The 61,485-nt window shown below is 47.2% G+C and overlaps 8 protein-coding genes across 8 annotated transcripts; 3 read left to right on the top strand and 5 right to left on the bottom strand.

Annotated features, from left to right (window-relative positions):
• Positions 1-6,859: 6,859 nt before the first annotated feature.
• LOC131291278 (uncharacterized) lies at positions 6,860-10,457 on the bottom strand. Its single transcript, XM_058320467.1, has 2 exons — positions 10,012-10,457; positions 6,860-8,138 (listed from the first exon to the last, which is right to left on the bottom strand). The coding sequence occupies exons 1-2, from the start codon at positions 10,443-10,445 to the stop codon at positions 6,860-6,862; spliced, it is 1,713 nt and encodes a 570-aa protein (XP_058176450.1). The 5' UTR covers positions 10,446-10,457.
• A 4,831-nt stretch (positions 10,458-15,288) lies between these two features.
• Positions 15,289-18,038, bottom strand: LOC131291146 (uncharacterized). The gene is made up of 4 exons (XM_058320337.1): positions 17,961-18,038; positions 17,035-17,403; positions 15,640-16,947; positions 15,289-15,561 (listed from the first exon to the last, which is right to left on the bottom strand). The coding sequence occupies exons 1-4, from the start codon at positions 18,036-18,038 to the stop codon at positions 15,289-15,291; spliced, it is 2,028 nt and encodes a 675-aa protein (XP_058176320.1).
• Positions 18,039-18,877: 839 nt separating this feature from the next.
• On the bottom strand, positions 18,878-21,412 carry LOC131290752 (complex I assembly factor ACAD9, mitochondrial). The gene is made up of 3 exons (XM_058319923.1): positions 20,351-21,412; positions 19,562-19,886; positions 18,878-19,491 (listed from the first exon to the last, which is right to left on the bottom strand). Exons 1-3 carry the CDS (start codon positions 21,364-21,366, stop codon positions 18,967-18,969), a joined length of 1,866 nt encoding a protein of 621 aa, XP_058175906.1. The 5' UTR covers positions 21,367-21,412; the 3' UTR covers positions 18,878-18,966.
• Positions 21,413-21,935: 523 nt separating this feature from the next.
• LOC131290604 (protein-L-isoaspartate(D-aspartate) O-methyltransferase) lies at positions 21,936-23,381 on the top strand. The gene is made up of 5 exons (XM_058319764.1): positions 21,936-22,183; positions 22,248-22,390; positions 22,455-22,692; positions 22,860-22,945; positions 23,041-23,381. The coding sequence occupies exons 1-5, from the start codon at positions 22,129-22,131 to the stop codon at positions 23,200-23,202; spliced, it is 684 nt and encodes a 227-aa protein (XP_058175747.1). The 5' UTR covers positions 21,936-22,128; the 3' UTR covers positions 23,203-23,381.
• Positions 23,382-24,556: 1,175 nt separating this feature from the next.
• Positions 24,557-30,099, bottom strand: LOC131290392 (transmembrane protein 47). Its single transcript, XM_058319547.1, has 6 exons — positions 29,954-30,099; positions 28,443-28,521; positions 28,194-28,380; positions 27,972-28,121; positions 27,805-27,867; positions 24,557-25,677 (listed from the first exon to the last, which is right to left on the bottom strand). Exons 1-6 carry the CDS (start codon positions 30,097-30,099, stop codon positions 25,517-25,519), a joined length of 786 nt encoding a protein of 261 aa, XP_058175530.1. The 3' UTR covers positions 24,557-25,516.
• A 2,539-nt stretch (positions 30,100-32,638) lies between these two features.
• On the top strand, positions 32,639-40,948 carry LOC131291145 (uncharacterized). Its single transcript, XM_058320336.1, has 5 exons — positions 32,639-33,347; positions 33,378-34,693; positions 35,550-36,735; positions 37,837-39,678; positions 40,107-40,948. Exons 1-5 carry the CDS (start codon positions 32,639-32,641, stop codon positions 40,946-40,948), a joined length of 5,895 nt encoding a protein of 1,964 aa, XP_058176319.1.
• Positions 40,949-44,308: 3,360 nt separating this feature from the next.
• LOC131291264 (uncharacterized) lies at positions 44,309-49,928 on the bottom strand. Its single transcript, XM_058320451.1, has 12 exons — positions 48,848-49,928; positions 48,521-48,778; positions 48,242-48,451; positions 47,687-48,170; positions 47,438-47,606; positions 47,235-47,372; positions 47,111-47,147; positions 46,343-46,482; positions 45,874-45,879; positions 44,913-45,812; positions 44,688-44,828; positions 44,309-44,592 (listed from the first exon to the last, which is right to left on the bottom strand). The coding sequence occupies exons 1-12, from the start codon at positions 49,446-49,448 to the stop codon at positions 44,521-44,523; spliced, it is 3,156 nt and encodes a 1,051-aa protein (XP_058176434.1). The 5' UTR covers positions 49,449-49,928; the 3' UTR covers positions 44,309-44,520.
• Positions 49,929-52,118: 2,190 nt separating this feature from the next.
• LOC131291143 (uncharacterized) lies at positions 52,119-60,028 on the top strand. The gene is made up of 13 exons (XM_058320335.1): positions 52,119-52,317; positions 52,357-52,467; positions 52,504-53,007; positions 53,053-53,763; positions 53,889-55,096; positions 55,205-55,942; positions 56,009-56,246; positions 56,642-58,153; positions 58,396-58,517; positions 58,631-58,636; positions 58,732-59,640; positions 59,725-59,865; positions 59,957-60,028. Exons 1-13 carry the CDS (start codon positions 52,119-52,121, stop codon positions 60,026-60,028), a joined length of 6,471 nt encoding a protein of 2,156 aa, XP_058176318.1.
• Positions 60,029-61,485: the final 1,457 nt, after the last annotated feature.

The raw sequence follows: 61,485 nt of genomic DNA, 5'->3' as shown, positions 1-61,485 counted from the left end.
CACAAGCAAGCGCAGTAATTCCACAATTCCACAAAACGCAACAATTCCAACGATCCGTATGAAGGAAGTTTGGGAGAGAGAGAAAGAGAAATAGTATGTTGAGAATTATGGAACATCCAACCCGGATGATATAAACTTAAGAACTATGTTGTTTGACATAAGCTGATCCTTTCAGTCGTGTCAAGCCAGTTACACTCACCACACGTGTCGAAAAAATAAACTCTGCGTTTAACACGTTGACTGCCAAGCGTTTTTAGCACACTTTTTTAGAACAATCTTTTTTCATTTAATTTGTTTACAACATTTATTGAACCAACAATTTTTGAAGGCTTAGCTGAAACTAAGCTTCCCAAAGAATTGATATAAAATATTACTATTAAATTATGTTGCATTTTCATTTATTTATGGGTCAAAAACTTTTTAGAACTGAGTCTTGCTGTCACCCACTTTTTTGTGACACGGCAGTCAACGTGTTAATCAAAAGTCTATATAGGAAGATTCCTTCTAAGGGAGTAAGGGAGTCGAAGTTTCTAGACGGGGTTTGTTTGGGTCTCCATTTTTATCGTTTGCATTAAAAACAATGGACAAATAATCATCGCCGAAATTAGTTAGTAAGTAAATTATATTACTTTAAAGGAATACTTCAGCGGCCTGTCATGCGACCTAACTAATGTTGGCCGGAACTTTAACCATATCCGACTAAAGTATGGTTGTTTACATGTTCTTCCGTTCAATTGTGGCCTTTACGGTCACTTGATGTTCCGTATTACCCTTATTAGACGAGGAATGTATCCGTCATATTTTTCCAGAAGTTTTCTGCCAAACGCGTTTGACAGATACATTCCTTCTTCAAAATCGGAACCGGGCACGACCGAGTCGGGTAATGGTGAAAAACATTTTCCAAGATAAATAAAAGGCTATAATTGTACCTTTTAGATGAAATCATTCAAGATAAAGAATTATACAAAATATGTTCAACACTGAGTACGGGGCTTTCTAGAAGCGTTTTAATTTTCTCTAATGGAGTACATACGACTACATTCTTTTAGTTGAACAGTAGAAAAACTTTCATTCTCAGATTTAGGTTCCTCAATAACTGCACAGTAGTTATGTTGTCACATTGACATAATTTTAAAGTGAACATTTCAACAAAGCATACAAAGTACACTCTCTGTAAGTATCCATCGCAATGAACGACGTTTATCAGAATATATAAAAAGAACGATTTGTTTGACTCAAGACAAGAAACAAAGAGCTGCTTGCTGCACAAAAATATATTTCATTACTCTACATTGGCGGGAAGGAGTTCCCCACTTTTTCGGATATTTAGTCACTGAACTGCAACACAATTGCGTAACGACCCATTAAAAAATAATATAAGCTATGTAACTCAACCCGTCGACTTTCCGTACGCTTGATGGAGGCGCCAAGTAGCTGGTAAACTCGACTCGCTTACGTTTGAATCCTCTACGCTTTCCAAGGTGATCAACTTTAAATTCACCTTTAATAATAAATCGATAACTTCAAATCATAATAAATCCAATACTACATCTCCACTTTTCACATCCAGCACATCCAGTTTTGATGGAGGCGCCTGGTACTTAGTAAACAATCTTAAGCATAAAAAAACAAACTTAAACAAAACGTAAACTGAAGTTCATCTATTAAAGCTCTACAACATGTCCAGATAACAAACACCATAGATAGATACCACGAAATTAGGAAATACTTAATGACTGAAATTGTTAGTAGAGTGTAAGAAATGTTCTATTAATGGTAAATAAGTATATTTTAATTTTATTCAACAATAGCACGAATCGTCGGTGGTAAAATACACATACATATATATAGACTTTTCTATTTTTAAATTATTGTTAGATAATGTTGCCATTTTTTTTATCCCATGCACGCTTATCGGCTAAAGGGCTTTTGCTCATTTGCTTTGTTTGTTTTTTGACTGATTTCGGGTGCAGCAGCTGTTCGTACGCGTCGCTTATCAACTGCACGATGATTGCTGTCGGTTTTTTAGGATTGATTTTATACTTGCTTTAAGCTTCCCGAGAACGGTCCGCCTTTGATTGATAGGATTTGTATTTAGTATGTGGTTTATACGTTTCTTATTTTCCATCAAAAAGTGATTTATTTTTATTTCAATATCTTTTCCTTTTTTTGCAGCGTAGAGGCTTTTTTATAAATAAGTTTGTCTGATATACATCGTAATCACATAGAGTTGCAATGTCGGTGATCAACAATCAGTAGAGTTTTGTCCTGGCCTCTTCCACCTTCTCTTTTCCTATCACCCCCACCGTATTCGCTTTCCCGATCGGGTTCCCTCCGCTTGCCTACCAAACTTTTCCCTTCCTACTTTGTTGTACAATGATGTGTCATGTCAAAGTTGTAAACATTGATCAACTAGTTTATTGTATAGATCTTAAACGCTAAATGTAACAACAATCAGTTTACGCGTCGAGTGCGAGCGCCTGTAATGTACTAGGAAAATCCTCGATAAAAAAAATATACCCTTTTAAGATGTTAACAGTAAATTCTTAAAAATATTAATCTTTTCCTTTTCCATTTATATTTATGATTTGCTTGCTTCTAGGTATACTATTAACATTTAGTTCACTGTTACACGTTTGTCTGTTTTCCATTCTCGTTTACTTTGTTTTTTGTTCTCTTCCGGTTTAGTAGTTTTAATGCTGTTCTGTCTGCTTGTTAGCTCTTTTTTTCAGCCGGCAACAGTGTACAAAATTTTCATTTCATTTAAACTGCTCGACAAATGAACGCTGCTTGAATTTTTATGGTTTAGGAAAGGAATCGATATACTTTTCTTCTTTTCATATTGTCACGATTTTCTTCTTCTAGAAACTAGCGCTATAGTTTCAGATTGTTTCGTTATTTTTCTTTGAGAATAGTTGCTTTGCTTTATGTTTTTTTTTCTTTTCGGTAGATTCTGATGGTGGGATTCCTGTTTTGCTATATAAAAAAACACCCGTTCTACACGCCCCTCCCTCCCACAAGGTTAGACAACTATCTGCTTCGGTGGTTTTGAATTAATTGTAGATTTTCTTTTGACTCGAATATCTTTTTAACCTTAAGATTAATTTTTAACGTCAACATCAGTACGGCTGTGCGACCCTTCTTTACAAGTTAGGGTGGTAGTAGTCACGTTATATTGCATGTTACACGCTGAACTGTAGGCGTGAGTGTGTTTGTGTGTGTTTGTGTGTCATTGTGTGTCTGTAGTGCGGGCTGAATGTGTTTTGTTCGGGCAGTAGACTGCTCTGTGTCTGCGAACTCCTTTAGTACTAGCTATAAGTAAACGAATGTCTTAGAGGTTCATTCACCGCTGACAGCTCATCTCAGTAAGACCAACCACCCTAGTTTGAATGGGTAAAAACGCACGCTTTGGCCTGATGTTTGATACTATCTATGCACGATTGTCGGTTAAGATGCTGCTTGCCTAAATTGTAGTAACACCCAATACAGAAGTAAAATGTATATTAAATTTGACCACAATTTTTCCACAAAGAGGGAAACCCGAACGCCGTGCTCGCGGACCGGAACGTCCCCATGCTTTAGCAGAGCCAAATTTCACGGGCAGCCACCCGTACCATCATTTCTACACCGTCTGCACCTCGCACTACCATTGCAAACGTGTCTACGTATGCCGTCGTGTTTGTGCATACACTTAGATTGGATGTAACGTAATAATGTATATAATTATGTATATTTTTTTTTTAATAATACATTTCACTCAGATGTCTGTGTTGACTGTTTGTTTCTTCTTAACATAGAAAATAGGTTAAATATATCCACTGATTTGCGTGTTCTTACAGCTACCTATCTCCACCAGCTCAGTCTCTATCCTTGATTGAACGACAAGGGTAAGATTGCCCTAGGAAACTAATGAAAACAATTATAGTGATAGTTTAACAGTAAAGTAGATCTCTCTCTCTCTCTTTCTCTCTTTCTCTCTCTTCCTCTCTCTCGTTCTGCTAAAAGTTGATATTTTCCTCAAATTGTTGGTTGTGTTTTCTAAAGGATGTATAGCTTCCATTTTGTAATATTTAGTTGTAACCATCATTTAACCCAATCCTAACAAGAAGCTCAAAACCATCTAAATAAACGGACGATTTCACATATGAACTCTGACTGCTGCGCAATGTGTCCACGAACCAGCTTCGACCGACCCGGAGGTGGTAGAGATAGGTCTACCGAAGAGACGACATCTTACGCCGCCGGTTTTGGCACGCTAAAGACCGGTTTCGCACGGTGGGTTAAATACTAGACACATATCCCTGGAACCACAAAAAGGAGCAATACAAATGTGATCATCATCGTTTCACCTTCTCTCTTCTTTCTCTTAAACGTTTTGCTTTGCTTTGGTTTGTGTTTTTTTTTCTCCTAACACGACTTTTATCGTTCCGGTGTGCCAAGGATGAGGCGTGTGCTAAATTGCTCTGGAATCGTTTCAGAAATACGGTGGATCGAATAGTTACATATCGCAGTTTCTGTTGCTTTAGTCTCGAAAAAACCCGTTTCTCGCGAATGTGCTCAGATTCTTCCCGTTGTTCAATTGTAAGGTATGTGTGTGGGTGTTTTAATTCTATGTCTTCGATTCGAAATGGAAACGGAAAGCGGCCCAATGAAATGTCTTTAAAGACTGTAGAATAGAAACACGAAGGTTTTAAGAACTGACAGTGATTGTTTTGAGCGTCTTGTATCATTTGTTCAATACGTATCGGGAGGCCACGGAAGTAATGGATTAAACGACTATCAACAGTAAATCGTACAAATTTTATCCTTAACAAAAACCACGGTCATTTAAGTTTTCTCCAATTTAGAAGTCCAATGTTTTGTCGATAATCCAACTTGATTAAAATGGTTTTGGGTTGCCTGCAGGCTGTACATTACGTTCGCAAGATAGCCATCGTTGGAGTTTTGTGTGTGTGTTGCACCGCACCTGAAGTAAGTCTGCTTTTTTGCGGGTTCCTCATTCAGAAATGTTCTTTATCTTAAATCGTCGAGGTTCTGTGGATTTTACGAGATTCCATTGGGCCGCCATGGATATTCCCTGCCTTAGCGAGAATCGACCCGGATGCAGAGATACTTCATCGCGCTTATGGCTTTTACCATTTCTTTTCTTTCCATATACACTGTGCGAAACGGTAAGAGAGACACCTGAAAAATAACTTTGGCTTTGATGTCAATTTTAGAGTGCTTAGATTCGGTAACAAAGAATTTCCCTTATCACATCTTCTTTGAACCTTTCTACAAAAAAAATTCAAGAATTCGATTTAGTTTAGTCCGTTTAGTTGGACACTGGCTTTTCAGGTTTAATTCGTGCTGGATCGGGTTGTTTAATTGGATTCTGAAGTTTTTCATATTTAATATTATTCCTGTTAGGTGCTTTGACAGTTTTTAATGTCAGACTTTTACTAATTTGTTTGCACATTATTAGCCCATTTTTTCTCTATTTTTGTTTTATTACTAATGCATGCTACAATTTAGTTTAAAATGGTCATACAATTTCAAGCTGGAGACTGAGAAGGATTCTTCTGAACACTCGGGATGTTTTAGTCATGAAATACTCAAACTATATCGAGAATATCTTTCATGACTTTCTCATCATATTAATGATATAATGGGCACATATCTTACTTCGATGAAAAATATGTTTATCGATTCCATCTGATGACATAAACAACCTCAACATTGTTTAGTTTAGTTTTGTTTTGTTTAGTTTTGCTTACGGTGATGTTCGTCGTCACATTTAATCTGCGCATTTTATTGAAGTAGGACGAGTACGTTTTAATCCAATTTTAATGAGGGTTTGAGAAGTCATGGCGTTTTTTGCGGATTTTGTCAAAGTCTTTCAAATAGTTTTATCCGGTTGGGTACCATCATTATGATTACATCTATTTCGTTACATTCTTAGAAAATGTAATTCGATGAAAAGCGTTGGATTCAGTTGTTCTTGTGCTCTAACATTGACCGCAAAGCCAGACGAGTGTTCTTTTTCCAGGTGTCCCACTTACCGTTTTGCCCAGTGTAACTCATCCCGCTAGGCTCGGAATGGCTGGTAGACCTCAGTGTTGCGGTGCGACGCGCACTAACTCCTTGCTAGAGCTCCCTGGACGTTCCAAAACGCCCGAACGAAGACCGTGGAGGGACTGCAACGACGGGCTGGTAGACCAGTGTGCAGGCAGGATTAACCACGCGAGGGCACAATATTGCTACAGTAGAGTAAATCCTAAAGATTGTATATATATATATATATATATATGTATGTATATGTATGTAAGATGATTAAAGACGCTGAGATGCACAACGTATCGGCGCTACAAGTTTGTCTCCTTTTTCCACCGCCGTCCTTTTCTACTTTAGCCTAGTAAAACTCTCACGTTCGATATCATCTGATGTCCAAAAAGGCTACACTAACATTGGTGGGATTGGTTATGTTAATTCATTTCATTAGCGTTATTCACAACGGTGTTCACGCATTGCTCTCCGTCAGCCTCCCGTGTGTCCACCGGAGGCTTTCTCTTCGCAGCTGCAGCTAAATCCTTCTCCCTATTGCCTCTACTTCCTTTTCGCATATAGACATTTGTATTTGACATCGTTTAGTGTGTGCTTTTGCATCGATTCTGCTCGTTCGTATGTTGCTTGTTTTGGCTTTTTGTTTTGTTTTGTTTTTGTTTTGTTTTGTTTTTGTTTTAATTCGGTGGGCATTTGGTTGTCTCTTCGTTACTGCGCTCTTCTTCTGCCGCCTTGGCAGGAGGTCGAACAGCGACTGTGGCAATATGTAAAGGGTTGTGTGTTTTTTTTTTTTTTTTTGCTTGTCAATCATCTCCGTTTACTTCACGAACAGGTCCTTCAGGGTGGAGCAGAGCGAGGAGTCGCACGTATCGTTGGAGTCCTCGTCGTCGTCGGCCTTGCCGAACCAGCTGGAGGCGGGCGACTTCTTCGCCCCGGACCGTCCGCTCCCCGAGCCATCCTTGCCGCCCCCGGCCGACTTCTTGCCCGACGAGCCGGACGACGACGATGACGACGACGACGACGAGCCGGTGATGAAGTTCTCGATGGCGTGGCCGATCATGCGCGCGTCCACGATGGCGCTGCGTCCGTCCCACTTGAGCTTGTTCAGCGGCGAGCGCGACTCGGGCTTGGGCTTCGGCTTCGGCTCCTCCTTGGCCGGCTCCTTGTCGCGCAGCTTGTCCAGCGTCTCGCGGGCGAACGTCACGGTGGCGCTCGGCGACTTGGCCGACGACTTGCGGCGCGCCATCGGCTGGTGGCGCTTGATGAACCAGCCCGACTCGATGAACGACTTCTCCGGGTCTGTCGAGCTGCCACCGCCGCCGCCGCCGCCGCCGCCACCGCCACCGCCGCCACCCACCAGCGTGCCGCCCGTCGCCAGCTGCTTGATGTTCTGGTACAGCGAAATGTCGAAGCTGTTCGAGCGGTTCTTCTGCAGATTGCTCTTCGGCTCCAGGCTGGCCGCGCCCGCGCCGGAGGTGGAAGCTGCAGTGGAGGTGGGACTTTTGAGGACCGATTTGAGCGGAAACGGACGGGAGGCTAGGGGGCTAGGGAGCTCTTTCTCGCCACATCGATTAATCTCTGTCGCTGACGAGGCTAGAGACGATAAGAGAGATATCAGATCAGTGTTGGTGCACACGATGCCCATCTTCGTTTTCGGCTTGAAGGGCGCGTCGGCTGCCGGCGTCGTCGAGGCGTTGGAGGCGGCGGCAGCGGCAGCGGCGGCGGCGGCGGCGGCAGCTGCGGCAGCGGAGGCGACGGGCGTGTGGGCACCGGCCGGGGTGAGCGGGGCGCCGCACGGCGACAGCGGCATCTCCGAGGCGCGCCGGAACGACTGGATCGGGGGCAGCGCCGTGCCCACGAAGTCCGAGTAGCGCCGGTTGGTGTAGCGCATCGGCGAGCTGGACCCGGTGCCAGCCTCGTCGAGGGTCTGCACCTCGCACACGCGCTCGTTGCTCGTGTTCCACAGCTTCATGCGCGCTTTTCTAGCCTGTACTATATCATCCATAATATCTAACTGTAAATTATGTATACTACCTCTGTGGTCCGTCGACGGTGGCGGTCCGGTATTGCTTTCGCGTCGAGAGTTTGCACTCGACCTGGGGAAGAACGAGAACAGTTGACGCTGTCAGTCGGACACTGGTGCTACGTTCCTGTAAAGCTATATGCTTTGGGGACAGAATTAAAGAAGAGCTATCCCTATCCAAAACAAAGGAATTCCAAGCCCCCTAGTCCCTATTTCCAAAGTGAGACATCAGCCAAAATTTCTTTCAGCTGGTCCCAATCACCCAATCACCATCACCCAATAGCTCGGATCTGGTGACTTCTAACTCCACACATGATTCAAGCGAATATGGGCTATTTAGTGGAATCCTATGCAAGTCTTCGAACAACAGCCGCACTGAAACCTGTGGTGATATGGAATATAAGATATCAGACATAGGTGTACACTCCTACCGAGAAATTTGGAAATTTGGAACACGGAGGAACTCGAGAAGGGGGAATCGATCTCTCAACTATAATGAGATGAACGATCCATAACAGATATTTCTTGAAAGCGCTGTCTAACATCCTTCTGTCCTTCACTGATCTAAGAGTCCCAACTGAGGAGAGGCTGTTCGTTCAATGCGGTAAGGATCAGCAGGATATCCCACCAGTGCGCAAAAGATTGAGACCAATTCTGATAGGTACACTGTGTGGTTGCGTTAACTTAAAAAAATGTTCGATGGAACTACTGTACAAGCCGTAACCCGTACCTTCCTCCAATGAGGGGACATCAGAGTAGAGCTGGTTGCCCAGGAAGCCGTACTACTCCACAACCATGCTGGGAATCACGCGTACAGCGAAAGTTGACGCGAATATCCTTCAAGTACGATGAATGTTTAACCAAAAGAGCAACTGAGGGAGCAAGTCTAGGACATCTGTATCGGATCCACACTAGCCGTGATAATATCGAATTCCAAACAGGGACCCACACGGGGATTCGAATCCCAAAATTAGATGAGTAAATAATAGAATTCTTGCAGAGCAACCATCGTCCTAAATTACCTCCATAATCCTACACATTACTCCTATACCCTACACATGACCTCCTATGCTCCTATCCCAAAACCTGGATTCGAATCTCTTTGGCTACTGGTAACTCTTTTACTCACTCTTGGGATTCGAATCTCTACTTGGCTTTTGAATATTAATATGGGATTAGAATCTCAACTAGGGTTTAGACTCTCTATGACTAGCAACTCTTTTACACTCTTTTGGAATTCGAACCCCTGCTAAGGATTAAGATCTCTGCGATGACTAATAACTCATTTTACACGTTTTAAATTACAAAAGAGTGACTCGAATCCTCTTGATCATTGTTCACTCTGATTTAAATCTCTAAAAAGAGTTGTTGTTCTCATCTCTGCGTGATATGCTCCCTTACTCCAAGACAGACAGTACAGTTGTCTTATATACAAACAGTTGTCCCAAACAGTTCTTAATTTCCTTCCAGTATGAATATGGATATCCAATTTGAGGTTCACAAGATTCATTCCCCTATTTTCCGCATTGCGTAATGTTGATATCATCTGAGGTGTATTAGGATAAAGCAGGGAGCATGTTCAGTCCCACTATTTTGGGGGTATTGTATACCCTACGAACAGAAATTCTATGAACAGAGCTCTGATCATCAATCTGATGGAACCTATGAACAGAGCATAAAATCGCGTGCAAAAGGTCTACGTTGCGCTGCTACCTGCGAGTGTAGAGTGTGCGTGTATGGGAATTATCGCCGGTTCACTCTGTTCACCAATACTATGTATGTTCTGGGCTATGAAAATTCTTCGTCATGGGTTCCATCAGATATCTGTTCATACCATGATCAGAGCTCTGATCAGAGCAATTTTGTTTGTCGGGTATCTTTGGGAAAATTCCGAACATGTACAACATTCTCGACCTTGGTAGCTCTGGAAGATAATCTCTACTCACCTTTGTCCAGCAGGCAGCGCCGCAATCGACTCCCGGCGGCTCCGACCAAACATGGTGGGCGGTACGCGGCTGATCGTCACCACCGAATGGCGCCGGCCGCCCGGCTGCGGTGCCGGCGTGCTGTACAGCGTCGCCAGGAAGGCCTGCTCCCGCGGCGACGGTCCGGATCCCTCTCCGCCCCGCTCCGACAGCCGGCGCACCTGGCTGGCGGTGATGCCGCTGGTGCATGGTGGCGTCGGCAGCGAGTGCTTGCGCGTTTCGCGCCACGGCGACAGCAAGTACGGGTTTTCCGGCGAGTCGATGTCGAGGCTCTGGCGCTGGGACGACTGAGTGCTCGCCTCCTCCTCCTTCTCATTGTTCTCGGACTCCTCCACCACGATCAGTGGCTCCTGGCCGCCCTGCGTGAACGACGGTGTGTGCGACGATCTTCGCATTCGGAAAAACGCATCTACGGTGAAGACCACCAAGCCTCATTAGAGCTCCTCTTGTATTTATTTAGGTTTTTGGTTATACAATTCATCACTTATAGTGTAAATCGTAAGTCTAGGAGCGTATGACGACATTCTGCTGCGTTTGTCAAAGCAAAACCCAAAGTGTATGTGAACGCGTGCGCGCGGATTTAGGGAGTCGTAGCGTGCGAGGGTCGTGAACGCCGTACCAGGGAGCGACGGCGGAAGCTGCGTCCGATCCTTCCGGCCACAACAGAGGTGGGGGAGTTTGGGAGACCGTGCGACAGGATATTCGATATTCTGTCCCAAGGTTCTGACGCACGAGTCGACGGAGCAAAAAACTGACGAAACCGAAACCCTCGGGGAGGGAGCTTGCAACACACCGATGGTAGGGGCGAGTCAGCGTAGTCGCTTTCTGCAAGCCCGCACCGGTGGCCTGATTTAATTTCTTCCCCAAACGAACGAAAACCCAACGGTGCTCCAGCGAAACATTACGGTCTAAGACGCAAAAAGGATATTCCATGGTAGGACACGAGCTACACGACGGTAGACGAGCAGAGAGTGCTCCAGCAGCTCTCCTAGGAGCTATTTGAAAAGATGTTGGCTAAGAGTGGTTCTGTTAGAGTGTGTGTGTTGTGTGTGTGTATGTTGATAGTCCTAGGCACGTGTCTTTTTTTTTTTTTTGCTTCTTCCGACACACTCTCAAGTGTGTTTGTTCGTTCGCTTTCATGTTTACTCATATGAGCAAACGCCACGGTCTACTCAGGGAAGTTTACAAAAAAAAAAAGATAGAAATACCCTTTCGCTGCAACAAGCGAGGCGTAAAAATGGAGACACTTTACATGCAACAAAGAACGATTAAAAACAAGAGCCGTTTAGCTCCAATTCAACGAGCTTGACCGTGACATGGCACAAATTTACCCAAGCAGCACTCGAGAAAACAAAATCTAACTTCGCAGATAAGTGTGTCACTAGGTGTGCGTGGATGAACATCGAGCAATAAAACAATAAAAAGTTCACACTTACCCATCTTTGATTAGGTTTATTAGTATATGCCGAAAGTAAATCGCTTACGACGAATGCGAGCGCCGTAGTAGTCTGCTCTGCTGCAGTGGAGTTAAAACGTAGACCGAGTGTATGTATGCCACACTCAGCTTTGTATGATTGTTCCTTAAAGATGATGATGATTGCTTCTTAATTGATCCTTGAATCGTTGATCTGTGAAACGAACGGAGAATTGGTGTGTGTGTGTGTGTCTGTTTGAGCCAGGAAGGCGAACTCGTCCCCATCCCCGGAATTTAACGCTCGTTTGATGCCACTGCATGGAAAGTTTTCATCTCACTCGGTGAATCGTTTCAGTTTAAACATTTCTATGACCTTGCCCACGCTTGCCTGCCCGACCTGGAGGGCTTTTGCTACCGAGCGAGGGTAGTGAACTAAATGAATAAATAAATAAGCCAGCATCCAAATATTTCGAGTCGGATCCACCGAGTTGTGCACATCGTTCGAGGGTGTGTATTTTAATGTTCACTCCAACTTCAACCAGTTTTTTTTTTTTTTTTGTTTCGTGTGCCTGCAATTTGTCGATGTTCTACTGGTGGATCCTTCGCGTGGGCCGTGGGGAGCTATAAAACGTTTCAAAACGCGATACAACGCCAACCAACCAACCAAGCTCGACAAACCTGAAATTTACGAGTTAAACATTCGAACGAACATTGACCCTGTGCCCTGTACGGTGGCTGGTTTAATCGAGTTCCTGGAAAATAAAAACTGGATGCTGGATGGTGGGGAATCGATTAGAAGATTGACCAAGCCGTCCGCCAACGAGGACTGTTTAAAGAACGGAAACCGTCCATGCGTAATGGAGCACTTTCTCCAGCCGCAGGAAATTAGCTGGGAGGGATCTTTAGATTCGTACCTCACTCGCAAATGACAACGTTTTGAAATCATTTGCGTGCTAACTCTATCGTTCTGGTAGTCACTACATATATATAGCTATATAGCATATATATGTATGAGTATATATATGTGTGAGCAATATATTCTTTATTGCTTTACCAATTCTACATATTCCATAAATAAATGTACATATATACAAAGTACATAGTGCTATATAGGCTTAGTTCCTTTTTTCTTATATAAAACAAGGTAAATATGCAAGATACTGTGCACATTAACGAACTTAAAAATTTAGACAACATGTGTCCATCAGAAATTCAAATTACTTCGCCTATCAGCAAGGATACTGTTGCACATGTAGTGGCACCATCGATAGGTGAGCTATCTTCCATTTGCAGTGGTTTTCCTGCGTAATAGTACCCCATAGGCATCGGACAATGTTCCCCGCCTAGACAAATCTTTGATCCGCTATGCCCTCCCTAGAGCTTACTGTTTTCACGTCACTGAACTCACGGCGATCTCACTAAACTTGCTTTGCTCGTTACTTCCGTCACATGTTCACTGCACGGCCGCGAAGCTTCTCGGCGCCATTGGTGGGGGCTGCTGGTGCGGGGCTTTGGCGCTGTCCGATTCCCAGTTTGCAGGTTGGTTCGCTTGGCCGAGCCCTAATCGAGCGTTCCCAACAACACAGCCTGCTGTTCCATATACGACGCGTCCCCCCTCGCGTAACGCAAATGAATCAATTCGCGAAAACCTATACGGGCGACCACTGCAAACCGAATTTTCAACGCCCGTGAAGCAACACCTGCGAGCGACTGCGAACGGGTCTCCGAACGTTGGAGCAAATCGCAGATCTGCTGAGTGGGCAAGAGAAGCAGGAGAGCAAAACCGTGCCCGTTGAACGGTGAGTCCCGTTTCTCTCGTCCCGACGTCATAAGGACACATCTTCGCTCAAACGGAAGGACATCGTTCATCTCTGTGCTTTCAGCATCTCCAGCGAAACCCTTGACGTACCTCGCAACGCAGCGTTTGTAGTCGCGAACAAGTAACGGGTATTTCAAAAGAACAACCCATCCGCTTGTACTTGTCGCGGTTTCCAAACGGACACACTCGTGCTGGGTGGTTCTTCTAAAATTAAGCAGTTCGCTCAGGTTCATTTTGGAATTCAAAGCAAACAAAACAAGGCATACAGTCGTGTCTGGTCCATATCCGATATAATATCATCGCCATCATAACAAGTTCCATCATGGGGGCGAACACGTCTCTATAGTACCGTATACGACCAGCACGGGCTGTTTCGGGTGCGTACCACGGAGAAGGCTATATTCTACCAGTTGCGTCTACTACTGCGCAGCGTCCGTTATACCACCTCTAGCCTCCTATTTGAAGTAGCCGTTGGTTCTCTTTACCAGAAGAGTATATCATTTCAGAATCGTATATCACTTTACTACTGCGAACAGTGATTTGACCTTGTAAATCTTAGACTTTGCGGGCTTGATCCACTTCCTTGTAGACAGTTTCGCCGTTTCATGGAAGCTGGTGGTCTCACTTACCTCCGTCGCTGCAAACTGATCCCTGAACCCAAAAGCCCGAAATCATCGCCCACGCTCAATAAACTCCCAGACAGTGCACAGCCAATCATGGTCTATTCCTATTTATTTCCTTCAACAGAGGCCAATTAAACACCCAACGGCCGTACCGTTGCAGATACGCGCGCCAACCAAGAGCGAAAACAGTTGCACGCCAAGGCCATACGTCTACATTAGTTGTAATATTTATTAAATGTAGTAGTTCAAGAAAGCAATGGAGTGGAGGTGCCCGTACTATTGAGGCTACTTCGGCAATTAACACTTTCGCTGCTGGCGCTGCTGTGGTACAGGGGTTCGATTGTGGGGTCATTGTTTGCTTACATCCGCCAAAAACGATAGACATTTACGAATAGCACGGCATCTCCACAGCAAATGGGTACATTCGATTCGATCTCTCGTGATTCGTTCTGTTCTGGTCGTTGTTCCTTTTTTTTACAGATCTCTAGGCCACCGCTTTATTGTAGCAAGCGAAAGGAGTGGTCGATTCAAACTGGAAACACATTTCTTTATTAACGTTTGGAAGGATGTTGGATGGTTCCACGCGGTACACACGGTATCAAAGAAGACAAACACCCAAACGCTACTAGTCTATTCGGTAACTGTGAGCTTGGAGTAGACGTACCTTACCGTAAAGCTGCTGAATAGAAACCACTAGGAGAGAATAACGCCATAGTCGACGCCATCTCTCCATACCAGTTTAAACAACTTGAACATTTGTATTACATGTCGAATGAATTGTATCATACCTGCCGCATAGACGTATCTCAAAATAGTCCCAGTAGCGTAGCTGTTAGGTTCATGTGCAAATTTCAGGCTCTAAATTTGATAGATTTTGGCTCATCGATCTCTAGACATCTATTACAAACTTAGTATTACCACAAGTATGAGCAGATCCGTCTCATGTGATTAGCGTCGACAAGGTTCTGAAGAAGTTTGTATCTCTGAAGCTAACCAAAACGTATATCTGCGTATCGGTAGAGCGAGATCAAGAAGAGTATTCTTTAAGTGTATGCCATTAACTCCATGTCCCCTTCGTACCGTGTGCAGCCGGGAAACACGCAAGGAATGGCGGTTGTGTGTCAAGAATGGGACAATATATAACTATATCCAAATGTTTGCTGTTTGATTTGAGTTTCTTACTTAAAAGTATTATCAAATGTTGGTCGCCAATTCGCGTCCGGTGTGCGTGCATGCGTGCGTCCATTAGGCTCTCTGTTTTGTTTTGTTTGCTCTTTTTTTTTAACGCCCAGCCACCGCCGACAGTAGCGGAGGATACTCTCTAGCTATCGCCTGTTACGCCAATAATCACCATCGACTGGCGAGCGGGAAGGGAGGCCGCTCTAGACGTTCTGCTCGCCATCCTCTTCCTGTTCGTGCAGCAGCAGAGGCCGGTTGTCGCCGAGGGTGCCACTGGCGAAGCTGCCGGGCGCCGTACCCGGCGTGGTCGGGGCCGACTTCGACATCCAGCAGTAGCGGCTGCGGCCACGGTTGAGGAAGCCGGACGCGCCGCCACCGGAGCTGGCGGGGCTACGCAGGTGCCTCATGCCGCTCGCCGTCGGTGGCATGCCGTTTTGTGCGAAACCGATCGGCGTGTAGACGGCCTTGTTGTGCTGGTAATGGTGCTGCTGCTGGTGGTGCTGCTGCGGTTGGTGCTGATAGTGCTGATGGTGCTGAGGCGGCGGCGGCGGATACTGCGAGGAGCTCTTGGAGAACAGCTTTCTCCTTCGGCCGATCAGCGAGGAAGGCCGGCGGTAGGCCGAGAACGTCGGCACGCCGGACGATACCGACGAAGACGACGACTGCGGCACGCCGACACCAGACTCCTCGTGGTCCTCGTGGTCCTCGTCGTTGTGCAGCTGACGGATCTGTTCGAGCAGCTCGCGAACCTCCGCCGTCGGGCTGGTCGCACGGGGCGGTGAACCGGTCGCATCCAGATTGACCAGGCTGGAGACGTTCGAGCCGGCACTGGAGACACCGCTGGCCGCCGCTACGGTGCCCACCTTGCGGGTGCCAACCACTATCGAGTCCTCGCTGTCCGCCGCCAGGTTCGTGAGCTGCCGCACCGGTTCGGCGGCGTGCAGGAAGTTCACGTGGCAGCACGTTTCCAGGCTCTTGTGCAGCGCCGGCATATCCTTCCGGTGCGGCGGGCGCAGATCACCCGTGGAGCAGCACAGCTTGCAGACCAACCCGGTGGCGTCCCGGTGGTGACCGTGCGCGTTCTGCCCCGCCCTGCTACCGCCTACTAGATCACAGAGTTCGTTGGTACCGGCCGCGTGCCGACCGTGGCTTTGGCTGCTACCGGCGCTCGGACACGCCGGCACGTGTTCGCCCGAGTCCTGCGACGGGAACGAGTCCGTCGAGCCGTTCGCCAGCGCTCCGCCTGACCCCCCGCTGGGGACGCCGCCCTGCTGCCGGCTGCTTGGTCCATGCTCGACGAAGTTCATTAACGGGTGATGGTAGTTTCCAGTGCGCGCACCGGAACACTCCATTAAGGACACATTATTGCTGCTGAAGTTGCTGTGGTTGATTGTGGTGGTGTTGGTGGCGATGGGGGCCGCTACCCCATCCATCCCCTCCTCCTCCTCCTCCCCTTCCGGCTGCTGCTGGTGTTGCTGCTCCAGCAGCGACTCGTCGTCACCGTGCTGGTAGCTTCCGCCGGCGGCGTGACTTCTCGAGCTCGGCAGTGCTGCCGCCATCCCGGACGTCGTCAGGCAGACCTGCTGGGAGGCCGACCGGGGCATCAGGTAGTTCCGGAACGACACCGTCAGGTCGGGGCTGGCGGCACGCGAGTACGGCGGTGGCACGAGCGTGTTCGCCTCGTTCGCGTTGCAGATGAAGCTGGAGCTGAGCGAGTCCACCGTGCTGGTGCCGGAGATGGAGCCGACCGGCTGCACGATGTAGTTGCGGAAGTACTGCACCATCAGATAGTTCGCCCCATTGCCCTTGCCCGGGTCGGTGTAGCTGAACACCAGCGGGTATAGGTCCGGCTTCGAGGCAACCTGCGAACGACGGGAGAAATAAAAAGAGTGAATATGTTTGTGAGTGTGAACGATAAGCAACCTCTGTCTGTGACCTCTTTGGCTTACCTCTGTATAAGGCGGCGGTGCGTGAATGTGGAACGAGTTACAGCGGCTGTACTGCGGTGGCGCATAGCAGGACCCGGCCGAGTCGCCCTCGGACTGCGAGTGGCGCGCCGACGTGTCCCAGCCGCACAGCTGGCGCCGCTTACGCCACAGCGAGCAGGTGCACAGGAGCGCCAGCACGATGGCCAGCACGAAGCACCAGAAGTACCAGTGGTTGAGGAACAGCATGCTCAGCATGTGGTCGTTGCTGGCCAGCGGGACCCGCGGGGCACCGGGCGGTGCGTACAGGTAGCAGCAGCCCTGGGCGCAGCATTCCTTCGGCGGAAGACACGTTTGGCCACCTTCGCACAGCGCCAGTGACGAACCTGCCACCTGTGCGTTTTGTTTTATTTGTGTTTACATTGTTATTGCAGGAATATCGGGAAAAAGGACGATGAATAAGTAACCATTAGACTGGACTGTTCCGTCTTTGGAACAGCTACAGACCCACACATACACACACAGTCTTCAGTGTGGACTTAGCCGCACAACCAAACAGGAAAGCATACATACGGACATACGAGGACATGCATAAAAGAACATATTCAACAATGCCTAAATAGCAGAACAAATCATCATCAAATGCGCACAAACAAAAACATAACCCACACACACACACGCGCGCGCACAAGCATGAGGTTGGGGATTTCCTTTCTTTACGAGCTGAAAGCTCCTGTTTTCCCACTCAGCACTTGCGTCCTGCCATCCATACACCAGCGTTTTCCGCTGCATGCTGCATGCAATTTCCCTGCCGTCCCGTTATTGATTAGCTCCATAAAACATGCAGTGGAGAGAAGTGTCCTTCCCCGGAGGCTACGACACAATCGCGGAACGGCCAGGGCTACACACAAAGCTGACTTGCAAGCCACACACAAAAACAAGGGCCGTACTGGTTTGATCCTCGCAATGGTTCCGTAAATGAGCAGCAGGAAAAGAATCCCGTCGTGGAGGAAATGTACCGCTGACATAATAGGCACGAGAGCACGAGACTGTACTGCCGCTTCCCCGGACGAACCTATGCGCGCTGGAGTTCTAGTAGGGTTGGACTTTACTGCTACCGACGGTCCCGTCGATTCGCTGTCGATTTGCTTTGCCGAACTTCCAAACAACAACTACTGGCTAGCAGGTTTGCTACTACATTTATGCGTCGTTGTTTCTTTACGTTTCGCGAGCGAACATCCGAGCGCCGCGTTGGTCCGGGACGTCGACGTCGTAGGCTTTAGTTTTACCAACTGGGGAGCTGGACACCGAGCACCGAACCGGGGGCACTTGGGCAACGGGCTGGCTGCACAAATTAGTAAACTGGGTACTAGGTTTCACGTTACGTTAAGTGCAAACAAATTACTCCTGTTACTGTAAGCCCAAATAGACACTCGCCTCGTGATGCTTACTGTCATCGAGTTTTCCACACTGGGGGACAAGGAAAAACAAGCTTTGCTGATTCGTCCTGCGGGATGCGCTTGCGCCGTGATTTTTTGGCATGCCGTGATGATGATAGGGATACGTAAAAGTACGTACGCGAGAACGAAAATAATCCTCCAAACCGCAAGCTCGAGAGCGCCTCTTCGCACTCCACTGGCCCAACCTTCAAGCGGCCAAGGGCGCACGCACCACCCATTGTTGACGTTGCAGCATGTTTTGCATGTATTCCAGGGGATAACCTTCCAAGGATGTTACCTAAAACGATAGCATAACGGCCAGCAGCGAAGATTAAAGGAAAATTTCCAAATTAAAATTCCGCTTCATGTTGAAACTATTGATATGATAATTGTATCGTCATAAAAACACATAGATTCATCTAGTGCCACAGTAGGTACGTAAGGGTTAGTTTATTTCGATCACCCAAGATAGATGTTCTACACTTTTCACGCTGCCGTTCCTTCCCGCCTCCCCGAGTTAGAAATTTTTCGTGATAGGATGCTCGAAAAAGTATCGCTTCTCACGGAACAGATTCCGGGCGACCACGTTGTAATCGTCGTCGCTCGTAATGTACGGTCCCTTCTCCAGCTCGATCGCTAGCAGGCGAATCTTTTCGCTCGTCTCGCGACACAGCATGTTGGCCAGATGCACCTCGTGGTCCGCATGGCGCAGGCCGATGCAGTACGAGCGGGACGCGCGCGAAGCGGTGGCCACCATCGCGTAGATCTGAGTGGCAATGTTCGCCAGCCGGCCCAGCTCAACGTGCCGATCGATCACCTCGATGCCATGCCGCGACAGCACGCACTCAGTCGCCAGCTTCATCCGAACGATGGAGAACTCAATCCACAGCGCCGCCGGATCGAGCGACGGGTGAAAGAATTGTTGCAGGTTGGCGAACTTTTTCGGATGCTCGATCGATGTCTTCTCGAACAACTTCAACAGCACGTGCGACGGATACATGGCAGGATTGCGATCCTTCTTTATCGTTTCGTAAGAGTGCATCTGTGAAAAAACCAGTAGGTTGATTGCGAAACCATTTTCTCTCACTTTCCATACAAGATGTACTACTTACGCCCGCGTATTGCAGACCGGTGAGGGCGATGAAAAAGTTAACGGAATCGAGCGACTCGTCGCCGGTGAATAGCTTCAGTGCATCGTCAAACAAACCCTCGAAAGGGTTCCCAGCTGTAAGTGCCTGTGGACCTAGCAACTGTAATGGCAGCGTGGCGAACTTGAGCAAATTGTCGGCGGAAAACACCTTCGTTATTGCCGCCTCCATTTCAACGTCCTGGCTGTCGAAGTCATCCATCAGGCTTGTAGTCATGTAAATCATGCTCTCGGCGGCGTATATCACGCTGGCCATGCGTGCAAGCTGTTCCCGTACTATTTCAATATCCCTAAAAGAAGCATGTTTAAATCGTCATTGTGTGAGGAGTTCATGTAAGGGTTTCATTTAATGGATGGTCAGATTAAACCGAAGTGTTTTAATGAAATATAATTTAATGCCATCGCTTTCTGAATATAAAGAATTATTTGGCTAAACTGAAAGTAGTACCATTTCGATTTAGTCATTCGAATTTATATTTACGGTACGGTACCCGTACTATTCCGATTCCATTGTATAAGGAGTTCAAGAAACTGTTTCGTTTAATAAATGATCAGATTAATCAGAAGTCTTGATTACAAACGCCCCAATGGCATTGCTCTCTGACTAGAAAGCATTTTTTTGAAAACTGAAAATAGTTTCAATTCGATTTAATTATTCCAATGAACTTACTCCAACTAGTTTAAAATATAGATGAAAATGAATATGAGGCAGCGAGATTATTTTGAAAAGGATAGCTAGCAAATGAAAACCTACATCATTTCGCCGGTCGATGTTTTCGTGTTGATGCAGAAGTCCGTTAGCGAGTTGAGAATCTTTTTCAGCAGCGATACACGCACGACACTCGACTGTACCCGAGCGGCCGAAAGGAATTTGGTCATTATTTCGGCACCACCATGTTCGGTGCCGACCAGATTTGCCTCGGGAAGTTCAACGTGATTGAAATCCACTGTAACCCTCGAAAGCCCCTTGGAACCTATTTTAGTTTGGCTGATATTGACGCCCTTCGTCTGTACGTCGACTAGGAATACGGCGACCGTTCCGTCTTCCTTGTTGAGCTGGGCCATGTTTTTCGTTGACGCTACTACCAGCAGCAGGTTAGGCTCGGCGGCATCGTTTCGCAGCAGCACCTTCGATCCGTTCAGCGTCCATTTTCGGTTCGCAAAATCCAGGTTCGCTACCGTACTGAACATCGTTTGTCTCGAGCTGCTCACTTCGTACAGTGCGCTGGTGGCAACGGCTTCCCCTGCACACATTTTTTGCAAATATTTTTCCTTCAGCACATCCGTACCGTGTTGTGCTAGAATTTTAACGATCGTATTGTGTTCTAGCGTTACCAGCGCTGCGGCACGATCTTCCGACATCAGCTCGCTAACGTATGCCAGTTCGGTTTCTATAAATTGCTTCCCGCCGTACTCCAGTGGACCTTGCAAACACAGTGCATCCAAATTATTGAACGAAGCGTCCGCGCCAGCAGGCTTGAGACTTTCCCTGACTTGCTCAGCGTGTTTTGTCAGCCTGCTTTGTTCCTCCCGGTTTAGAGATTCGGGAAACGTGAGCAGCTCTGTGTCGACGGTTCCCAAAAACATCGACTTCATGAACGGACTCCGTTTCGGTAGCCGCACATGAACCGGTTTGGACAAATCGTTAACGCTGTCCGGCACCGCATCAGAACTGTTAGATTCCTGCGACGCGACCGTACTAAAACCGTACTGAGCCCGGTATGAACGCACAAGCGATCGCGTAAGCGGAATGTACGTCTTTCTTAGCATTTTCACTTGGTTTTTAACGATTTATTTGGCAATATTTTACTCTGTTTTCAACATATCGGTATATTATTTTTGTAACTGACCGGTGTGACAATTTCCCATCTGTCAAAAACATATGTGCGCTTCATGACGTGAATAAATATGAAAACCTCGTTCACAATCGCCAAATAGGGTAGCTTTAAAAAAATTCTTATTTTTAATTCATAGCTACGTAATATGAGCAATTACAATTTTATTTTTTTGTTTAATTTGATCTAATCTTCTAGACCTGTTGTGACATTATTGAAAAGCACAGCAGCAAGCTTATCACAAACTTGGATCACATAAAATGAAAAACATCCCTAAGATGATCGAGTGTGAGCATCCAAAGAAGATTTGAAAATCTATGGATTCTGTTTAAAATCACTGTCCGCTTGGTCTTTCAAACCATATCACTTAAAATTATTCAATTCGCATCTTGGAGAGCGCTGACTGTATCCTCAAAACATTTGTCAAACGCTCTTGACATTTTGCTTGATTTTTCTTCGTACAATTGTCTAAACAATGCACTTTTTACGGAACTAGAAAGTTCGTGCAATGATCTAACTGCATCTCGGATAAGTTATTTACCACTCATGTGCAAAAGAAATCAGCGTCTAGTTCAACGCTGTGTGTAAAGGATATTCAATTGCTTAGCAAGTAAAATAGATAGGAGAATCAGATTGGTCCGTAATCGCACAAAAGCTGTTTTGTGTTAGACGCTTTCGATAATCAACATAACAAAAAATGGCCTGGAGATCGAAAGGATTGAATAATGCTGACCTGATCAGGCAACTTCAAGGTAAATACTATCTGCATACTCACGAATCTGTGAACTACAGGTGGACCAATTTGCTTGTTTGCAGAGTACAACATTATCAAGACCGAATCGGTTGCTCAGGCAATGATAGCGACGGATCGCAAACACTACGTCCCGGAAAACCTGAGCCCGTACGTAGACTCGCCACAAAGAATCGGGTTCGGTGCTACCATTAGTGCACCGCATATGGTATGAATGCAACCGCATCAGAGAACAGCAGCTTTTGATTTTATTTTAAAACCATACCCTATAGCATGCCTATGCGCTGGAGCTGCTGTTGTCGCATCTGAAACCGGACAGCAAGGTACTTGACGTGGGTTCAGGATCTGGTTACCTTACCGCTTGCTTTGCTCGATTTATACATCAGAATCCGGCTGCGACCGGATACGTAGTTGGTATCGAACATCATCCGCGTTTGGTTGAGTTGGGTCGAAAGAACATTGGAAACGATGATCAATCATTAATCGACACCGGAAAAGTGATTCTAGTCGGTATGTGTCTCGTCGATGCTATGTAATAATTTATTCACATTTCATTTAGCAATGTGAACCACATCCATTGCAAACTATAGTAATTAAAAAGATCCATACCGTATGCACCCTGTCATATAGTTTAGTAACAGATTTAATTCCCTCTAAACACTAATTTTGCCTTGCAGAAGGCGACGGCCGACAAGGGTGCAAGGATCATGCACCATATGATTGTATCCACGTAGGCGCGGCTGCACCCGAAATGCCACAAGAGGTCAGTCTATCTGGGCCGCTTAGCTTCCGACGATAAGGCCTAGCCGAAAACAGGGCAAAGTAACAACTATTTAACTGGCTTCCGTTTCCTTCCAGCTCATCAATCAACTAAAACTAGGTGGAAGGCTGCTGGTGCCCGTCGGTCCTGATGGCGGAACGCAATATCTGCAGCAAATCGACAAGGGACTTGACGGGAAGGTGACCCACACCAAGCTGATGGGTGTTATGTACGTCCCTTTGACCGATCTTCAGAAATGATGCAGCGCTAGATGGCTATGCTTAGTGATGACGAGACTGGTAGCAATATTAATACTGCTCTTTCTCGGCTACACTTTCATTAAAACATATTTTTAGACTATTTACCAAATTTGTCAGTTATCGTGAAAACTAATGCGCGCAAAATTGGTTTATTTGTATTTTGTTATATTGCTCTAAATCGTGTGTATTAAGTAAAAAAAAACTCATTAGTTAATCCTTCTAAATAGTGTTCAATTATAATTTGATATTTCTGCACACAACTTTTGAAAGAAACTTTTCCCTAACTTTTTCCTTTGATCATACAATAAGAAAGATTAGCCCAAGCATATATGGTTCTTGAAAAGCCCATATACAATATTAAATCGTTTATTTCATCATCATGAACGAATATGTTTAGTTTATCCAACTAAGTCTATAAATTTATCATATAACAAATATATTAAATAATCATCACGGCAATCTGTTCTACAGATTACATTTGTTATCTATATCCCACCATAGTTACCCGTCAGACAAAACACAATACGCCATGATTGATATACAATAGATATGTTTAACTTATTTATTACAACATTCGTGGTTACATGTGTAGTGATCAATGAATGCAGTAGTTTACGGCTATTTACAAAATTGACAATCGTATGTATACTCGCTACTCAATTCAATGAAGGAGGAGGTTTGTGAGTTCGATCTGTTACACTTTCTGGTAATTTACCTCCGAGTATTAATAATAATTATAATTATCCGGTAGAGATTCTGATGCATTGTTGTTATTACTATTATATTCCTTGATTTCTTTTCCTGTTTGTTCTGAAATGATGATACTGGCACATCTCGGCACCGGTTTGCATTTCCAAAGCATATGTTAATATAAAAATTCTTACATGTTTTAGCGCGTGATACCGCACGAAGTGATGATTAATTGATTTTAAGTCAATGGAGATTCGGCGTTTTCTTTGATTCTATTTGAGTAACCTCCTTCTGAATGCATAATCTTCCGATATGAAAAGAGAAGAGGCAGTGATTTCATATTCTAAATTCGCGCCTCATATGTGTGTGTATATAAAAGCTAGATAGTACAATTGAAAAATGATTGACCAGAGAGGAAGATCTGGAAGGAAGGGTTTGATCAGGTGTGAGCGATGCGGGATGGTGAAATTTAATAAATAGTATATTACATGTGTTGATAGACATAAATGTATGGTGTGAAAGTTCAATGCTAGTTACAGTACAAGAAAACCGTGTTATTTTCGTGTACATTTCGAATACATGTGTCAGGAGTACAGAAAAGGAGAGCTTAAAAGGCAAATAAATAAGAGAGAAAAGTTGTGGCTGTTATACTAGAAGAGTTGTTTCGGGCGTTTGTCCTGCTTAACAAGGACAGGAAAAGTAAGGTCATAGCTCAATAGGTCTGTTCATGTTGTAGAGAATATGCATCTAATCATGTCCATTCCAACGTTATTGATCAAATATAACACTATATGCTACCGTCAAATTACTCCACCTTTCCTAGAATGCAAACGCCTCTCGATAGCTGCATAGAAGAAAACGATCAGCCTTGTGCTTTCGCAAAGCTATGCTATATGCGGGGTGCAGTCAATTCTTCCCGAACACTTTTCTTGCGCGAGTGTTTTATGTACAAGTTCGACCACATTTTCAATTCATAACTCTTTTTGCTTTGACTACGGACTATGTTTCCAATCGTTATGTCTGGTCCAATTATTATGCCTGCTGTGTATGTGTACTATACCGAACACATATGTTTTCTAATCCGATGCTTACAAGTTATGTGGCGGCGCATTAACAGAACACTAATAATGAGGGAGGGATAATTAAAAATCTGCTGCAGGGAGGATTTATGGCGAGAATGCAATGCATATGCATCTAATGCGCTTCATTCCATTCGAAGCTACGTGTGGTTTTGAATATCTAATTCCATACACTAAAATCACCAACGCCGTTCTTCCGCTGCTGCCTACACCGCAAAAAATAACGGCCTGGTCGGTGTTTGTCGTCGTTCATTTTCTTCTTCTTCACACTTTTCGTCTAATTCGCGTCACGTTCGCGCTGCTACGTCACATCGTAACAAGCAGCCGTGTCAGGTCAGATCTAGCTTTCTTTTTCGTTTTCCGGACGATCGACTGCTGGTCAACTTTAAACCTTAATGAGAGGAGATTCGGTATTTGGCTGGACCTTGACAGCTGATTTTGCTGCCACTGGTAGAATCCGGCCTACACCGTTCGTTGAATGCGTGTTTCGCACATTTCCTCTTGTCTGTTTAAAGTACAACGTCGGGCAGAGCGTGTGCCCTGGCCTAGTCTCTTAACGACGCGTCGTGTACAATTTTCCTTTCCTTGTAGTAGATCTCCTCCGACTCCTTGTCGCACAGCAGCAGCACTACAGCACCAAAGAGGAAAATAGCTGCACCCCAACCAACGCCATACGCCCAGCCGAATTCCCAAACTGGACGATTTGCTAAAAGAAGTTGAAAAACATATATTATATCATTACTCACATTACTGTGTATCTCTTGTATTTATTTGTTAACATTTTCAAAATATCACGTTTCTGATATGTACATGTACTTATGTGACCTTCGTATATACACACTTTTAACAAAACCAACTAATTAGAAATTCATTCGATTATCATTTTAATAAACCGCAATATAAGCAGTTTTAAAACATACGGAATATTGCGCGCAGTGAAATTGTTTAATATGACATTACACATATATGGCACAGAAAAAAATCACCAAGTGATAATGAACATAATTGTACGGAATACAATCATCAGAATCGATAAATCCATTGAAAAAAAGAGATGCTCAGAAGTTTCATTAAAATACTATTAGGCGGTAACGAACCGTACTAAAGCCTGTCTCATAGTAAATTGAGCCAAAGAAAGCGCGCTACTGTGGCGCCTCTAGTGGCGTCAGCCGGAAACTGATATTTTTAGTAGTATTAGTAACTAGTAACAATGAAGATGTGAAAGTTTCAGACCTGTAATATAGTTTTTCGCTAAATGCCGTATTTTGAAAATTGAACGACCAAAAATAAATCCGCACAAATAACTGGAGCGCCGGTGGAAAGATTGACAAGGCCTGGAATCCATAATAAAAGCAAAGAAAAATTAAAAATATTTTTCTTTTGTACAGTTATACATAAGGTTTGTTATAAAAATAGGTTTTTACTTTTTGCGTGTTCCCTGTTCTTATAAATTCACATACTTTTTTTGCCGATTTTTCGACCTGCCATTATTCTACGGTTGTCTAAGAGTGGTACAGGGCCAATAAGATTCACTTTGTACCAAAACCAAATTTCCCAGAATTTCGCCTCATCGAAAAACACTGGGCAGTCTCAAAACTTCGTCTTAGACAAACTGGTGGAATAGTTACAGATGTTCTTGGCAAGAGGAAATGAACGGAGGCTGCGAAAACGGTGTCCCATTCCACGACATGGGCGTTAATGCAGGAAACAAAAACAAAATACGTGAATTTAAAAAAACAGGGAACACGTAAATAGTAAAACCCTATTTTTATAACAAACTTTATGTAAAACTGTACCAGAGAAAAATACTTTTCATTTTTTTGTTTTTTGTTTTAATGGGTTCCCGGTCTTTTCAATTTGCTCAGTTGCCTTGGTGCTATAGTTATTTGTGCGGATTTATTTTTGGTCGTTCAATTTCCAAAATACGGCATTTAGCGAAAAACAATAGTACAGGTCTGAAACTTTCACATCTTCATTGTTACTAGTTACTAATACTACTAAAAATATCAGTTTCCGGCTGACGCCACTAGAGGCGCCACAGTAGCGCGCTTTCTTTGGCTCAATTTACTATGAGACAGGCTTTATCAAAGGCATTGTATCGTTCATAGCTAATATCCTCATATCCAAATAAATTGAATATATGTTACAGCGTTTTACAGCTCACCTAGCAACCGGGGCAGTGTATGTAGAACATCAAGAATGATAGCCTACTGCAGAGTAATTGATGTAGAATAGCAAAACCCACAAGTGGCAACACAAACCAGTAAGTAGAATATCCATCACTTTCTAGGATCTACCAGAATGAAAGTTGTCGCGTGGATGTTCGAAGTAGGCACGACCAGTCGAGGGGTGCAGGTAAAAGTAGGGGAAAATCGCTTTCCGGTCGAAAACATACTTTTGCGAGGATTTTGTGATTCGCGCTCGTTTTCTGATGCGAAAAAGCGATCATAGCCTACCTTATCCTGTACCTTTCAACTGGTCGTCTCTACTTCGAGCATCCATGAGACAACTTTCATTCTGGTAGATCCTAGAAAGTGATGGATATTCTACTTACCGGTTTGTGTTGCCACTTGTGGGTTTTGCTATTCTACATCAAATACTCTGCAGTAGGCTATCATTCTTGATGTTCTACATACACTGCCCCGATTGCTAGGTGAGATGTAAAACGCTGTATTCCTTAAAAAGCAATATCGATATTTAAAGAATAATTTACTAACTAAAAAAGATTTAAGAATGAAAATATCTCTAAATAATTGAACTTTTTTTCCCGCACACACCAAATAATGCAATCGTACGTCAATTTATCAACATGGAAAATTAATGAAATACTTACCGATATTCAATTCTGCCGCAAAGCAAATCGGGTACAAAATCAATGCAACCAGCAACGCTATCACTGAGAAGAAACAGAAGAAAGATGATAAAAGCAGTTAGGCATTGATGAAAAGGTCAATGTGTCAATGAAGACATTTTGAGCAGCGTTCAAATCGATCAACGTACGGGCAACCATCATGATGAGCACAGCGATGCGGTAGAACTTGTATTTCAGGTTGTGGTCCTGCGTTCGCAGTCCGAGTCCGGTAAGAATAGTCGCCAGGGCGTCGGTCACCAGCGTAAGAATGCATAATGCGGCTGTTGCTTTGATGTAAGCTGTGGAAGAATAGGAGCAACAATGAAAAGTACTACTCAGGGTGCTAACATCCTGTAATAAAGCACACTTACCAACATCACGGCTTTGATAGCAGCCGGCCGGATCCTGAAGATTGAACGGCAACGGAGACTGATACCCTTCTTCGATGCAGTGCACAAACAAACCTTGGCGCCAGTTTTCCGCCATTAGCCAGTCAGTAGAGGTGAGGGCCAGGATCATCAGTATGACGACAATCACTCCACATATGAAGGCAATAACCTAAGCGAAGAGATGATATTGTATTTCAAGCGCTGTGCAATACTTTATTTTACAAATCTTACCTTCAAGGGACGCGTGATCGTAACGGTTTCGATAGTAGTCGTTGGTGCCATTTTGTCTGGCGAAGGTCCTCGTTTGGTGCTGGAAAGTTAGTACAACCGTGAAATTATTGACTATTATATGTACGTAATTATTGTCTATTGACACACAAACTTCGCTTATGTCTATATAATTCTCATCAAACATTTGTGGTTCGAAAACGTGCGATGAGTTAATGTTGCATGGAAATGTACTTGATCGTTTCGGTTAACAAGTGAATTACTTACCTAAAAAACTGTTAATGCTAATGTGTTGGAACGATTCTTGTTGCGTTTGGAATACTTTTTGTGCTAATGAGAACGACTGATTAGATTGATCCTCGGTCCAGCTAGAAAGCTCACCCTACTCTGCGCTGCATCAACTCAAAAAGGAGCGACACAACACGGCGGTTGGGACGGCGATGGCACAGCGGCGTGAGATTGCGGGTCAGTTAACGGCGGTTGGCAGCGGGTAGGCATAGAAGCATTAAAAGCAGTTTGGAATGTATCTCGGTGTCCGCGTTCTTCGCTTCGCCGGATGTGGTTGCATTGAGGAGAAGATTGAACACTCGTTTCGCGATTTTGGTAAGACGCTAAACGCTGGGATGCTAGGCGTCGCTGAGTAGTATAGAAAACAGACACTCTGAAATACCAGCTCTAGATGAAGAAGCCAAGCTGCTTGCACGCAACAAGATTATGAAATAATAATACTTTATATCTATTCGCTGGATTGGTTAGTTTTTCCTTCGCACAGCGACGTGCGTGACGATTTGTTTTAGTGGGAAATAATTCTTTTGAATGATGTGCATATGCCCTTAAGGATCACGCTCCTATGGAAAGAAATAACATTAGTACTTTCATAAAGCATTGTTATAGGTGACGGTGATATTGAGTCATACGTTAGTGAACTTTGAGTCATATTGTCCACAAAGCAGATTAGGTGTACAAGATCGTTTCACGCGTCTCTACATCCATTCATTCGCACTTTTGAAATGTACGATCACGCATAAATGAAATGAATCTCAAGACAACTAAGCTCTGATCTATTTATATTCAAGCTGATGCTCTAAATTGAACGCCCTTGGCCAACATCACGCACGATTTTCAAATCTAAATGGAATCATCGTACGCTGAACATACGGCTTTCGTATCCATATTCTCCGCGAGATGATGCTAGAACAAGGCAAATGATTCTTTATGCTTTTCGTTTCGCTGGTAGTCACACTTCTTTTGTTTCGCTTTTCTTTGTCCACTATGTTTTAAGAAATCAAAAACCAATGTTTTGCGTATGTTCCACATAGAAGCAAAAGTTACTAGAGTATTCTATCAATTAACGTACACTCCCGGAACAAAGCATATTATTTAAAAAAAAAGGTTAGAGTCTGGTGTTTTCTAGTCAAAACAATCAAAACATTCTGCTTTATGCAGCTTTTTTTTTGTTTCTTTGCTCTCGATAAACACACAAGCCACACTTCATTAAATTGAACACAGTTTACCTTTCTTTAAAATAGTCCAATGTAACTGATTCCGTATCGAATTCACTATAGTCCGGCAAGGAGTCTCCATCGATTGATTGTACACTAGTTAGTCCGATTTCCCTCTGATAGTAACTATCACCTTTTGATGTATAGTTTCTGGACATCGTTTCTAGGCACTTGTACGAGCTATTCAGAAAAGCAGTGGGCGAATATCTGATTGATGGAAGTAAAACAGAGGCCGACTTTTCGCTATAAATAAAAACGTCATATATGCCCATTTATGGAATTAAAGCAACGGTGGGAACACTTTTGGTTCTTCGAATCTTTCCATTTTTAAGATCTGAACTTTCACCAGCTAAATGGGAAGATCCTATCCCTGGCATGGATTTCTTACCGCACAATCTTTTCCCTTCAAATCGATTTTCCTCAGTTCTTATCCGGCAGCGCGATACAATTATTGTTATTCGTAATGTGTAAGCAAAGAGTGAGGAAGGTTAGAATAAAAATATAGTGAAATACCTTTTCTTTCAGGAACCCCTTTCTCAACTATGAAATTTCTGACTTATAAATAAGAGCAGGCACACAAACTCTGCTTTTTTCTTCGCTGTTTAGATACGGTGCGCTGAATACTTCTCCTTGTTGGATGAATTAATTTCATAGTTTAAAGAGTAGATTTATGCTATTTGAATATTGATTAATGTTTTTTGTTCTATAATAAACAATAAATGTAATTTTAAACTCGTTTATTTAATATACTAGCTAGGTGTAATAAATAAGATTTAGTGTCTATTATTTTTCAACTGAGCGTTATAAACGGGGTAGCAAATTTTATTCACAGAAGTTGTGGTCAAGATAGTGTAATCAAATTAACAAACTGAGAACCGTTTTTTTCCAGCAGAGATTAACCATAGATCGACATTCATAACCTATGTATTGTATATCCATAAAAATTTTAGCAAAACAACTACTCAAACACTTGATTACCATTTAAAACAGGAGAGTATTTTGAGCAGAAAATGAAATCGCGGTACGATAAGCGTATACACACTGTTATAATGGCGCTGGCTAGGGCGTATACGCTCGATCGATTTTTGTCACTGTTGATACTTGTATGTCGAGTGTCGAGTAAAGTTTTATGGATTGTTTTAAATGCATTTCTCGCTGATCGTGCACAATTTCAACAATATGCATGAGTTAATGGATCAGAAAAAATAATTACCTATTTTTAAATCTGGCGAGCATTGAAAATGGCTTTGGACAATGAAGAAATTAAAAAATCAAAGTTTGGTGTAGAAATCAACCTACCCTTACAAGACGCCATTCGTGGAAAACGTACCTTCTTGTCAAATGGTTGCCTGCTCAGGTAATCATTTGGAGTTTAGTCGGACATTCTTGCAGGCGCGTTGGTTGAGTCTGGTACGAAGAGATTAATCTGTGTCTTGATTCTAGGAATACAGTTCGAGGAACTATTCTATTGTTGGTGAAAATCATCCGAGCAATTGATCGCTTCAATGCCAGTTTTGCTGCCGTAGAACGAACACGGCGTTCATAGTTTTAGTTGGTAGTCTCCCGTCTTCTTGAAAGTGGAAAAAATCGTCGTCAGTGTGTTATTCGTCGTCTGTTATAATAAAACCGAGAGAAATTACAAGAACTCTGTGATAAGGACGAAAAAGGTGTAAAGGCGTAGTGTTTTTCTTAGAAGTGTTTTTGGGACGAAGCGTCGACAAAGGAGGAGAAAGTGTGCCCGTTTTTATGTTTTTGGAGAAGTATGTAAGCGTATATATCTCGTTTTCGAGCAAAAGTTAGTGAGCAAAAATTTCTTAAGAAGGCTGTGTGCGTGCGCGCTGTGGTGTTTTACGAAAGTTTCTTCGTACCGTTTCAAAAGAGGCACACAGTGTAAAAGGCCACGCGAAAACTTTGCGGACACAACGCAACAGAGCAGGGCAAAGAATATATATATTTTGCAGTCCCTTCCCAGCAACTGTACTTTGCATCCCGTGTAAAGATCTTTTTGACGCGTTGGAGCTTCTTTGGCCGAGAGCAACTGCTGCTGCTGTGAGGCCATTTTCATACCTCCGCTGCTGAGGTCGGTACCGAACAACAAGCAGCGAAGGAGAAGAAGCAGCTGCGCACTCGAGGGGGAGGAAGTTGTTTCGCTAGTTGCTAAGCGGAAACGCTTCTCTATACGGTGTTAAAAAGTTTAAATTAGTTAGACTACAACGCAGTGAAACGATATAAAGAACTTTGGTGTGCGGAACTGCAAAGCGAAGCAGTTGGCAGAGCAGTGCAGCTGCCTCTTGCGTCGTGCGAGAGTTGGTGATGTCAGTGTCGGCAGCGGCTTCAAATTGACAATTGCAAGCGAATAGTAAGAACAAAGCGGAACGCGGAGCCGTTGTCGGCGTGTGCATTCAAACAGTGAAGGGAAAACAAAGATCGATTGACTCTCGGACCTCTCTGGGGACATCGTGTAGGGCAGATGGCCTACTAACCGTCGCAGCCATCTATTCGGGCCCTCTGGCCGTGCATTATATCTATGGCCGTTAGCTATCGACCCTGAATTTGCAAGTCGAACGTCGACGTCGTGTCGGATGCGGGTTGGTCCCGAGAACGCTGGATCTCTAGTAGGTGCACCGTAGCAAGCTCTCACCTAGGTTGCGGACGAAGGGAGGAGAAGGGTTGATTCAGCGGACAGTGAACGGCAGGATGTCGGACACGGCATCGCATGGTTTGGAGTTAAAAACGGGCACTGCTTCCGGCAGCAGTGTCGTCGACCGGGGTGGAGGAGGAAGTGGTGGTGGCCGCGGGGACGATAGCGACTCGTACGGTGGTGAGCACGACGGCGGTGGGGCTGGTATTTACGGTGGCAGCGGCGGTGCCATGTCGTTGTCATCGTCGACATCCACACTCCGCTCGCTGACACCAAGCGTTGGGATGAATGGAGCGGGTGGCGGAGGTGGTAGTGGCGGCGGAGGTGGCGGCGGAGCAGCTAGGAAGGATGACCATGATGCTCAGTACCACCAGCAGCGGGATGAACTCGTCCCGTCTCCAATGTCATCTTCCGGTTCGGGGCGAGAGAACGCTGGCGGTGGTGGGCAAGGTACCGCTACCGAGTCGGCTTCGTCCACCCCAACGCCACGAACGCGATACACCGTCTCCCAGCTGATGGGGCTGCGGTATACGAACCTATCGAAAATGAAACCGGCCTGCATCGAGGATCCTAAGTCGGAGAAGCACCTGAAGATGATCAGCATGCTGGTAGTGCACCACTCCGACGCACCCTACGACGACGATACCGGTGGTGGAGGCGGAGGAGGAGCAGGAGGCGGCGGCGGAGGAAATGCTGGTTACGGACGGAATCGATCGTATGGAGGAATTGCTACTCTCGCAGGAAACGCTGCTAATGGCGCTGGTGGTGGTGGTGGACCTGGCCAGCCCGGCGGAGGCGGAGTAGGGGGCAACGGTGGCGGGCTTGGCGGTGGTCGCAACGAATTACGTCGTGCTGGCGGCGGTGGTGGTGGTGGCGGGATGGCCGATCCGAAGGAGCGTCTGCGGCGGGAGGACGGTATCGTTCTGTCTCCTCAGCGACGCTCGTTCAACATGGGCTGTTTGATGCCGTCGCCACCGACGTCCAGTGGTCCCGGCACCCTCGGACTCTCCGGCAGCTTGTTGCGCTCCGAACCACGGGACATGATGGTGAGCCGCGAGCGGCGTATCGGCAGCGGCCGCATTCTCGCTTCCGACATGTCTTGGGATTACCGAATGGACGCGAACGAGTATCGCGGTGGCGGCCGGAACGGTGGTCCACCAGCCTCCGGGGGTGGAGGATTTCGCGACCGGGACCAGCTGCGCGACGGCAAGGACATGCGTGAGATGCGCGACGTGCGCGGCGAAGGTCGTGACATGCGTGGCGGAGACGGCCGTGGCGAGATGGCAAAGGGTGAGGGGGGAATGCGCGGTCGGAACAGCGACAGAGGACACCCGCACCCGGACAAAGATTATCGCGGTATGGACCATGATGATGTTGGCATGGGTGGACGCGGCTACGATCGACGCAATCTCAGCTCGAACCGGGACTACGATCGGCAGGAGAAGGAGAATCGCGGCGGCGGCGGTGGTGGTATGCGAGGCTTTCACAAGGGCGGCAACTATAACGATGGGGGCGGCCACGGTGGCGGCGGTGGTGGTGGTTACGGTAACAACTATGGCTACAACAGTTACAACAATCACTACGGCTCGAACAGCAACAATCATCACCACGGCGGCTCGTCGTATGGCGATCGGCGTCGGTACAACAGCGACAACAACCGCGAGCAGGAGGAACCCGAGTGGTTTAGCGAGCCCACGTCCCAGCACGACACGATCGAGCTGCGCGGCTTCGACGAGCCCGTTTCCGAGCACGACGAGGACGAAGAGCCCAGCGATTCGCCAACGAACGCCAAGGACACCGACTCGAAGCAGGCTGACCGTCAGTCGGAAGACGGCAGCGATGCGGTAGGCGGTGGCGTTTCAGCCCGGTCGGCATCCCGAGGCTCCGGCGATGAGCCAATCGGCAGCACCAAACCAGCCGCAGACGGCGATGCCGAGGACGAGCGTGGCGAGCAGGAACAGACCAGGGCACTGGAAGAACCGAACGAGCCTGTCGGTAGCGCTAGTGACGGCAAGCAACGGGTTGGCTCCGGACGCCCGAAGGCAGGCGAGGACGATTTCAGCATGTCGGACATCTTCAAGCTGGACTTCCAGAACTATCCATTCATGTTTGTAAGTTTGCAGTTGGCCTGTTTCAGCGATGCGTGTTGTTTTTACTATTTGGTATGCGTCACTTCGGAATGAATTCTTTTGGGAACGGCCCACTAACATCATTACTAGTTGGCAAAATATCTACGGCAGCTTAACTCGCCGTAAAGAAATCATACAACAATTCAATACCATCGAAGGAAATGAAACATTTTGTTGGAATAATTCATTCATCAACATACGGACTTGTTTTTAGTTCAAACCTATTATTCTTTTGATATTGTTCATTCCTCTAATATATTCTGCAACAGCCAAGCCACTTCCCATCAGCTTCATCATACACCGTCTGTCTAGGGTTTTGGTAACCAGTCCTTTATTTGTTTCCAAATAAATAGTTTCCATGGGTTGGGTCTGGGAACAATTTAACGGATGTAGCTGCTTGAGGACGATTTCGCATCTTCGTGTAAACTTGATGCGATCGGGCACTTGAAATTGATTGATTTATAGCGTCGAATACAACCTATAATGTGCAATAATCATCAGATACAATAATGTCAATAGAACAAACACAAACAAACAGTCTGTAGTTTATTTTTCTGCTGACCACAAGTAGCTGTTTTACTTTCCTTTTACGTGTGGTTAGAAAATTAATTCAAGATTATAATGTAACGCAATTGAACGCAAAAATTTTGGTCAATAAGTGTCGAATTGCTGGCCCACAGTGTATGCTTTCATGTGCACACGCATTCAATGAGTTAAATTTAGAGTCATGTTTTGAATACGGTGGAGGGAGGAAGAGCGTGCCTCGTGCCAAATAGTTTCAAACCGCACTCGGCTGCTCCAGTTTGTCATGAATCTAATTGCTTCTTGCCTTTCGCAGAACGATCCGCTGGAGAAGTCGGAATCGAGTGAAGGTGGTACCGCCGGCCAGTCCCGCTTCTCGCAGTTCTTCCGCCAGGATGGTTCCGGCGGGAAGGGCACCGGTTCAGCGACGGGTGCGACCGCCGTCCGCAGCCGCAACAACTCGCTGCAGGAAGAGATCGACAAGATCATCAAAGACTTTGCCAATTACGAGGAAGGGGGTGCGGCGCCAGCGGGCAACAAGTACTTTGCACCGATCTCGCCCGCCGCCACCTCCAACCAGTCGATCTCGTTCATGGAGCTGTTCAGCCGATCGGCCGCAACGGACGCCGCCGGTAAGTTGGCAAACGATGCGTCGCAGCAGCAGCAGCAACCGCCGGTGAACCCCCCGCATGCCAGTGCCAACAGTAGTCAACCGTTCAACGGGCACGTGATGCAGCAGATGAAGGCCGGAATGCTGCCGGAAGATCACCGCCACCAGCAGCAGATGCACCAGCAGCTGCAGAATCGCAGTTTGCAGCAGATTCTGGGCGTGTCGGTCGGTGGTGGTGGTGGTGCTGGTGGACCGCCGAGTGGTGCGGCCGGCACTCCCTCGCCGTCCGCACTGTTGCCAAATATGGCCGCCAATCTGGGCCAGGTGCATAGCGTCGAGGAGCTGGAAGCTCGCTTCCGCCAGACTGATCTCAACGGTGGCGATGGTGGTGGAACGCCCGGAGCGGCCGGTGCAAGAGGCAAACCATCCGAGGGCGGTCCGAATCATCCGTCAGGTGAGTTTGTCGGTGCAGCTGGCGCACCGGCCGTGGGTACAGCGGTAGGACCGGCCGGTGACGGCGAAATGATGGTTCCACCCGGTGCAGCTCCAGACATGCGTGCCCCCAACGCTCCGGGCGCCGCCATTCCGCGACTGATCATGCCGGCCGGTGATCCGGTGGCTGCTGCGATTGGCGGCCCGCTTGGGCACGCGCCGCAACATCCTCCGGAAGGTAGCACGGTGCCGCAGCAGGAGATGAACGCGTTCAAGAAGCTGCTCGCCCAGATGAGCGAGAAACAACCCGGCCCGGCACCGCAAGTCCTTACCCATCATTTGGCGCATCAGCATCCGCCAGCGCATCTAGCTGGTCCTCCCACTTTGCCACCGCAACCCGTCGGCCACCTGCCGCCCGGACAGATGAATCCAATGCACATGAACCCGATGCATCATCTAGGTAAGAAATGGTTTTTTTGGAACAGTTTTTGGGAGGATTATCCATACATCCGTATGAGCTCTTTATCTATATTCGTTTTTACTTGAAACTATTGCTAAGCGTTCACAAACCTACTACGAAAATGAAGTATGCAAAAGGACATTAATTTTTCTTGCTCTGTAAGATTGAAATTGAATAATTTTGTAATGTTCAAAGGAAGAATGCAAATGGCTTGTGATTATAATTAAATAATAAATTGTTGTTTTCTTTCTTCCGTTTTGTTGTGCTGTGAACGTAAAACGAAATCGCTCTTTTGTTCGAGGATTACACTTGCTTCGATATGAGTGGATTACCAATTTTCGTTTTTAGTTGAAACTGTTATTAAACATTCATAAACGTGCTACGAGAAAATAGAATGCAGGTGGTATCAATTTTCCCAGCTCTATCAGATTGAAATGAAAAAATTCTATGTTGTAAAATATAATTTTCTTCCATTTCGTTTGTGTTCCAGTTTTCCAGATTGCTTCCTTTATTTACACACTTCGTGTGTGCAACAAAGGTAGCGGTATGAATGCATTTTTTCGTTGGTGCAATATGATTTGGCCATCAGTTGCGCAACAATCGCTCCTTGTTCGGGTTTCAATTGCTTTCATTCTTCAAACCGAATAGATATCACTTATTTTTCCGATTCGAGTTGTCCCGTCTTCACGACACATTTAGTGTGAACTGCTTTTACGTAATGTTTTGCGACAATTTTTCAATTAATATTGTGTTCGATTTGTTCAAGACATGAATGTCAGAACCATGACGCACTATTTTGGTATCGATTGTGTGTGTGTGTTGTGTTTTTGTTTTCTTTTAAGTTAGGGTTTCCATTTAAAGCAACGTTTGTGGGCTGTATCATCTGAAGGATGTTACTAAACTCTCTCGGGATAGTAGCGGGAATAATGAAAACTCACTGATGCTTTCCCCTTTTTTTGGTTATGAACCATATGAATAATTGACGATGTATTTTTGATGTCCTTCAGCATTGGTGTTACTAGTATTGAGTAATTAATAACACAATAATGTTAATTAACATCTTCTTGTTGTTTAATCCCTCTTTCTTCATATGAAAAACAGTAAATGAGTCACGTACGGCTGAATTGTTGAAGCTCCCGGATACCCAAGCTCTAATGCTCGGGGTGGCACGGGGTGAAATTTCGCACCATGCCCTCTGGCAGCAGCTGATCAACCCGGGCACCGCTCAATCGCACCGGGAAATCATTTCCACCGTGCTGTGCACCTTCCCGCCGCAGTCGCGAGTCGTTTCGCCGAACCTGATGCTGAACGCAGCACCCGGCACCATTCCGATACCGCCGCCGACGACGCCCGTGCCGGCCAACGCCAACCTGCTTTTCCATCCGAAGCAACAGGTGCGTCTATCGCCGCTACCGAACGGTGTTGGCCCGCTGCAACAGCGCATTCCGTCGCCCCGCGAGCTACAGTACCACACGCAGACGATCATGCAGAACGCGCTGATACGCAAGAAGCTCGAGGAGCAGCGAGAAAACTATCGCAAGCGACAGGAACAGCAGCAGCAGCAGCAACAGCAGCAGCAACAGCAGCAACAACAACAGCAGCAGCAACAGCAGCAGCAGCAACAACCGCAGCAACAGCCAGCACCCGTTCAACAACCAAATGAGGCAGATCAAGAATCTCACGATCAATTGAAGGAACCGCAGCAGCAACAGTCGCAGCCGCAGCCTCAACCGCAAGGACCGCCGTCCCAATCGCCGCATCACTTTGCCCAGTATCCGCAACTGGACCAGGAATCGGCGAATTCACATCAGCCACATCCGGCACCTACGCAACCGCCGCAGCACCTTCCGGAGTCCGGTGAACAAGGACAGCAGCAGCAGCAGCCGTCCGCTGCACCGCAAGGTAGCGAGCAGCCGGCCATGGCAATGCTTAAAGCGGGCCGACCCAATAGCACTGCCACGTCCGGTACGGTGAATGTCATTTCCCCATCGAAGCAAAACGTCGCGCAGACGCATCAGGTTGCGTCTCCGACGCCGCTAGCTTTCACACCCACATCCGTGCTCCGTAAGATGACAGCGGCACAAGAAAAAGATCCCGAGCAGGGTTCTTCTCACCATCAGCAGCAGCAGCAGCAGCAGCAGATGCAACAACAACAGCAACAACAGCAGCAGGGGCCGGGAACGCCGATAGTTCCGTACATAATCAGCGAGCATCATGCGGAAATAGTGCCCATGATTGGGCTCAACTTGAACACGTTGCTCGATCTGCAAACGCAGCAGCAGTACATGAAAATGCATCACCAGCTGCAGCAGCAACGGCAGCAGCAGCATCAACAACAGCAGCAGCAAGAGCAGCAACAACGGCAGCAGGTATCGCAGCAGCAGCAACGGCAGCAACCACCGCCAAAAGTGATCGGCTTTCCGCCAATGCATGCCTCGCAGCACCTGCTGCCTCTGCACGGTGGCGGCGCACCTCACCATCAGCCGGGGCCACAACCCCCGCAACCGCAGCCGCCCGGTGGACCGTTCGCGAGCTCGGACGCACCGGTTTCGCAGAGCGAGCAACAGCAGCGCAACTTGGCCGCACTGCTCGGCCAATCCGGTGGCCAGTTCGGTCCGCAGGCTGGGCACGCCGGCGGTCCACCGATGAGCATGTCGATACACCACCAGAACCACATGCCGGTTCCGGCGCATCTCAACTCGCTCAACCCATTGCCACCGATGCCGCCGCCGCCGGCGATGCGCAATCCCGGTCCGCTGCCGAACAACATTCCGTGGAACCTGAAGCAACAGCCCAACGCGCCACAACAACCACAGCAACCACAGTCGCAGCAGCAGCAGCAGGGTGGAGGAGTAGGTGCCGGCCAGCCGCTTCTACCAGCGCAACAGCAGCAGCAGCAACATATGGCGCTGCCGAAACCGCAAGGACGACCGATTCTGAAAGGTAATACATGAGTACAAAAGCCTCATCACTTTTACTTTCTTGTCGGAGATCTGCCTTCGATTTGGTGAAGAGTTCATTGATTAGTTTATTAAGACAAGCAAAAGGTTCTTAAAAATCAATCCTCTTCGTTGAGAACATATTAAACATAACTAAATAATAATATTTTTCGATGCTGCTCGAATTTGTTTCGAATCGAAGTACGGTCGAGCATGAAGAGTGCATGGGTTTCATTCTTCCACTCCTTCCCACACATAGTTAGTCTGAAATACTGAATTCGGCACATGGTAACTGACGACAAATGCTTTTTTAATAATTGGTAAAAATTCATATCGCAGGAATGGTTCGTTCTTGTCGTAGCTTCGCATTTTCTTGCATGTTATGTTAACTCGGCAATGTTTCGTTTTCGGTTTGTTTTGATTTGCAATTAGGTGCTGGAGCAGGAAGCCACATGCAGCAGCAGCAGCAGCAGCAGCAGCAGGGACCGCCGCAACAAGTCCCGTCCGCTCAGCAACAGCAGCCACCACAACAGCAACAACCGCAGCAGCAGACGCAACTGGCTCCTGGTCAGCTTCCGGTGGTACCGATGCCGCCTATGCCAATGAACTTCGCCGGCACCTTGGAATTCCAGGGACCGCAGCAACCGTTTAACAACAGTAACCGAAGCGGAAATCCAATCCTTGGTGCGCATCATCCCGCATCGGTTCAGGGCCCAGCAGCTCAGCAGCAGCCGATGCCACAGGGCCTTCAGCAGCAGCAGCAGCAACAGCAACAGCAACAGCAACAGCAGCAGCAGCATTCACCCAACATGCTCAATCCACATCTTCACCAGCTGTTGCAACGTCAGCAACAGCAGCAGCAGCAGCAGCAGCAGCAACAGCAGCGAGCGATCCGTAACCAACACATGCCGCCGCACATGTCCATGCCACCGCAGCAACAACATCCGCAGCAGCAGCAGCAGCAGCAGCCTTTCCGCATTCCTGGCATGTCTGCCGGCGCCGGGCAGCACCAGCCGAACGTTCCCATTCAGATGGAGCTGAAGCAGCAGCAGCAGCAGCAAAACTCCGGCGCTGGTCCGGAGGGCATGATCAACTACAACCGCGACGGCGGGCTGTCGCCGACCAGCAATCAGCTGGCCCGCTGGTTTTCGCCCGAGCTGCTCGCCCAGGCGTCCGCCGGCAAGCTGCCGTCACTCAACCTCGGCAACCAAGTGATGTTCCTGGAAGAGTTCGAGCGCACCATCCAGCACTCGTCGACCACTGTACATAACTGAGCGCCTCCGAGCGCACCGAGGCGGGTGCAGCAACGCCACTATAGCGCTCTAGAGAGCTTCTCCTAGAGTTACTGAATTTTATTGTTGGAGGTGATTCAGATGAACTCGGGTTTCACTATTCACAGCTTCCCACAGCCGAGGCAATTTCATTCAACCACACGACAATCACCTCCATTCGTCTTAATTGCTGTTATTATCATTCGTCCTTGTGTATTATGCATCAAATGTTTCATGTGTTTATTTTTGATATTTTCCTTATTTATATCATGGTCCATCCTGTAATGGATAAATTTTAAGTATTCGTAAACAACCGGAACTCGGTCGTATAAGGCGTAAGAGAGAAGAAGATACCGAAGCAAGTGGTACGGTGAAAACAAAACTTAGGTATGACAAATGCGCGAACGGTAGCTGTAGCTGTAGAAGAGCGGGAAATTTGAATCGTATTGAAAATCTGTTTGGGAAATGAGCGGGAAAAGATGCTCGATAGTATTGTAACTATTAGGTTGTGAAGGTTCTTCGAATGTATTCCAACATTATATTCGACTTCATTACGACTGGGAGTGTAAAAGGACGGCACGGCATGCTTTTGTTGGTATTGAAAGGTCGTTTGCAAGTGTGTGCTCTTATGACGATGAGCGAACTTATACAGATTCGAGCCCTAGAACGTTAGAACAGCACCGTATGATATGAGCAGAACAAACGTAGGCACATTAGAATTATGTGCATGATGGCAGCCAACGTTAGGAACCCTAGCTCTGAGGCTCATGGTAAGATTATTGAGAATAGAAGCCAGTTAGAACACAAACAGAGAACTAAAGCATGTATGACAAACGATAACCCGAAACGCAGCAACATTTCACTCTAACGGTATGTTATAGGCTTCAGCATGTATTTTACTATACCATAAAATCGCTTCGATATGGTATGGTAATAACTTTTCCTTTTTTAGAATTCCTCATAGCGACGATTTGACTGTACTCATGCAGTTGGCAGCGAATCTTGATGAGACCAGTTTGCATCTGGTCGTCCCCAAAAGTGTCACGTTCAAAAATATTAAATTCAAATCAAAACCCCTAATATTGATTTTCTTAATAATATTCTTTACTGACATTTTGTTCGTGGCTGCAAATTTTATTATATTTTATTTACATTTTATATTTTTTTATCTATATTTCTATATTTTATACTCGAACAATTTCACCCACAGTTTTGTGCCGAACCACGAGATTTCTGCCTTTTTTTTTGGTTTTTAATTGCTTAACCTTTCCAGTAAATTCAAAATATTTGGGTTTTTAACCCTTTTTTTGGTAGTGATTGCAAAAACAAGCAGCATCATAATTATGTGATTTGCCCTAACACTTACATAGCGTGCATGAACAATGTGAAAGGCTATTATTGAGCAGGCGAAACGCAAAAGCCTTGTGCATATGACCGACCGAGGAAAGTTGCTGTCGTTTTGAACCGATCGAAATGAACTAGTTGCAATGGAACCAGCAGCTGTTTCCATGCGGTAGAAGGATAAAAGGAAAGGAATGAAAATGAATGTCCAGTTTCGAGTCCAGACTTGCTCACCACAAAGACTAGGCAGGGCGTCGTCCTAATGTAAATGCGTTCTTATAAACAGCTTCGATGCACTTCGGATGCCTCATTCTTCAATTATGGGCCTATAAAAAGGTGCTTACACAAGTCTAGAGAGATACAGAGAGACAGAGAGAGCTAGTAATAGGTTAGTACCGATGTGTGGAAAATTTGAACCCCGGAGAACTCTAGTAATGAATAAATGCAGCATGCTATCTTCATCGTACGTTTCCATCACCTCTTTCCATACACTCTTTGTTTTGTACGTTAACATTTATCACGGTGTTGCTTCATCTCCCATGTTTGGTGCATGTTCCCTTTGCCGGTAGGCGGGGAAAACAGTTGTGTTCATGGCTTGTCACCCTGCGGAGACCGACATTGTAGAAATGTAGCAGTTCGAAGCCGGAAGGTATGATGACGGAGGTGGGAACAATGTTAGCAAAAGGAACCAAGATTGCCAGTCGGATCTGTTCTTTCTTCGTCACATCATCATACTTGTACGTTTGCGATACCCGCACGCAATCGAAACGGCATCCTTTCACGTATAGTATCGATCGTGTAGGATGTGAAACGGTGTTACCACTCTCGCTTAAACACGGTGTCCGTGTGAAGAAAACTAACGAAGTTGGTAGCTCGGCCCAAGCAAAGCCACATCAGAAGAGGGGAAGAATTAGGGGCGCTCGTCCGTGTTAGGTGTGAATCTAAGCTCGCTAAGAACAGACATAATTAAATAAATCAATAAACGATAACTACACAACAGCAAATCATCATTGATCGAAAATCTGTAATTTCATTTCCCTCATCCCGGCCGTGTCACGATGGTGTTATTTTTAGGTTCATAAACCTGCCGTGCGCTCGCCGTGCGATTCGACTTCGACTAGGTAGGAAAAAGGAAAGATACCAAAACGCTCTAGTTTTTGGGTTCGATTGCAAAGTTCTGAACTAAAGGAGTGTGGTGAAGACGTGGATAGTGTTATTGTTCGCAAACAGCATAGCAGGCGGTCGGATTGTGTGCGGACCGACGCGTTCCTGGCAGATTGCAGCAGCGGGTGACCGCCGATCCCGGCGTCGGCATCCGGGCCCTGGCGCGAGACGTTGGCGTGGCCCCGAGCACCGTCAAGGTGGCGTTAAATGAGGACCTGCGGTACGCGTCGTACAAGCGACATAGGGGACAGCTCATAACAGCAAAAACGCGCGAAAAGCGGCTTGCCAACGCTACCGTAGAAACCGTAGAAACATTAAGATTGAACCGGGAAATTAACCGAAATCCAGTCCGGAGTATAGGCGCAAAAAAAAACAACGGGAAGAGGAAAGAAAAAAGCTAGCACATCCATAGTATCTATTCCAGTGCGAATAAATAAATACATGTTGTTATAATGTTTTCTACTCGTGTGCTGAATAAAACCAAGTATCACTTAAGTGTCCAAAAGGTGTACCAAGTGAATTTCTTTTCTCTTTTCCCTCCAATATCGTTGCAGCGGTCCCCGAGCGGCTTTTCACTGTCGTTTAACTTCTTAGAAAGATTGTAAAAAGCAAACGTGGAGCTGGCGGATCCGAATCACCTATAAGATACATCTTCGTGACAGTATTGTTCATGAAATAGTCCTAGAAACACATTAAAATACGTGCCTATTAATGTGCTGAAGGAAATAGTTTCTTGTTGCCGAAAAAATATGCACTGTAATACATTGTTTAAGGTTAATCCTTGTGAAGATAATTTTCAATGACATCGATAAACCAAAGGTTGTGACCAAACGAACGACACTGCGAAGTAGTTTTGAAGCCACGCAGACGCGACTAGTGAGATTTGTTTGTTACTTTATTTGTCAATGAACAAGAATGTTTAACAATTTCGCTCTGGATTAAGAATAGTGCCACATCCCAGCAATAAATCGGTAACAGCGAAGGGGTCGTATCGATTTCTTTTTTTTTATCGTCTGCCGTGTATTTCGATTGGAAGCTTTCAGTCGGCATGGGCATGGGTTGTGTGTCGTCTAGATGTAGACGGGATTTTCCTGTCCAGTCAGTAGGCGGAACATCGACGTCGGCATGGTTTTCATCAGGATCTACCGAAGGAAGAAATCAAAGAACAGAAAAGGTAACACTGGTTGAGAGAGAAAGAGAGAGAGATCGAGGGAGCATGGTTGTTCCGAAAGGGTACCTCTCCGATAGAAGTAGCCAGCAGATTGACGATCTTTTCGTGCGGTACAGCGACGACACTTTGGTTGTTGATCTCGATGATGCGGTGGCCGACGCGCACACCGCCCCGCTCCGCAATGCCCCCGCGCAGGAGGCTGCAAATCTGGATGGGAAAGGTGAAAGCGAGCAGGCGGTTAGAACCTCACCCTTCTAGAGAGCGACACCAGACACCGGGGGATCAACCTACCACACCGTTCTGCACGCTGAAGCCGAGCTGGTACTTGGTGTTCGGTCGCTTGATCTTCACCTCGACGACCGGGGCGCACGGGACGACGGTGAACTTGACCACGGTCTGGTTCTTGGTGTTCTTGATGTAGCCCTGGCACGTCGACAGCGGCAACCCCACCAGGCTCAGCCCGTTGATGGCGATGATCTGATCGCCGATGTTGAGCTGGCCGCAACGGGCGGCCGCGCCGGACGAGGCGAGGTTCGCAATCACCACCGTCGGCAGCATCGAGCCCCAGCCCGACTCGACGATCACCACGCCCAGTATCTCGCCCTTCGCCTTCGGCACCACCACCTCCTTCTGCAGCTCCTTCTTCGCGAAAATCTCCAGCTCGTCGCCGAAGATCTCCTGGCTGTTCAGCACCTCCTGGTAGTCCATCTCCTTCATAAAGCTGTGGTCCTCAATTCCGTTCGCCTTGAGGAACTCCATGTACGCCACCTGGAACGCCTGCCCGATGCTCTGCGCGATGAACTGCGCCTCCTCGCTCTCGAACACGTGGCAGATCATCTTCGGCGTGCGGTTGGCGCCCACTTTAGCGCCCACCTCGCCGCTGCTGCTGGTCCGCTTGCGGCCGGGGCTCTCGGCGGTGCCGACCGATTCCGCCGGTGCATCCGGCACCCCGCCAGCAGTGGCCCCACCACTATCCCCGCCGCTCGCCGCTCCATTATTGCCACCGGACGAGCCGGCAAAGCGGCGCCGGGCCATCAGCACCACGAGCTGGCCGATGTCGGCGATGTACGAGATCGTGCGCAGCGCGTGATCCATCATGATCTCCTTCAGGTCCGTGTTCAGCACCATTATTTTCTCTGTCGAAATAAACAAATCCACCTCCGTGCTCGGTTGCGATTCGCCTGCCGGGGCCTGCGGCAAACGAAGCAAAGTCTCAGTTCAATGGTTTATTGAATAGGGCACAACATCTTACCAAAGCCTAGCCATCATCATTTTGGGGGTTTTTTGGTTATATTGAAATGCGAGTTATTTTTTTTGTATTTTCGATTGATTAGCGCGCGGCCGGTGGGAGGTTTGTTCGTGTTTGTTTTTTTGTTCATATCGTTTTCGTATTGATTTGTTTTTTTTTATGTTTAAGCAATAGGAGAAGAGGAAAGAATAACATACAGTATGCGGTTAGTATGGGCTACCCGTACAAAAGTTAACTAATATTACAAACGTATAAGCAAACGAGAGGGAAAATAAATAAATAAGAAACGGAAACGAAACAGACACAGAAGAGCACGGGAAAAACGGGGAGGAAAATACTACGACAGTGATAGAAAAACTAGGGCAAGATGAAGTTAGACGAGCGTAAGAGAGATGGAAGGATAAAGATGGGTGAAGAAAAACAAAAAGCACAGATAGTAAAACCAGGTGAAGTAGCTCAAACTATTGCTCACTTTAATTCGCGAAACGGCCTCCTCCGCCTGCATCATGCGCGTGGACTTGGTCGGCTGGCCTTCGCAAACGAGCTGCGTCGAGCCGAGGTAGCGGGCTCGGAACAGCACCCCTTCGATCAATACTGCTGGATCCAGAAGGCCTGGTGTAGGGAAGGAAGAAAATATTTCAAAACCATCAAGTGCTAACACTACATCATGCATTATGCTTCTGAAATACTAAAGTACAGCCTCGTTCGCCGTGGACGATCCGGGAGAAGTCACTACAAAGTGGTCTTTCTCCACAAATTCAAACTAAAGCACGGCCTTTTCGAGTAGATACATTTAATATGCATGCACATACATACATTTTCTATCAAACACGTAGCAACTTTTAAAGGTAGTTTTCAATGGTTATTTCGAACTCTTAAACATATTTAACATAATTGCTTCTTTCGACTAAATGATTCTTTTTCCGACAATCACGGGGCTTCTGGATTGACAAGGCTGAACGAGGCATATACGGTAAGCTTCCAAAGAAGTCGGAGAGTGCGTGGAAGGAAGTGCGAGATGTACTGTGCAGATGACCAGGCGAGTCAAGGCAAGCTGCATAATGGACGATTCACTTACGCGCGGTAATTGTTCACACGGTGAAAGCATGAAAGGCATTTAAAAACTTTAGCGGAACTATTTTGATAATTTAATTTGTGATTTGTGTAGCTGCGCATAATGTTGGCAATGGATTGTTAGTATGGTTCAAGAAGATGGGCCTCCCGACGGCAAAACGCTTACCTTCTCTGGTTTTGTGCCTACCCTTGCTGTCGATTTCCTGCAGGAAAGGGAGGGAAAACATAACCTTTATATACTTCCATTCGATTGTAAAGTGACCGCGAAAATGAAGTATGCTTTTCCTCACCGGTAAATTTTCTAGCTGAACATCACTAGGCGAGTAAGTCTCATTGTCGGCCCGTATTGCGGTATGGTATCGTTTCATTTTCGCTAGCGTTGAGGAGCAAGGTGATCTGACGTTCAATGGATGCGATTCGCCCGAATTCTGCAAGAAAAACGGGGAGAAAAATTATGTAGCGAGGAAAACTCAACAGAATATAACACACTTACATGATTTTCAAAATAATTAATCTCGCCGATGTTTTGCTGGTGGCCTAGCAAGCGATCCGTTTCCAGATCCGTGTCCGTTTCCTCGTCGGCCTCGATGTTGCTCGCTGGTCGCGCGGCTCCACCGTCCGGGCCCGTCGCCAAATCGTTTTCCGCCTCGCGTTCCACCGATCTGTGTGGGGAGAAGTGTTTAGTCTCATCAACATTTCAATCTCGGTGGATAGGAGTATATTGTTGTCGCATATCCGGTACCTAAGCACCCAGACAGGTGATGCACCCTCGTTTTTTCCAATCTCCTCGCCATGATGCAGGTCCTGACGCCCGTGCGTAGGAAGTATTTTCGTATTCTGCAGCGTCGACTTGATGTCGTTCAGTGCCTCCTGAATGTTGCTAGCTAGGCAGTCGCTATTGTACCCGTTCTTGACGCTTGACGCTTGAGTTTGATGGTAATGTTGTTGATGGTGCTGGTACCGGCTGCCCTGGGACAGCGTATTCCCGCTAGCGGTAAGCAAATCGTCCGATTTCTGCGGCTCATACACGTTGCCACTGTCGCCGATCAGCAGCGAGCCGTTGCCGATACTGGCTATGGCGTTGCTCTCCGAGTCGGACGTATGCCCGCTGGAGAGGCCATCCTCTAGGATTGGCATACTATTGCACATTTGTTCGTACTCGACGCACGGTTCGCTAAGAATCTCCTTTCCAATCGGTTTCGCATTCCCGTATTTACCTCTGCTGCCTGTACGAACGGTACGAGAAAGATAGTAGCCTGTTGTTTTGATGCGCGAAGTGCGGCAAAAGAATACAAACCATAGTCTTTGGTCGAGTAGGAAGGCGTTGCGCCGAAGTCAACCCCACAAGTCGCCCTTCCACTGTCCGCTTCCGGCGAAAGTGTAGTGTTGTGTTGTGACTTTCGTCTATTGCCTGACCCCGTGCTGAAATCTTCTCCGTCGACCGCGGTTTGCTGGCGGTAATAATATTTGGTATCTAAATCGTATGCATTACGGTCTGAGTCATTGCCTACAATAAAGGTGGTCTATCATCAATCAAACACCGCTGCTAGGTTGGGCACGTGAATACGCTACTTACAGCTAATGCTTGGCTTATCGTAGAACTTAAACTCGTCGCTGCATTTGTCCAGCTCGATCAGCGTTGGCTTCTCGTCCTCCTGTGCGTCCCGATCAAGCGAGGAGCTACTGACGCGCTTCGGGAATCCGGGCCGCGGTAGGTTGCCGCTACCTGATTTCGAGAATGAAATCATCCCATCCGGCGCTGAGTACACACTGTTCGATGCAGTGGTCCCGAAGCGTCGCGGCGAACCTTCGTATTCGGCAATGGTTAAGCCTCCTGTGCAGATAAAGAGGATGTAGATATTTGCGATGGTTGGCATTACTTGCAACTCGGGCGCGCACTCACCTATAACGGTTTGAGTTTTGGAACACCGCTCCGTGTTCGATTCTTTGCTCTGCACCATAGCCGCGCTGTTTATGTAGATAGACATTTCCGGGCCATTGCCGCCAGACGAAGGCCAGTTCGTCTCGATATCGTCGAACACGACGATCTCGCCGTCCGACAGGATCGATTGCGTTGAGTATGGCGGTGCGACTGGAAGCAAACTACCACCGCCCGCACCGACACCGATGCTGTTGCTAGAGTGATGGCACTGCTCGAAGCCATAGGACGCCATGGCATGCAGCAGGACCGGACTGGAGGCGGTGGTGGAATCGCTACTCTCGTTGTGCCCTCCGCTGCCGACCGGACTCCGGCCGACCTGTATTTGATGGCGCTTCTGAAAGCGCATCTTCGGCTCGCTGTCCAGCGCTGTCGGCTCCGGTGAGTGCAGCACGGTGCTGACGGGGGTAGTGTTCTGATTTGTGCCATGGCTACTTTCCCAGAAGTGCAACTCTGGGTCCTTGTCAGCGTAGAGGCCGTGCGGATGAAACGGACGCATCGCTGCGGACTGTGTATCACCGAGCGCGCCTTGATTGGGTGGTTTGTTCTCATTAGAGCAGTACATGGTCTTGTTTCACTTATTCAACAGCAACAACATATAAACCCTAAATTCGGCTACCGTGCTGTAGGATGCCCTAATGCATTCTGTTGAACAACCGTGCGGATACACTTTCTCCAATATTGCTTATAAATGTAGGCTCGCTTTGGCCGTCTTGATTGCCATTGCATAATTTAATGACACTTTTTCTAGGGATATATTATGAATTGCATTATATTTAACTTTGGAAAGAACAAACCAAGAGATGGAAAATCATATTTGGCTGATTTGGTATGTGCTCGTTGCTCTGTGTGTTCGTGCGCTCGACACGAAACTAAACCGAAACGCTCAGTATGTGGTGAAAAATCGATTGAATGTTAGCCTTATAAACTAACTGCAGGAATAACATTCAGTAACTAGTAAATAAACAGGATGTAAAAGTAATAGCGTTAAATTGCACTAATATTCCGCACCAAGTGGTTCCGATTTAGCATTTCTCCGGATAGAAATCTTGTTAAAAAAAAAACAGTGAGTGTGGACGACCGATATTCACTCCGTCCTTGCTATTGCTAGTTACAATAAACATCGTAAACACATGTCAAGCTGATGCGAAGCAAGCAAATCACTAGGAGCGTTCGCTTTTCAAGATACAAACGTCACTTTACAGTCAACCTGTCAAACTTTGAACAATAATAAACACGACCATCCTTTGGTACGTTGGGATCTATGATCCTTTCTCAATGGGGGGAAAAAAGAAGAATCCATACAGGAATTAAAATGGCGGAAAGAATTTAAGAAATTAATATTAAGATACAATAAAACCCGCATAGATCTGTAACCTTTACTTTCCCATTTTGTGCAAGGGACGGATTTTCTTTCTCGCCAAATGATAACGGACAACTTGAGGGGCACATGTGGCGGGGACCATCCGGCAGCGAGGCTTCAAATTTTCAGTTTACATTTGACGGGTTGCAAGAGCGGTTTACCTCGCAGCGACTAAAAAATTAAAGAAAATGTTTATCGACCGGAAGAGAACAATAGATCCGGGGCACTTCCAATGTTGAAGTCAACAGCGATGGAATTGAATTTAACGTCCCCTAGCGCTGCGATTACATGCTGAAAAAGTAAGGGGGGTGCGAAACCGAATCGATGAAGGCGCTGTAGGGTTGTGTGTGAATCAGTATGTGTGGTAAACAGATGAATTCATACAGAAGTTCAATGAAACCATAATTTCTTTCGGCGAAAAACGGAGTGTCACAGTCGGCAGGAAGCCTTTAGAAGAATAGTGTGTCAAGTTACAGTTTGAGATGTAAGAGTTTACAACAATAGTAAAGTGTTACCATGGTCGAATATTTCAATCGCTGGCCGTACTTCGTAAGCTTTGCAGTTATTTTAGTTATGCAATGCATTACATTCCTCGCATGTAGTGTTTAAGGACATAAGTTACATCGTTTGTGTTCGTCATGTGCTACACATTTGGAGGAATCTGCTAGGGGCTCATCCTGTTTCAAAGCTTTTCGCTTGCAAAACATTTTCTTACCAAAGTATATTTAACTCATGTATATGTATAAGTACCTATATATGTATGTGTATTCGTTTATATATACGTACGTATGTAAATATTTTCGTATATATGAGGTCGCGTGCATATGCTCGAGTCCTTCGTAATATCTTTTCATAAGCAATTTTGGTGCAACTTTTCAATCGCACGCATATTTTTATGTATGTGTTTAGGTGTTCGTGAAAAAATGTAGATGAAACCGTTTCGACTGGAAATTTCTAGTAAATTTTCCAGCGAACATGCGATAATGGCGAGCAGATTTTCATGAACCTAATACATATGGAAAAATATGTTATTTCACGTTCGTATGTTCAATTAGGGAAAATGCGCTGTATACGCGAGAGGAATTTGTCCTGCATACACACATTGGTACCCACATTCACTCACACGCTCATGCACGCACACATACACACGCACACACACGAGACAGGATATCAATGTGGGAGAGCAAGGAGCGAAAGAGAGAATGTGGCAGGACGTGTCTGCTCAATATACCCTCTTTCGTATTTCCGTGAGTCATTCCTGCAAATCACCCTAGCTTGTGCAAGGATCAATTATCGATTTTTCTGTTCGGCTCCCCCCTAGTTCTATTCAAAACGTTCGTTCGTTCGTTCACCGCCTGCTCATTACATTACCACCAATATATTGGCTACTCATTCTGCTAGCGTGCGGCGACAAGGATCCAGTCCTTGTGGAGGCAGCGATTGGGAACAGTAAATTAGCGCCGTTATTAAAAAGTACGTTTCTTGCCTTGTTACATTTCAGTTCCTCCAACCTAGGGCATACTCTTCCACGACATCGGTGTGCTACTTTTCAGTACACTGTCGCGAAAATCACAGCCACACACTAGCCGAGCTCTAACCCAGTGCAGTTTTTCGCGTTTTTCTCTCTTTCTCTCTCTCTCTCTCCCTCTCTCTCTCTATCTGTGTCTCTCTTTCTCTCTCTACCGATCTACTTGCCCCGCTGGTATTATCCTTTTCACAGTTACACAGTGATAGTCACGCGGCCACTGCAGCGCCAGCGGGCCGTGACGGTTAATTATGGTTAGTTCAACTGTTGTTTTTGATAAAAAGTCATCCTCGACACCAGTAGACAGCACCCCAGTCGACCAAAATGATAGCAGTACTATTTCCTCCATGCCTTTCAGCAGCAGCAGCCCCTGTAACGACACGACAGGTGTGCTGACACACGATAGTAGTGCGTCGAACGATGCGTCCGCATTAAGTTTCAGTGAGCAGAAAATTTCGTTACTTTTCCCCAAATGCAAACCGCGCAGTGAATATCACTATGTTATGAACAGCAGCAGTAGCAGCAGTGCGTGCGTGAACGGAAACGGTAGTGGTGGTGGTGGTGGTGGTGGTGGTGGAGGTGGAGGTGGAAGTAGTAACAAGAACAACAATTGTACGATGGACGTCGGCAGCATGTCGCTCGGCTCCACGCACTCCTTGGCGACGTACGTGACGCGCTCCAGTACGCCCACCGTCGGTACAGCGCCGCCCTCGAGCGCCTCGACGGCGGCAGCGGCGGCGGCGGCTGCGGCTGCGGCGGCGGCGGCGGTTGCAGCCTCGAAGGTCTACATCGACATCAATCCGTTCGGTAACAACAATGGCAGCACCAGCACCAGTAGTACCAACCACGGCCCATCGGTGGTTCCTGCGCTATCGAGCGACTTTGAATTCGGCGCCGAGAAGGAATTGTCCGTTGGCAAGGCGCTGCAGTTGAATGCGTGCGGCATGAACAACAACAACATCGGGGGAGGAAGCAGCAACAACAACCACTACGGCGGTGGCGGTGGCAGCGGGGGGGTAGGGCTGTTAAAGGATAAGTTTGGTGGCGCCGGAATCGGGCCCAGCACCGTGAAGCTTTCGTCCAATCAATCCGGTAGCAAGAGTACCTCGTCCTCAGACGGGTACGGCTTCTACTACAACAATCAACCGCCATCGCTAACCTGTTCCCCAACCGAGAATCAATCAATGGCCGCCTCGCTCGGTAATTGCAATAGTGGTAACAATGGTGGTAGTAGTAGTGTAGTTGGTGGTGGTGTAGGTGGAGGAGGAGGAGGAGGTGGAGGAGGACTGCTTCTCTCGGATGATGAGGATATGAGCGAGCGTTCGAAGAAGGAAAATACCGGCGCGTCCAGATGGATGGAGCGCAACTACTGCCATTTATCCGTGTCGCACTATCCTAGTGGGCCGTCGAAGTCGAAAAACGTTGGTGCCAGTAGTGGAGCTGTTGCCGGACAGCAGCAGCAGCAGCAGCAGAAACGTGGTGGATCCACATCGGTTTACAAACCGGTCAACTGCTACAATATGGTACTCCAATCGCCGCTCGAGGACGAGAGTGATATGGAGGATAGGCTAAAGTATTTCAACTACCAGCACGAGATGCAAACGTACAACAGCACACGCAAGGACAAGCACGGCTACCCATCGGTAGGTAGTGGTGACTTGCACTACGCGCATAAGAGCATCAGCGGTGGCGAGGGTGAAGAAATTATAGTCCTTGGAAGCAATGCAAACGAGCACGAAAATACGCTGCTGGTTGGAAAGCAGCAGCAGCAGCAGCAGCAGCAGCAGGAATGTGATTCAGCCGAGTCACATCCCAATAAAATGGATTTGCTCCATCTGAATCAAAAGTTGGAGCACGTGCCGCACGTAGGACTGAGTGTAGCCAGTCCGAGCACGGATAACGAACTGATGCTCAATGCAGAGTTTACCGACAAGCAGATGGGGCAGTTTGCTGAACCGGATAACAAATCTACCGCAGGATCCAACATAATACGTAAGTAGTGGCCGAATAGGTGTTTGTACTCATTTTGTTCAAATAGGAACCCAATCACCTAACGCTCACTGAACTCCTCGTCTATCTATGGACGACTTTAATGTGCTTTCCTCTTCCCCAAACAGAGTACGACGGATCTCCCCGACGATTTGGGCTGAATTTGTGCGACGAGAGTGACTACTACTTGGCGTCTAGTGTGAAAATAAATCTAACTTCCCCATCATTGCTGACGCTCCCGCGTCCCGGGTTTCCACAGCGCGTTGTACCGGCGACAACGTCCACATCGGCCGCAACGACATTGACGGCACCAAACAAAACCAGCATGTCCACGGTACCCACGCCTTCGTCCAAACTCAGCTGCTCCCCTTCGCTGCTGGAACAGGTAAATTCAAGTCTGAACAAGACAATGCTGTTCGAGGTACCCAAAAATGGTAGAACTAGCGACGGCGAGGGCGACTTCTACGCTAGCGGAGACGTATCGAAAGCGAACCTTACTAGGATGGACAAGGAGCACCATTCTTACGAAGTGCTGCAGCCGTGCGATCAGGGCAAACCGTTGCTACCAGAGATGGACATGATGTCGGAGAAGGTGCAGCTGAACGCCCAGGCCCAGCCCGACAACGAGCTAACCATGGGCGGCTCGAGTAACTATCCACCGATGACCAACTCATCGACGTTCGACTATCTTTATGAATTTTCCGAGACACGCAAAGTGTTGGAAGAATTTTTCAAGTGTCCATCGACGGAGGATGTGGAGAAGTTTAGCGACTACAACGACAGCGGTGACGATGACGATGCGGAGAGTCTGGACGTGCAGTACGACTATCCGGTGGAGCTGGAGCGCTCAAAGGCTATCGAAACTACCTACATCGGTAACGTGAACGGATCTGGAAAACGAGACAGAACCCGCTCCCCGAAGTCCCCGATCCACACCGGTGACGGCATGACGCTGGCGCAGGAAGAGGATGACGATGATGAAGATCAGACGGCAGACGTCGAGGACGAGGAGGAGGACGAGGGCAAGGGTAAAGGGTTGACGAAGTACAATTTTAAGCTGAAGACTAACAAGGCGCGCCTTGTCGCAGACTACGGAGGTGCAGGCATGCTGCGGAAGAAGAAGTCGTCCGATGGATACTTGCTGAAGGGCATTTCGAACGTCGGGTTAGCTGTCGTTGACGATGGTGATAGATACTGCAGTGCAGACTATGAACGACGTGAGGACGACAGGCAGGGATCGCTACAAACTTCCAACGACGCCCGAAATGACTACGCGGTGTACATCCAGAGTGGCCTACTCAAGTCCTTCCCTGAACAGCAGCAGCAGCAACAGCAGCAACAGCAGCAGCAACAACTACAGCAGCAGCAACAGCAGCAGCAACAACAGCAACAGCAACAGCAACAGCAACAGCAGCACCAACAGCAGCATATGACGCTAGTTAACGAGACTCATGCACAAAACCAGCAACAACAGCAGCACCCAAAGAACACCCAGAGTGAATTGCGCTTCAACTCGTACATCAATAACGAGAGTCGCTCGAGTAGCTACGACGCAATCAATGACCCCGGCGGCTATGACGTGCATCCGATCATCTCCAATGGCAGCGACAAGGACCCGTTGCACTACGCCACGGTGAACGGGGACGGCGTCGACGGGCGGAAGGTGTTTGCTCGCAAGTATAGCAAAAACTTCAATTACTCACCAGACACAACCGATTACGACTCCAACTGCGGCGACTACGATAGCGAGATCTCGCCCCAGTACGGCAGCGACTTCGGGCTGATCACGTCCGGGGGTGCCACGATGTGCGAGGATTTGAACAATGGCGTCATCAGTGCCGCATCCGGTGCTGGGCAGGCCCCGGGCGACTCGCTCAACTGTCTGTTCACGAGCAGCGCCGGCAACTACCCGCGGTACTATGCGGCTATGCCGGTGCTGGAGGACGGCCTCTCAAGCGGGCACGTGTCCGACTCGGACACGAACAATCACAATGCGAACGGCACGGGCGGCGTGATGCCACCAGATCTCGTCACAGGTAGTATCAAGCAGATGGTGTCTGGCAGTGCCGGTGTAGCGGGCAGCGCCTACGGGCTACTCGGACCACAGTCTCCAACGGTCACGGCGAAGCAATCCATCTCCTCATCTCCCATTGCTTCAAAGGAGCAGAAGACTCTCTTACAAGTTCAGTCCAAGGAACAACAACATCAACAGCAGAACCATCAGCAACAACAACAGCAGCAGCAGCAGCAGCAGCAGCAGCAACAACAACTGCAACAGCAACAGCAACAGCAACAACAGCAACAACAGCAGCAGCAGCAGCAGCAATCGCATCAACAACAGCAGAACCAAGGCACTAGCGTGGAAGGATTTTTTGTAAATAATAACACCTTCCGCATGGGAAATCTAAAGCTGAACTCAAGCATGCTTCACAACGCCAGTATATTTAAAAACCGCGATCCAGAACTGGAATCACTATACACTATAAGTAAGTACATTTCACAGAACGTAGTATTAAGGTAGCTTGATGGTTGTTTTTTTTTAAATCCAGTTTGATTTTCTCGGTTACCATTGATATAATTGTTAGTAAGAGAACAACCTACTTTGCTGACTTGCTCGGCCCCATTTACTGTAGGTACATCTTCTATATAAAAGCTATTTTACATTTTTTTGAATGGAAGAATGGGATTAGATACAAAAATCCATCATGGACAGCTATGAGTCCATAAAGATTATCTACAGGTAAATTAGGAACCTGGGCTGTGATAAAAGCGTCTCTGAATGAGCTAAAACTAATTGCTAGTAGTTTGTAGCTACTGTTGAATATAGACAGTGTTTGTGTCTCCGTACCGTCATACCTATTTTTATTTTTACTTTTACTAGATACCATACAATCGACGCCACCTCCACCAGCTCCAGCTCCACACAGGAAATCTTCGATAGACTGTGATAACTTAACAGGTTTGCAACAGCAACAGCAGCAGCAAGCGCAACAACAGCCGCCACAACAGCAGCAGCAGCAGCAACAGCAGCAACAGCAGCAGCAGCAGCAGCAGCAATTGAGTCACTTACAACAGTTGCAACACCATCAGCAGGCGCAGCAGCAGCAACCACCGCAGCAATCACAGCTGAATCAGCAACAGTTCAACCTCTTGCATGCTTCTAACGCCGATGTACAGTCGACGTTGAAAGACATTCGGATTTGTCTGCAAAAGACGAAATCAATCAATCTGGTGTCCGGTGGTGCACAGACTCGCAAAGCCTTCGATAAAAACAGTTTGTGTTCGAGCGAATTCCCAGCAGATGCACTCGGTGGTGCTGGTGTAAGCGGGGCTGGCGCTGTCGGCATACCCGGCGCCCCGAGCCTGTCGCCCATCTGGATACCACGGTCGCGAGTAGCGACGTCGGAGGTACAGGACTATGTCGGCAAACAGCCGACAACGGGTGGAGCGAACGGAGGAGTGACTAGTGTAGCGCCCGGCGGCAGTAGCTCCATACTGGGAAACGGCTTGACAGGGCTGCAGGGCTCGGGAAAGTTGTCATCCTCGCCGTCGTCGCTACTCGCATCGTCGCTGCCAGTTGTAGGCGGAGCAAGCAAATCGGGTGGTGTAGGAGCCTTCCCGGAGGAGAGTGAGGCTCTGATAGGCAGTCATGGCAGTCACGGACAGTCGGCGAAGCTGCCCGGCGCGCTCATCGATGAGGATGAAGATCCGGACACGGATCTCGAGACCGACCGCTTGCTCGGCCACCAGCGCCTGGATGACCAAGGCTTCTACGACGAGAGCAGCGGTGGCAAGCAGTGGAGCAGCGAGCGCAAGACCGGCACTCGGCTACTGCTGGGTAAGGTGTCTCCCAAGCAGGCGCCCACAACGGCGACCTTGCAAAACGGTAAACCGGCAACCGGCCAGCCGAGTGAGCGTACGCTAGGAGTAGGTGCTCGCAGTGCCGGTGCAGCGCATAGCGTGAGCAGTTTCCTGCAGGTTGCCGCCTCCGGTAGTACTTCCTCCGTCCCGGCCCAGCTATCGGTAGGTGGGACAGCGGGTACCGGCTGCAGTGCATCTGGGGCAACACTGCCGGAGTTGGGTGGAGCCACCTCGGCCACCGGAACTCCGATCGCACCCTCGGCGGGAACCGTCAGCGGCACCGGGGCCGGCAGTGGAGGATCTGCCCTCTGCCACAAGGCAGCAAAAGTGAGTGCCGCCGGCAATCTGATCAACTTCAACGGGCCCAACGACCCACAGACGCAGCTGACGTCACCGAATCCGAGCCCACAGCACTCACTCGGCGAGGGTAATCTACTAGACAAGTCGAACGACTCCGGCAGCCCCGGTGGTTCGACCAAGTCGAAGTCGATGCACAATAACGACACCAAGCGGAAGTCGAAGAACAAGGAAGGTAAGTCAGTCGACATTCCACTGATCCCTTATTCAACTGATCCATTCTGTGGGCATACCGAAAATGCAAACTCTAAACATTTGTCTCTTAACTTTCTGATTCATCACAAAAAAAAAATGCATACCGTGGATTACTTGGGTGTAAGTAATCGCCTCCAAAGCGACTCATAACCATTCGTGGAGCAAACCGTTCACGTTGGCGACAAACTGACTGATTAATTACTCCTTTCCACAGGTTGACAGTTCTGATCGAAGGTGTTTTGTTCCGAGCGCGCTACCTAGGATCGACGCAGCTTGTTTGCGAGGGACAGCCGACCAAATCCACACGAATGTTGCAGGCAGAGGAAGCTGTATCGCGAATCAAGGTATGGTTGTGTTTGGTAAATGCTAACATTCCTGACAATGGCAATAACCGCCTGTTTTGTTTTCGTCCCTATGTACCACTTGTGGTCATTGACCATCGACTTCATGGCTTCAGGCTCTGGTAAGTGAAAGTTTAATACCGTGACGTGCTATACAGCGATAGTAGAACGTTTGTTTAACGTTTTGTTCGTTATTTTCCATTATCGTTTGCCGCAGTCTCCTGATGGTGAAGTACAGCCGAGCACGGAGGTGGATCTGTTTATATCCACCGAGAAGATAATGGTGCTGAACACGGACCTGAAGGAGATCATGATGGATCACGCACTGCGGACGATCTCGTACATTGCCGACATCGGCGACCTGGTGGTGCTGATGGCTCGGCGCCGCTTCGTACCGCAGGACGTCGACTCGACCGACTCGTCCGGTGGCGGTGGAGGCGGAGCCGTCAGTGGTGGCGGGGTGGGCGCACACTCAGGGAACCATGCTGCCGGTGGCAACACGCCATCCCAAAAGCAGTCGGGCACGGGGGGAAGCGGTGGTGGGGCTGGCGGTGGGCCGAAGGGCAACCGCACGCCGAAGATGATCTGCCACGTGTTCGAGAGCGAGGAGGCGCAGTTCATCGCGCAGAGCATCGGGCAGGCGTTCCAGGTGGCGTACATGGAGTTCCTCAAGGCGAACGGAATTGAGGACCACAGCTTTATGAAGGAGATGGACTACCAGGAGGTGCTGAACAGCCAGGAGATCTTCGGCGACGAGCTGGAGATTTTCGCGAAGAAGGAGCTGCAGAAGGAGGTGGTGGTGCCGAAGGCGAAGGGCGAGATACTGGGCGTGGTGATCGTCGAGTCGGGCTGGGGCTCGATGCTGCCGACGGTGGTGATTGCGAACCTCGCCTCGTCCGGCGCGGCCGCCCGTTGCGGCCAGCTCAACATCGGCGATCAGATCATCGCCATCAACGGGCTCAGCCTGGTGGGGTTGCCGCTGTCGACGTGCCAGGGCTACATCAAGAACACCAAGAACCAGACCGTGGTCAAGTTCACCGTCGTCCCGTGCGCCCCGGTCGTCGAGGTGAAGATCAAGCGACCGAACACCAAGTACCAGCTCGGCTTCAGCGTGCAGAACGGTGTGGTAGGTTGATCCGCCGGTGTCTGGTGTCGCTCTCTAGAAGGGTGAGGTTCTAACCGCCTGCTCGCTTTCACCTTTCCCATCCAGATTTGCAGCCTCCTGCGCGGGGGCATTGCGGAGCGGGGCGGTGTGCGCGTCGGCCACCGCATCATCGAGATCAACAACCAAAGTGTCGTCGCTGTACCGCACGAGAAAATTGTAAACTTGCTGGCCACATCAGTTGGTGAGGTAAGCCTATTTCGCACCAATGTATATCGCCACCTGCCTTCAATATGACGTTCACACCCATCCTCAACCCCCTTTTCCTACCTCCATGCAGATACTCATGAAAACCATGCCGACGTCGATGTTCCGCCTGCTGACTGGACAGGAAAACCCCATTTACATCTAAATTGTGGATTTCTTTTCTTCGTTTCGCCGATTTGATTTACGTCGGTTGTCGCCGACCGGGAACTAGCTGATACAATGACAGTAACTACATATTTTTGAACGAACACTCTTGACATTTTCTATACTTCACAATGTCATGAAACTATAAATATATACATACATATACATATATATAAATATTATATACATAAATGTGCAAGTATGGATATTTATAAATATGAAAATGCATTTTTGTTTTGGAATTGATTCATACTTTGGCCTTGCAACTAATATGATAATCGTTATAGATATGAGTAAATGCTCATAAAAGCATACACACATACACACCCACACATATGCAACACCACACACACACACACACACACATTCAGTCAGAAACATTGCCAGGAGCAGTGCGCACGAGGAGGCACACTTGCCGTTGAAGGAATATTCCATAATAATGGCTATACAAGCAGGTTTAGATAAACTCACACGGCTGCAAACTGAAAAGAAAATCGCGTCATGCCATGGCCTCAACACATATAAATCAAACTGAATACAGTCTACATAGTCACAAGATAAATGTAAATCGTTGGATTTAATAATAAATATAGCATAGTAATATAGCTTTAGCGAATTGGTGGTTTCGAGAAGATGGAGATTAAAAAAAAAAAAGATAAACAAGACAGAAAAGTGGGGCACTCTTGGCTTTCTAAGTACCATTACAGATTGAAAAGAAAACAAAAATACTTTGAATAGAAAAGAAGAAAAAACAAACAATGTATTGTAACGAACGGAACAGCAACCATGAGAAGAGGAACGAAAAACATGTGACGGTAACGACAACCAAAGATACCATTTACTGTAATTACCTTAACGGAAGGGGAGGAAAAAACGCAAGCTGAAAGTAGTGAAAGAGAAAACCTAAACTGAAGAAAATACATATATTTTTTGAAATCATTTAATAAGCAAAATTAAGCTAGAACCGCGAAGGGAAAATGAAAACAAAACAATTTGAAGGGGAGGGTGAATGGAAAGGATCGCAAAACCCGTGGTATCCGGACGGACACACACACACACACTGGACACGTACAGTTACACCTACATGCAAAACATGCATCAACATATGCGCACATGCAAGCATACAGACAGCAACACAACAGCAAACAAATGCACTCCGAAACTAAGGCGAGCGGACTCTCGTTACTGACATTGAGTGTGCTAAACACGGAGAAGATAAAACTGATACAGAGTATAGTTTTCCGAGGAGGCAATCGGTTGATTGATGATTCCCGTTTGATTTCTTATCCATTCGGTTACGATATTCGGGAATAGCGAAGTTCGGGAGTAGGTAAGAGACGGAGACGATACTTGGGCTCTGGGAGACGTTAGGATTTGTGTAAAACTGTAAACGCATAAGTAAATTTACAACCGTAAGAGGCTTGGAGTGCACAAACAGAAAATATTACCGACTAGAGG

Source organism: Anopheles ziemanni, chromosome X (genome assembly GCF_943734765.1).
Source record: "Anopheles ziemanni chromosome X, idAnoZiCoDA_A2_x.2, whole genome shotgun sequence".
NCBI lineage: Eukaryota > Metazoa > Arthropoda > Insecta > Diptera > Culicidae > Anopheles > Anopheles ziemanni.
The sequence above is the reverse complement of the archived record's forward strand: the minus strand, read 5'-3'. Positions and strand labels throughout refer to the sequence as shown.

Excerpts from the sequence above, each read along its gene's own strand:
- LOC131291278 (XM_058320467.1), bottom strand. The coding sequence starts at position 10,445 with ATGCGAAGATCGTCGCACACACCGTCGTTCACGCAGGGCGGCCAGGAG. Across the intron at positions 8,139-10,011 it reads GCGCTGCCTGCTGGACAAAG|GTCGAGTGCAAACTCTCGAC; the intron begins GTGAGTAGAGAT and ends GTTCTTCCCCAG.
- LOC131291146 (XM_058320337.1), bottom strand. The coding sequence starts at position 18,038 with ATGTCAGCGGTACATTTCCTCCACGACGGGATTCTTTTCCTGCTGCTC. Across the intron at positions 17,404-17,960 it reads CCATTGCGAGGATCAAACCA|GTGGCAGGTTCGTCACTGGC; the intron begins GTACGGCCCTTG and ends CAAAACGCACAG. Across the intron at positions 15,562-15,639 it reads TCTCCAAGAGCTCCTCGCAG|CAGCACAACAAGGCCGTCTA; the intron begins TATCCGCCGCCG and ends CAGCACCATTAC.
- LOC131290752 (XM_058319923.1), bottom strand. The coding sequence starts at position 21,366 with ATGCTAAGAAAGACGTACATTCCGCTTACGCGATCGCTTGTGCGTTCA. Across the intron at positions 19,887-20,350 it reads ACATCGACCGGCGAAATGAT|GGATATTGAAATAGTACGGG; the intron begins GTAGGTTTTCAT and ends TGCTTCTTTTAG. Across the intron at positions 19,492-19,561 it reads CCGGTCTGCAATACGCGGGC|ATGCACTCTTACGAAACGAT; the intron begins GTAAGTAGTACA and ends GTTTTTTCACAG.
- LOC131290604 (XM_058319764.1), top strand. The coding sequence starts at position 22,129 with ATGGCCTGGAGATCGAAAGGATTGAATAATGCTGACCTGATCAGGCAA. Across the intron at positions 22,184-22,247 it reads CCTGATCAGGCAACTTCAAG|AGTACAACATTATCAAGACC; the intron begins GTAAATACTATC and ends GCTTGTTTGCAG. Across the intron at positions 22,946-23,040 it reads CACCCGAAATGCCACAAGAG|CTCATCAATCAACTAAAACT; the intron begins GTCAGTCTATCT and ends GTTTCCTTCCAG.
- LOC131290392 (XM_058319547.1), bottom strand. The coding sequence starts at position 30,099 with ATGTCCAGAAACTATACATCAAAAGGTGATAGTTACTATCAGAGGGAA. Across the intron at positions 28,522-29,953 it reads TTGGACTATTTTAAAGAAAG|CACCAAACGAGGACCTTCGC; the intron begins GTAAACTGTGTT and ends CTAACTTTCCAG. Across the intron at positions 25,678-27,804 it reads TGCGGCAGAATTGAATATCG|CAAATCGTCCAGTTTGGGAA; the intron begins GTAAGTATTTCA and ends AACTTCTTTTAG.
- LOC131291145 (XM_058320336.1), top strand. The coding sequence starts at position 32,639 with ATGTCGGACACGGCATCGCATGGTTTGGAGTTAAAAACGGGCACTGCT. Across the intron at positions 33,348-33,377 it reads CGCTGCTAATGGCGCTGGTG|GCGGAGTAGGGGGCAACGGT; the intron begins GTGGTGGTGGAC and ends AGCCCGGCGGAG. Across the intron at positions 39,679-40,106 it reads AGGACGACCGATTCTGAAAG|GTGCTGGAGCAGGAAGCCAC; the intron begins GTAATACATGAG and ends ATTTGCAATTAG.
- LOC131291264 (XM_058320451.1), bottom strand. The coding sequence starts at position 49,448 with ATGTACTGCTCTAATGAGAACAAACCACCCAATCAAGGCGCGCTCGGT. Across the intron at positions 48,779-48,847 it reads CAAAACTCAAACCGTTATAG|GAGGCTTAACCATTGCCGAA; the intron begins GTGAGTGCGCGC and ends TTATCTGCACAG. Across the intron at positions 44,829-44,912 it reads TCAGCGTGCAGAACGGTGTG|ATTTGCAGCCTCCTGCGCGG; the intron begins GTAGGTTGATCC and ends TTTCCCATCCAG.
- LOC131291143 (XM_058320335.1), top strand. The coding sequence starts at position 52,119 with ATGCCTTTCAGCAGCAGCAGCCCCTGTAACGACACGACAGGTGTGCTG. Across the intron at positions 52,318-52,356 it reads TGCGTGCGTGAACGGAAACG|GTGGAAGTAGTAACAAGAAC; the intron begins GTAGTGGTGGTG and ends GTGGAGGTGGAG. Across the intron at positions 55,943-56,008 it reads AGCAGAAGACTCTCTTACAA|CAGCAGCAGCAGCAACAACA; the intron begins GTTCAGTCCAAG and ends CAGCAGCAGCAG.